Source organism: Aplidium turbinatum, chromosome 10, assembly GCF_918807975.1.
Source record: "Aplidium turbinatum chromosome 10, kaAplTurb1.1, whole genome shotgun sequence".
Lineage (NCBI taxonomy): Eukaryota > Metazoa > Chordata > Ascidiacea > Aplousobranchia > Polyclinidae > Aplidium > Aplidium turbinatum.
The window spans coordinates 21,651,747-21,723,835 of record NC_137481.1 but is presented as its reverse complement, the minus strand read 5'-3'; the positions used below and the strand labels follow the sequence as shown (position 1 = coordinate 21,723,835).

Below are 72,089 nucleotides of genomic sequence, written 5' to 3'. Positions count from 1 at the left end.
GATCAGGCTTATTTGTTTTATTTTTTTTGTGTTGTATTGCAATGTAATTGCGTTTTTGAGTTTAGATTTTGCCTGGTTCGTCATCGCGTACTAAGCATATTATTTCATTTTACATATATATTTATGTTTACAGTTTGCAAAGTTAAAAATACAGTCATAAAGTTACACAGACAATTCAAGACTCAACTCAATCTATTTCCTTTTTCGCGCAGAAAGTAGATCTGTTCCAACAATGTTGCCAGATGTTTTGTTCAGTCCAATTGCCATTGTAGCTCCTGCACACTTTTTGTGTCAGAAGCAGGGGCTCCGAGAGGGGGGAAGTCGGCCAACTTTTCCCCTAGCATCCCATTGTAAAGTAAAAACGAGTAATTTTTTGTTTTTTCACGTTTGAGGGCAGGGGCGGATCCAGGTATTAACATTAGGGGGGGCGATGTCATTGACATTTAGGCAAGCGATCAGCCCGGCATAAACAACGACGGAGGTCGTCCCTAGAAATTTAGGTTGAATTTAGTGCGTTCTGAGAGCATTTCGAACACAAATTATGAGAAATTCTATAACTTAAAAAACCCTCAACAATGCTGTTTTGTTTAACAAAGGGAGAGGTAAAGAGCTGATGAGCCTGAACAATCTATAGCCGCATTTATAGTTGAGACTGAAGATTTCACTCTTGATTGTTTCACAGCAATTTAAAAATTGACCACGGAAAGATAATAACAGGTAGCCTAATTCCGTCTTCGCAATGTCACAGTATAATATTGATACAGACATTGAGGTTGTTATAGACCTACTGCAGTACTGCATAACTCCGAGGTTTTATTCCTCTGACAAGTTTTGAATTGTTTTAAGAGCAATGAGGAAAGGTTATGCATACATTCAACATAATGAGCAACAAAAGTGGGGGCCAGATCAAAATACTGGGGCAGCTCCACCCCCAGTAGAATCGCCACTATAGGTTATAGCTTTCGATTGTAAATTTTTATTTTGGACCACCGAAAAACACTACAGTTTGTACATTAAAACTACAGAATGGCAGTTAAACATAGTTAAATGACAACCAAAGGATATACCGGTAGTCCTCCTTAAAATGTGTCATGCACGGTCGCTGCACCAGACAAATAAAGAAACTAACAATAACAGAAACAACTATTTCTATTTACTTCACAAATAAAACGAAAATAAAAAAGCTACTTTGCCGGTACGGGTAATACTAACAGATGTCGTACCTTTGACTACAACACGAAGTCAAGTTTGCGGTTTCTACTGTTGGCAAATCGATTTGTCACGGAGTCTAGGTCAATTAAAATGTCCCGATGCTGGTATAGTAAGACCAATCCATTAAGTCTTTCCTCGCCGATGTTGTTCCTCAGCCAGGTTTTCAACGACCGAAGAGATGAAAAGCTTCTTTCGGCTGATGCTACGCTGACTGGCAAGGTTAATAGTAGTTTTAGAAGAGAGTGTACGATTGTGTACACATCTTAATCACACTGTTGTAAAGCTTCTTCCGCAGTCATCGGTAAGACTGCAGCAGTCGCCGGGACAATTACCCAGCAAACATTGATTGCTGGGCCAGCATTGGCTATATGCTGGGTATGTTGGCACAAGGTCGGCAATTTCGTCCAACATTTTGCCAACATTGCCAACAATACGCCAACAATGTCAATACTTCTTATTAAGCGTTCAAAAAGGTCTCGAAGATTTTATTTCAGGTTTATTTGTTTCAAACTTGAAAAATACTAACACAAACCTCTTTTCACGTGGTATTGCTTCAAAACACAGTTGTGTGATTGGCTAACATCGGTCAGAAGCATTGCCAACGTTGTGCCAATTCATAACAATTTCAGTGTTTTCTTTCAAATTATGCAAATGTATGCCGTCATTTTGCTACAATTTTAAATTTTAATAATAGGCTATCAATGCTGTTATTATTTTCTGATACCGTACAAGTATATTATGAATATTTAAGACCAGCGTTGGTCAGAAGAGTAGCCAATGCTTTGCCAACAAAGTATAGTTTCATTTCAGTTTGTTTATGCCAAACTGAGCAGAGGTCAAGAAAAAGGTAGGAGCAACAAAACGCGAACGAGATAACGTGCTTGACCGAAACAGTTTTACAGTTTCCATTAGCCTACACGTTTCCACAAAATAAACAATTGCAACGTTGGCTATGTGCTGGATGTGAGGGCACAAGGTAGGCAATTTCGTCCAACATTGCCAACAATTTCAATAGTTCTTATTAAGCGTTCAAAAAGGTCTCAAAGATTTTATTTCAGATTTATTTGTTTTAAACTTGAAAAATACTAACACAAACCTCTTTTCACGTGGTATTGCTGCAAACCACAGTTGTGTGATTGGCTAACATCGGTCAGAAGCATTGCCAACGTTGTGCCAATTCATAACAATTTCAGTGTTTTCTTTCAAATTAAGCAAATGTATGCCATCATTTTGCTACAATTTTAAATTTTAATAATAGGCGATCAATGCTGTTATTATTTTCTGATACCGTACAAGTAGGCTATATTATGAATATTTAAGACCAGCGTTGGTCAGAAGAGTAGCCAATGCTTTGCCAACAAAGTAGTTTCATTTCAGTTTGTTTATGCCAAACTGAGCAGAGGTCTAGAAAAAGGTAGGAGCAACAAAACGCGAAAGCCATAACGTGCTTGATACCGAAACAGTTTAAAGTTTCCATTAGCCTACACGTTTCTACAAAATAAACAATTGCAACGTTGGCTATATGCTGGATGTGAGGGCACAAGGTAGGCAATTTCGTCTAACATTGCCAACAATTTCAATACTTCTTATTAAGCGTTCAAAATGGTCTCAAAGATTTTATTTCAGGTTTATTTGTTTTAAACTTGAAAAATACTAACACAAACCTTTTTCATGTGGTATTGCTGCAAAACACTGTTGTGTGATTGGCCAACCTCGGTCAGAAGCATTGCCAACGTTGTGCCAATTCATAACAATTTTGGTGTTTTCTTTCAAATTAAGCAAATGTATACCATCATTTTGCTATGATTGTAATAATAGGCTATCAATGCTGTTATTCTTTTTATGATACCGTACAAATATAACTTACCGGTACTATGAATATTTAGGACCAGCGTTTTAGTTGGTTTATGTCAAACGAAGCAGAGATCTTGAAAATGGTAGGAGCAACAAAACGCGAGCGTGATAACGTGCTTGATGCCGAAACAGTTTAAAGTTTCCATTAGCCTACACGTTTCCACAAAATAAACAATTGTAAGGTTGGTTATTATATGCTTGATGTGTTAGCACTTCATTTCAGCACTTGTTTTATAATTTAAAAATACCAATAGCCTAAATGACTCTTTCATGTGGTTTAGTAGAAAAACATAGTTTCTCCAGCATATTCTGGCACCAACAACATTATGATATTATAAATCGTTTGTTCATATTCAATTGCTTCAGATAATTTAGTGCAAGAGATGTCTTGTGATTCAGAGGGCACTTCCAGGAAGTTTACGCTTTGGCGCCACCAATATATTGTTAGCAACAGCTAACAAATAATAAAAATAAAAACGTGGTTGCAAATTCAAGTTGCCAGGTCTTCATTTTTTTTCCTGGAGTCAACAACAGCTTTATTAACTTTCACGTTTAACAATACTATAATGTGTTTTAATATTTTGTCAGGAGCAGTCATGTTGCGTCGAAATCTCTCCTCAATTTCTTGAAGCGAGATTTCACAAAACGATCGCTACTTTTACTTTCAACGATCCGGCAAATCGTTTTTTCTTCTCCCGCGTTGCATAGAACAATACTGCAGGCACAATAATTGTTGTGAAAACTCCATTATGACGTCACTACTTAAACTTTGACTGGGCAATATGACGCGTTGAAGTGAAATAGGCAACAAAGCTTTAGAATGCGGCGATGTGTTATATCAACGTGAGGAGACGCAATTTAGAAGAAGAACTTGTTTTTTTTTATGAAGGAAGACAAAGGCCACGACTTAATCCTTTGCTAAAGGGATTATGACGTCACTCGATTCACTTCGACTGTTCAAGCATGGCGGTTGTGCGCAATACACAATTACGTGGAGAGCCGAAAGCACAATGTTTATGTGAACAGCGCTAAGAGGAATTTTCGCTTCTTGCATCGAAAATATAAAAAAATCGAATTCAATTGAGATATTACGGCCGAAAGGAGTTTTAGAAATAATCAAAATGAAACTATAGGAATGACTTACTACAATGTTTATGAAAACCTGGTAAGTGAATGTCTTTTATTCATTGAACCTGAAATAATTGTGTAAAGTCGTTTTTGTCACTAGGCTACGTTTACTCAATTTAAAGAAAGTTATAAAACTCAATGACCAATGGAAAACTTTCATATGAAATATTCTCGTGACAAATTTAGTGCCAGTGCTCTTAGATGAGTGCTAAGAACATATCAGCAAAGTAGCAGAGCTTGTGATGCCCCACAACATGTGTAGGGTTTTACTCAATCTTTGATTTTGCTGCTCCGGCGGTGTTTGCCTGACTGCTTGAATGTGTTCGTATTTTTATGTCGTGTGGATAGGTTTGTGATGGTTGTAGAGTATTTGCAAATGTAGCTTTCATTGCAGTCAGCTGAATAATAATAATAATAATATGTTTTATTTTGCGCCCATTGCGACAACATATAGACTACAGTAGCCTACACTGCGACCTACATACGCAACACAACAGACGACTGGAATCCCAAAATAAACTTTAAACGTTGGTTGTCATTTGTAACAGTCGAAAATGTCTGTAACAAGTGCTGAAGCTTTTTAATATGATGGATGAAACCCCTGTCATTACATTCGATTTACATTTTGCAGGTCGCAAATTTAAGTCAAGTTGTTGGCAAAAATGCAAGCGATTGTATCAGTGAACTTATGTCAACTATTATTATCTAACACAACACAGTTCAAGTCATGTCGAGAACAAAGAAAGAAAAGAAAAAAAACATCGTGAAGTCTAAGCACTCGTTTGATTGTTTAAAAAAGAATCTGAAAAAAGTTGTTCTTGGTGAGTACGGATAAATGTTTCTACTACGACTAAATGATTATGTCATAACTATGCCATTTTGCTCTTTTGATTAATGTATGATGTAATTGTGAAGAGTATTGAGTAATGTATGAAAATGTTTTAGTGGTGTACTCGCATTGATGTGAACAACGAACATGGTGGTTAGTAGGCTATGTCGGCATTTATATACTGATTTAACACTTCTTTTTTTACTTTCATGATTAGACATGGTGATGGCACACGACAAAGCTGCTGCCGTGCAGCAAATTGATGAAGAGTTTCAGAGTGATTTCGAAATTGGAAGGACAGGCAATTGGTGGCCGAAAAGGGCAAAAACTAACTTTTGGTGAGCTTGTTATATGTTTGAAAGACAACAGCGAATGTGTTGCTTTAGTTGTTGAATAACTACTGTACACGCAATTAGAATGTATTGGAACTTGATTATTGCTCTGCGTGGCGCAGAATCGAATGATAAGTTTTTTGTCACGCACGTTGGAGAGAGGGATATTACATTGATATTGCAGATTGTCAATTAACTTCGCATTATCCTGGACGACAACTGATCAAAATCCTACACTGTTGCCAAACAGCCCTCTTGAATTAAATATTTTTGCTTCATTTGCAGGAATTCAGAATGATAAAGATGTGCAATGAATCTCCATCTATCAATACGATTTGATGTGGCTTGTTTCTAATAAATGTGAAAATATACGAAGCTCGGCTGTTACTTTGCTTTGTCACAAAGGGAGTAGTGTTGCTTATAAATCCGTGTTGCTGCTGTTCTTTCGCCCAAGGATTAGCTAGGTTCAACAATAAATTTTTGGTGATGAGCGAGGTTTAGGTACAGAGACGTTTGGCAAATGTAGATGCCAATGCTGTTCAGATGTTTTATGCACCAGCTTGCTTCGCATGGCCAACCTTGGTCAAAGCGCGGGCATCACAATAGTCAATAGGTCAGAAGCAGCATTATGATGCATAAAAGTCAACCAGAATTTAGGCGCCAGATGAAGCAAAATGGTGTACAAGCCATCTTGCCAACGTTGGCCAGACACAGATGCCAACGTTGGCAAGATGAAGCAAAATGGTGCATAAAACATTTTGCCAACGTTGGCAAGATACAGAAGCCAACGTTGGCTAGATGCAGAAGTCGACGTTGGCTAAATGCAGACGCCAACGGTGGCAAGATGCAGACGCCAACGCTGGTCAGATGCATCCAAATGGTGCATAAAACATTTTGCCAACGTTGGCAAGATGCAGAAGCCAATGTTGGCAAGATGCAGAAGCCAACGTTGGCAAGATGCAGTAGCCAGCGTTGGCAAGATGCAGACGCCAACGCTGGCTAGATGCATCCAAATGGTGCATAAAACATTTTGCCAATGTTGGCAAGATGCAGAAGCCAACGTTGGCAAGATGCAGAAGCCAGCGTTGGCAAGATGCATAATCCAATGTTGGCAAGATGCAGAAGCCAACGGCGGCAAGATGCAGACGCCAACGCTGGCCAGATGCATCCAAATGGTGCATAAAACATCTTGCCAACGTTGGCGTCTGCATCTTGCCAATGTTGCGGCCAACTTCTTGCCAATGTTGCCCCAACAATCAATGTTTACTGGGTATATTTGCCAGTCGGCAGCCGTGGCCGAGTGGTTAGCGCGTTGGGCTCGCAGTCGAGAGCCTGCATGTTCGACTCCAGCCACCCGCACTTGCTGTTGTTTCTCTGGGCAAGAAACTTAACGATAATTGCCTCTACCTAGTGATCGATTTCGAGTAATGGGTAGTACCAAATTTAAGTCATAAGTAAAGTAGACAACCGGAAACAGACATTGCCATCGGCTGCAGCGTGGGTCAGGTGTATGTCGGAAGGCGTACACCGATGCATAGCGCTCAAGTCCGCTTTCCCGCAATGCAGGATAAAGATAAACAAACAAACAAACAATAGTTAGATCTCTGAACATAGAGCAAATTCCACACTATATAGCCTATATATGACGTAACAAGCCGTTGTAAACATTGCAAAAGACTTTTGTCAATGATATCGGGTCGATACTTGAGCAATTTCGTGGTAGCAATGATGTTAGGCGACAAGATGCTAAAGTCTCATTGAAAAAAATTGAACTTTGCTGTTTCTTGATGCAATTTCAAGATAGAACTCCAATGGTTTTAGTTCCACGTCTGACCGCCAAAGTCGCCAATAACCTACTCTGTCAACCAACTTATCTCGGCTTAGGGATTTATTGCTGTGCTCTAGAGTGCTGGCAAAATGTTTAGAAACTTTTAAAATTTTAGTAATTTCGTTCGGTGATTAGACTCTGTGACGAAATAATAGCCTTATAGGCAGTGGTGAATTTCCAGAAGATTAGCTTCCGGAACGTTAGTTTTTTACTTTCCAAATGCGCTAGGTGCCGTAGAAGAGATTCAGAAATATGCCCTTATGAGACTTTGAAACAACACACTTGATGTAGCCTACGTAAAACGTTGGTAAAGTAAGTAGGCTATCATGGTCCATAGATGACAAGCGTTGTTCAACGCAAATATTCGTATTTTAGTGAAACAAAAATACAAGTTATAGCCTACAATTTTTTAAGACATTTATTGAATTCAAAACCATAAATCCTCTGGCGACTTCGGGTCTCAATTGCCGAGTTACGTCCCTGGCGCAAACAGGATCCAACACACTTTGCTGGTTAAAACTTTCTCAGTGGAGGACCGTCCATTCGTATAAAGTGTAAACTTGAAACAGTTACATACTGTAGTGTGTAGAGAAGCCCGGTCAGATGTCAGTATGAGGTTCATTTATGAAAATCCGCGTTTACACTTGCTCAATAAAATTGGAAGGGATTTTAGTGACGTTATCAAATTTTGAAGATGCTGGGATCTTCTTTTCGTAGTTTTATTCACTCTCACAGCTTCGCGGTCATCCACTGTAAGCGCAATCTCTTTGCCACTTCAATGATTTGGTTTTCTCCGTGTGTCATTACTGTGTCCTCTGGCCAAGTAGTTAAATCAAGTATTAGCAGCTGTTAATAAATGACGAGCCTGTTGAATTCAACAAACGATCTTGGATGGAATTTTCTAAGTGATGATAGAAGATGATGCGGGAATTGATTGGCGGGCTATTTCTGCAATTGTTTACATGCAATTCCACACCTTTGAACGCTAAGTTTTCTTCAGCATCCATGGCAATGCGATATAGTCGTCCGGGTTCGTTTCTACGTGTTTCAAATAATTTTGCAAGATTATTAATTTTGTTATCTGCATCCCAAATAGTTCATGCTCTGTTTCGCAGTTCGAGGCTTATGCTACTTCGGATAATTCTTGCAAGGATTCGTACATCAAAGCTAAGTCCAACACGAAATCCGTGGATGTTATCTTCGACAAGAGTCCTTGATATTTCGCAAGTTTCCGAGAATCTCTTGTGTCGCTACTAGCTCCCTTTTTGGAGTGTTCGACAAGTGCTGGAAAATCGTTCCAGACGGCATTAACTGTGCGGACACTCGAGGCTACCCAACGTGTGTCCAGTACCCTTCCGATTTTCAACAACTGCACTTTAACAGCCGCTGCACAATGCACATTCACCCAACTCCCTGCTATTTAGAAGAAGCGTGGTAAAGGCTATAGCGCTTGTCCATAAAGATCGAAATCGATACGCATAACATAACTGACTGATTTTACACCACGAACCGATAGTTCTAATCTACAGTATGGTTTGCACAATATCACACCACAATGTCTGGGAATTCATCACGAAGCAATTTTGCTGCACCATTTTTGCGACCTATCATCACAGCCGCGCCATCACATACAGCACCAATCAAACAAGAATATAAAAATGTTGTAGACATGCCATATTATCTTAGGCAGCTCTTCAAGAAATCAAAGATGCCATTCGCCGTAAGACCAGCGAGCTCAACAAGATCTACAAATACATTCACAGTTTCACTTCCGTCCAGACTGGTACGAAGATATATTATCAGAGTGGATACGCGATTTAACATGGTCGACTCATCAAGAATAAATACTTTTACTGAACAGGGCAAAGCATAATAAGAGTATAAAATATTTGAGCTTCCGGAACGCCGTTCCGGACAAGTCAACTTTTTGATCGAGCTTCCGGAGCGGCGCTCCGGACCGCTCCGGCTGAAATCCAGCCCTGCTTATAGGCCTACTATGTTATTATTATACGCTACCTTAGCCTAACCTAATCTTTGAACAATGAACATGGCGAAAAACTTATTCAGCATTGCTTTCGATATGTTGTTTTCCAAATCGTATGCATATAAATAAAGAATGAACTACTTTCTTAGATTTTAGGGGGGGCGATCGCCCTAATCGCCCCCCTCTGGATCCGCCCCTGTTTGAGGGGGGCCCATTTTGCCACTAAAAAAATGATAGCGTACCAACTTAAAAAAAAACAAATTTTTGAATGAAATAGGCAGTTCCAAGTATTTTTCGATCATAGTAGGCCCTACAGTAGATGTCACTTCAGATGTTTTTCATCAAGAACGAATCATTCTTGTATTAAGGTAGGCTATGTTAAACTGCTTCAAGACGTAATATTTGATGCTGTTAAGCCTACTGATTTCTGTATCACTAAAGGGTTTCTATTGTTTTAACTTGAAAACTGGTGCTGTTGTGTTTGGCTAAGCGTGTAACCTACTATTTTGCTTGACCAACTGAACTTTGACTTTAAAAACTGCGTTGGCCATGCGTAAGTCCGCCCGGTTAGCACAGTGGTTAGCAAGGCCAATGATAGGGGGGGTACGGAGGCAGTGCCGGTCTTTGGGGTGTGCAAACCGTGCGATCGCACAGGGCCCGCAAATTAGGGGGCCCGCAATTTACTCAGAAAATGCAGTAATTTTTGTCATTTCCACTGGAAAAATTCAACAAAAGAATTAGCAACAAGAAAAGATAGAGACACAACCTATTTCGCACCCTGAACATTTCGTACCAAGATCGAGAGAAAAAACAACAGAGCCGAAGTCGCTGATCGGAGTTGCCGCAAACAATTCAAAATTTCTCTCGACCTTTTCAGGGGACGAAATAGGTTGAAATTCGATTTTGTTGACAGCGGACAGCACCATTTTACAGTAATATTCATACCCAAATTTTTGTTGAACATGCTCTCAGAATGCCCCAAATTCAAAGTAATTGTTCAAAATTTTCTGGGGGAGGTCCCCCAGACCCCCTTCTCTTGGGTGTCGCCTTTGGCGAACACACCATCAGGCAACGCCTGCCGACCGTCAAACCACACCCTCCCCTTTCAAAATACCTAGCTACGCTATTCAATTGGCTCATTGTCATTGGGGCCCGCAAAGCATATTCCGCACAAGGCCTGAAATACCCCAAGACCGGCACTGACGGAGGGTACGGCGTACCCTTGAGGGCCCAGGAATGTGATTGTTAGGGACCCGAAATTGTGATTTTATAGTTTACACGCAAAAATGTTTGGTTAAAACCATCCCAAACGACTATAAAGTTCAAGCATTAAAGTTGTTAGCCTACTCTTTAGTCTCGAGAGGCCCATAATGTAGAAAATGGGCCCGGAAAGGTAATTGAATGCATTGTGGTGCCCAAAGTTGTAATTTAACATTTTACGTGCAAAGATATTTTGTTAAAAACACCTTAAATTAAGTCATAAAAGTTGGTTATTCTCCTGTTCGGGGGGAGGGCATAGTGTAGCAAAAGCAGGGCTAAGAAAAATCCTGGTATTTTTTTAAAAGCCCAACCAGCTAGTTTTTTTTTTAAAGCCCGGGTGTTTTTAGGCTTTTCTGTGTTGTTTAAAAACTATTTCAAAAAGGTAGTTTTCAAAATGAATTTCGGAGCAGGAGTCGGAGTGAATACTTTCGGAGCAGGAGCGCAACCGGAGTAAAAAAAGAAGTGACTTCTCTCGTTCACCTCTGCTAGGCAAGTGGTGAATGCATGTCACGATTTCTTTCTATCTCTTACCAGGAAAAAGACTTGGAAAGGTTCAATGACGTAGTTTAATGGGTCAAACCGAAAAGCAGTCAATTAAATGTCGAATAATTCTACTAGTGAAATGATAATCTGACTTCTTGAAGAACTTTAACGAACGGCTTCTCAAATAACTCTAATTTCGAACACAATTTATATCAGCACCAATTCTCATCTACTTGTATTCAATTATTTCAAGTCTCAATCACCAATAATTTCTGCATCAACTACCAATCCACAACTCATAGCACAACTCTCATAATCAACTCATAATAATCATTACACAAACTACACCACTATTTATAGTTGGTTGTTCAGTCCAGTAACTTCGAGAAGGTTACGTAAGGTTACATCATAAAGAACCATTGTTCTATCAAGCAGCATTTAAATGTAAACAACAGAAGTCTCTAGAATGTCACGTAGGGAAAATGATTCCAGAAAACACATTTTACATAATACAGATTTCGTAATCAGAGGTTACTTCAGGTCATAACCGATAATAGGCTAACACATCGCACCAGAATTCTACAACCAAAACAACACGCTCGTTGAAGATACAAAGCAAGCCATCGCGAGGCATTGCACCTTGATTGTGACAATGCAAAAGTTAATGAAGAAAGGTTATTGGTCAAACGATTAATTTGATTATATTTTAACAAGATGTTATTTTGAGCTTTGATAGAGAGCTTGACTTGTTGTAGGCTACCAGATACATATAACACTCGATCAGTAGCTTAACGTTAAGGGATTTAACATTTTTTATCAAAAACAAAAAAAATAGGCTACTAAATCCAACGTTTTCAACACCACATAGTGTCCTCATCAGAAATAATTATAGGCTACATCTAAGAGAAATAAATAAATGAATTTGAAAATTTTACATTAAAACTGTAGGCTACAAGCGACATCTCTCAACAGCACCATCAACAACTGACACACGAATTCAATGGAGGATAGGCTACACAAATTGGCGAGAAACAGATCACATGATATGGACAACACAAAACATTAAATAATAGTTATATTGCAGAATGATGCTATTATTGCGCACAGATGTCCAATTCTGCAGTAAAATGTTGTGTGGTGTGCAATACGCCAAAGCATAGGCTACATTACGCGTTTTGCCCATAATAAAGGGGACCCGGAGTGAGAGGGGGGCCCGGAATGACTCTTCGTATCCTTAGTGAAAATTTCTCTCAGAGGCCCTGGTGGTTAGGTTACGCGTCCGGCTCAAGATCACGCGGCACTGGTTTGACTCTCGGGGTCATATCATTTTTGGAGTAATTAATCGACTGTGGCTTGTGTCATTTTCAAGTGTAACCCGGCCAGATAGGAAATTCTTAATAAAGCTGTCTCATTCAAGAAGCCTGCTTGAGCAGTTTCGAATCCATGCTTCTCTGCATTTTGTGTATTAGGCCTACAATTCTAAGCAATATTCACTCGACTAACCTATTCATACAGCGATAAATAACTGTTCATTGAATAGCAAGATGTTCAATGGATAGATGTCCTCCGGATAACTCAGTTGATATAGCGCGTGTGACTTCGTGAACGAAAAAGCTTCAAGATCAAGCGGCGCTAGTCCGACACTCTGAGTGTGCGCTTGAGCGACGCACGTTAAGGACTGCTCTCAATTTAACGGCACCCATTGGATGGAGTAATGTCCCGGCAACAACGCTTCAATAATCGGAAACTTCACTATGTCATGTCGGTAACCGCCTCTGCGTCAAAAGCTTCTACAAGCGTGCGAAACTACCAGGAATAACCTATTCAGGGCAGGGCCGGATTTAGCTGGTGGGGGGCCTGGGGCACTTTTAGATCGGGGGGCCCCCGTGCAAAAATTTTTTTTGCGCTTACGGCGAGAAAAACCACCTCTACGTCTACAGTAGCATCAGTCCAGTACTGCACAGCATTTTGCAGAAACTTTAAAGGCCAAAAGGAAAAAAATAACACAAAATCACATTTTTTCCACATAGGGAGGCCCTTCAAAAGTCGGGGGGCCCGGGGCAACTGCCCCCTCTGCCCCCCCCTAAATCCGGGCCTGATTCAGGGCTTTGTCAGTGCAAGGGTAAAGGTTCAAAACCAAACTAACCACTCAACAATCAACTTATAAAAATGTAATCAAAGTTAAGGGAAGCTAGGAAGAGTTGGCCAGGGTATTCGCAAGCCTAAGTTGCTATTATAGGATTAGGAACTATATGAATTGAAAATAAAAGATTTGATTTTTCCAGCGACCGAACGCTCTAACAACTCCACTTCACCAGTTCAATTATGCAAACAAAATTTGTTCTACTGGATGTTGTAACATATTCTCTGGCTGTTGATAGTCAATTAACAGCTGTATCAACAAACTCAAAACATATCATCGCTAAGTTTGAAGATTTATGTAAACACCTTTAATAGGATTTTTAAAAATTTTATAACGAAAAGAGAGAGAAAAGGGGCTAGTGAATTCTTTTTTCTTTAAACAATTTAGATAAATAAAAAAAAAAAACAGTTGCTATGTTAATCGTCCTTGGTGGGTTATCAAAAGTGTTGATGGTCTTGAGGGAAACATTTTTGAATCGTTAGCTCATCACGAAAAGCAAGGCAGGCAAAGAAAACGGCTGAAAGAAATCATACCACTGGCAAAGCAATTTCAGAACGCAACGCGCCAGGCATTGTAAAACTAACAAAAAACGATACAGTAGATATTATTAAATCATCATAGAAGTATGAACAATTTGTTGAAGGCTTTTTTTCAAGTCACGTAGATGATACTGGAAGTTAGTTGATTGCGCCCCGCTCAATCGTAGGCGTAGATACAACCCGTAGGCCACCGCAGCAGTCGGAGTGCTACATGCACGCAATATTGCAAGTGCTCTTGAAACATCTAACAGAAACTAAATTAAGAGAACATTTAAAAGATAGAGAGAGAGGGAGAGTGAGAAACCTTTCGTCTGTTGCAAGGATAGTAGGCCAATGGTACAATTACACACAATGCGAACAAAATAGCACTAATAGCAATCTAGATACCAAAACAGACAGGAAGCAGCCAAAGACTATAGACCTCGTTCTCGGATCATTCCCACCACTATCGTGCTCGGGATGTATGTCGCTGTCATGTCAGCAGCTATTTTTTGTTTGCTACTAATCGCGCCGTTGCATCACAGTCTCTATATTAATAGAGTAACAATAGAGACTGTGGTTGCATAAAAAAAAAAATAACAGGCCAAAAGCTGTCGTCGCCCCGATTGCTCAGTTGATTAGCGCGTGACTTCGTGAACGAAGAAGCTTCGAGATCAAGGGGCGCTAGTTCGACTCTCGGGGTGTGCGCATGGCAACGGATTTTAGAAGTGCTATCCATTCAGCGGCACCTAATGGATGGAATAATTATCCGAAAACAACACTTCAACACTCGGAAACTTCACTCTGTTAATCTCGGTAACCAGTCCTGCGTCAAAAGCCTCTACGTCTACAATAAGTAGGCTGTGCAAAACTACCAGGAATGACCTATCAAGGCTTTGTCAGTCCGACAAAAAAGATACAAAAACTAAACTATCGTGACGAGCACGAGCAGGGAAACAAACTCAAAAGTAGCTCAAATTAAAAAAAAAATCGTGCAAATTGAAGCCAGAAAAAAACAAAAATAAAAAAGTAAAAATCATATTTTTTTTTAAATATTTGTTAAACTATCTTGAAAAAAAACTAGCCATATATAAAGAAGGTCATGAAACTAATCCAGTGGAATTTTTCAATTTAAAGAAATTGCAAGTGACGAATTAGGCAAACTGACGACTTATGTAAACAGGTTAAAACCATAACAACTTGTAGACATGGAGCATTTATTTGCTTTTAATGCAGTGTGTGAAGTTAATTGTTGAATACAATACTCTTACACGACATCAACATTAATCCTATTAGCTATAATGATCCACCTGATTGGGATCGCACACGTGATCTAACCCAGTGGTTCCTAAACTTCTTAAAAAAAATTGTGTAGGCTAATGGTCCTTTTGCGATTTTTTCAATGACTCACAATCCACTATAAAATTAAGGCAAATTTGTTCAAAACGATAAATAATCATACATTTGTTTAGTCTTTAGAACAATTACATGGGTGCATCTGTTTGGGTGTTAGGCTACCACACAACCACAGTTCTTCTATGTTAGGTGTCGTTGCGGGAGAGGGTCGCTAGTCCTTACACCCTGTGGTGGACGTTGCCTTACGTGAGAGAGTGGGAGCTTCCGATGTTAGGTTGCTCAGCGAAGGCAAGTCGACCCTTGTGTTCTACCAAAAACAACTTAAGTTTGTGGTAGGCTATCAAAATAGAGCAAAATTCCGAAAGCGGTAAGCTGTTTCGTGACACACCGTTTTGTACAACGCGGTCATCATAATATCATTTATCACAGAAAATCCGTTTTGTACCCCCGCATGACCTGCATGTTTTAGGTCATGTAATTTTGCAATTTTTTTTGGCTAGGCTAATTGTTGAAATCAAAATTTAAAAGTAGGCCTATGGGCTTGTGTCAGTGGTAAAGCCTCTCAAAGTAGCCTATGTGAAACTGCTAGGATTAAGCTCTCAAAGAAACTTTCACAGTCAGAAGAAAAAGATCAAATCACATTATTATTTCATGACTCAAAACTGCATTCTCAAATCGTGCAGATGTGACAACGAAGTGGCAATAAGTTATTCAAAAATTCACTATACAATTTTGTGCTTTGGCTACCAACACAATCACTAAAATTATTTTCCTTTTGCTTTCAAGGAAAGCTTTTTGTGGGTGCAAAGATTGACAAAACTTGTTCCTGAATGAGAGCTTTTTTTTTGAACAAAGAACTTTAAACAAAGTTTTAACACTTGAGAAAAAATGTGCTGCGGGATTTCAATCGTGCTGGATCAAAACATTTGAAAAAGGTATATCAGCAGCAGAGCCTAGGTTTGTGGTATGTCAGCTATGTCAGCATACCGCAAACCTAGTCAATCGTCTTGTGGTTTGGTACTTGTTCTTGAAAAAATATGGACGAATGAGGAATGTTGTATGGTGCAATGATCCGTACGAGTCTTACGGGTTTAACTTGTTTATGATAAATTGAGCATAGTCTCTTGACCCGGAGTTATCCATGACTGCATTTAAAATATTTGTAGCCAATGCGTGCTTGAAAATTTTAAAAGAAAATTTTTTTTACAAGGGATGTTGCAAGAACACTTGTCTGAAGCAATAGTTGCCCTTCTCAGTGAATCAATAGCGTTCTAAACCAGGGCTTCTCAAACTTTTTTGTTCTGCGACCCCATTTTGAAAAATATATTTCTATGCGACCCCATTATTGGGGACATCCACGTTAATGACATTAAAACGGGGTTAGTTCTTTTGTCTCAATTTGTTTCGGTTCTTTTTGGCTTACTTTATAATTCTCTTACTGAAGTATCCATATTGCAAAAATGAGTCATTATATTTTCTTTTTGACTTAGCCTATCTATTGCTTTCTTTGTGCTTCCATTGTTACCACATGAATCTACGGAACTTAACCACTGGTCCATAGTCAATTAATCTTGTAACTGCTTTAAAATTTTTTCACACCGACGGTTGCGGTCAATTGACATCATGGCAAGACTACAACCTACCGGCACTAGACTATTTAAACTATTTCATTACGACCCCAAAATTTCATTACGCGACCCCATTTGGGGTCGCGACCCATAGTTTGAGAAGCCCTGTTCTAAACGATGCATCACATAAATACATGCGGACTTTATGGCACAAATCCAGCTTAAAATTTTAAAAATATGTCATGTCATTAATTATTCTGTGCAGCAGAATTGTCATATGTCTATGGATATTGCTACGGATATTGACTAGCTTGACCCTATATCCATAGATGCATATTTGACTTCATACTGTACAATGTACATGAGGCCTACTCCTGGGTTATGACCTACATCGGACCTTGTCATTCAACTTTTCACAGTGTCTAAAATGTGATTTTATGTTACCACCTGAGGCATGTTTTCAAAAAACCTTCCAAATGATATTTAATAATTTCTATGAAAAAAGTCGACGTTTGTTGTGGGGAAAATTATTCTGAAAGGAGGCTATATCTGTCGTGAAAGAATAGGCTGCATAGGCTAGGCCCATTATAAACAATAACATACTACTTTCAGGGACTTTGACCTGGAGTAGATTTTACATATATTTGCACAAAAATAATACAGAAATATTCATGCACTTCACTTCACCAAAAGCCAAAAAGCCTGTAAAAGTTTCGAATTAGATTTTAAGTGGATATGGTTATTGGTTATACTTACATGTGTTTTAACTTTTTTGTTATTAACTATACGCCTGTAGAGGTATCTATATGGTCAAAGAAGATGGTTTAAAATTATGTGTTTGTAAGAATAATACATAGGCCTTAGGCTACTGACGAAGTCATTGTAGTGTGGCAAAAGCTGTGCAATACCCTTGGATCAATTTAATGTGGTAGCCAACTCTCTATTTCCTCAATGCATAATATCTGTATTTTCTGTAAGGTGTTCCGCATGCGCGTAGTCATACGCACAGTCGCACACATTGAAATGACCTTTTTACCGTATTTTACGATGAAACCAAGAATAAAAAACTGTTTATGGCTGTCTTGCAACACTTTTAACGTATTTTAATACAGTAGCAATTAGCAAACAATATTTAAACTTGAAAAATAAACATAAACAAAAAATGACGTTTATGCAATATAAGGCAATTATAAACGAAAAGTAGCCTAAGTCTCAGGGTTGCGTAGTTTTTGGACAAAAATTTCAAAAAAATTATACCAGAGGCCTTGGAATATACTGTTGTATCCTAAAATCAGGGCTAAAGTTGAAATTAAAATTACTACCCCCGCCCCCTAACAATGAATGAATAGGCAATGGGATTGTGATGTAACAATACGAGTTTTTCACACCCTATAAAATGGTGTGACCGTATCGCTAAAAAGTTGTGTGAAGTTTGATGGATATTTTTAGATTTTTTTGAGCAATTTAAAGTGCATTTTACTTTTCTAAATCTACGGAAAAATATGAAGCTTACTGTAATTGTTAATTACTTTAAAGTTTAAAAAAGTAGACACGAAATTGTAAGGAAACTTGTAAAATTTTATAAACTTTTCCGCTGATGCTTAACGTTCATTTTCGATTAAGTTGCACCTAGACTTCTGGGAATTATTGATGAAAAGTCGTAACAGTTGCACCACTTAACATTGTCAATGATTAACTTCAAAGAGCGTGATCAAAGATAAAAGCATGAAAGTTTCCATTGGTAATCATTACCTTGTGATATTGTCATTAAAATGAATCGATTCAAAATTTGATTTAGAATTTACATTGTGGCAATCTATGCAAATTCTGCGTCGAACAATAATGTAAAAAATACTTCATTTTTGCATTTTACGACATTGACTGACTCAAGTTTGAAATAAAGTTTGATGCAAGTTTTAAGACAAGTGGTTTCTTCTGTTTTCTAAACTGTATTTGATTGCAAACGAGATTAGTCAATTACGTTGTGTTTCTTCTTCGTCGTGTGAGCCTCTGGGGCCGAGAGTCTATCCTTTTACCACCCCTGATTCACGATGTTCCCGGACTACATTGGAAGATTACTAGAGAGCAGCCAGTCTTTGTTTCATCATCCATGACACGCAGACCTTCCATTCCGTTAGGTGTCTTGAAGATGGCACAGCCGTTGATGATGTGGTCTGCGGTTTGTACCTAGGCACCACATTCACAGGAGGAGAAAGAGGTCATTCCCCAATCCCCTATTGGTGCATGGTTGAGCGGAAAAGTCCGACGCCCGTGCGCAGACGGCCGAAGCGCACCCGCCCCTGCCCCTGTAGTGTTCAATGTACTAGTGTCATGCCGATGGGGCGTGCATAGGCGTCGAAGATGAACGAATGGAGTCCGGCGGCACCTACCCATTCAACATTTTATTCACGGTCCGCCCAACTAACCGCAGAGATATCCTGTCCATCAGTCTCCACGATTAGGAGCTGAGCGGCTGCACGAATAGGTGCCTTGATTTCAGTCGACGGGGGTGCTCGTTTGAAGAAACAAAGACCTTGTACCTCAACTTCTTGTTGAGGCCCTGGTTTGGGCTTATGTGAGAAAGGTCAACAGCAGAATGTAAGAGCTTGTGCAATACCTAGCAACATTTTTTGTTCATTTTTTTATAAAGTTTTTATAGTTTTGATTTATTTGAACTGACATGACGCAGCAAAATTTGTTTTTTTTTACTCGCGTGTGAGATGGTAGCAGTCACGTTATTTCACCCAGGCACTGCAGTCATTGGACTGTGTTGCCATCAAGCGCTGTGAGTTTGGCATTTTCATTTTGAGATCCATAAATGGAGTAGTGATGATGTGTTGTGCAGTTTGGAGGGCTCATCATCATCGGCGTATGAGAAGATTTTTTCAAGCCATATTGGAGGGCAGGAAATCATCAGCCACTCAGCAGTCTCGTCGTCCAGGACCCTCAGACCATGCGCACTGTGCGGAGGCCGGTAAATTAGGCAGTGGTGGATGACATGGTCTGCGGTCTGTTGAGTGGCACCACACTCGTATTGTGATGAAGGAGCCAGGCCCCACTTGTGCATGTCCCAACGAAAACGGCCCACGCCAGTTTGCAGGCGGTAAAGCCTGACCCACGCAAGCCTTGCGAGGGACATCTCCGGTGAACGGGGATCGGCGTCGGCAGTGGCGTACGCAGGATTTTCTCAAGGGGGGGGCCATTGAGAGTAGCGTAGCCAGGAATTTTGAAAGGGGGGGCTTTGACGAACGGCGGGCGATGCCCGACGGCGTTTTTGCTTAAGACGACACCCAGCGGCGGGGGGTCTAGGGGGCCTCCCCCAGAAAATTTTGAAAAATTACTTTGAATTTGGTGCATTCTGAGAACATTTTCAACAAAAATCTGGGTATGAATATTCCTGTAAAATGGTGCTGTCAGGTGGCATAGCAAAAGGATAAGATCATGTTTTCTTCGGCATTTTTCGGAAATAAAGCTAAGTCTCTATGTTTTCTTGTTGTTAATTCCTGGCTGAGATGTTTGAATGTTTGGTATTGGCAAAACTCGCTCTTTTAATACAGTTTTGTTTAAAATTTGGCAAGTTTTTTTTAGACTGAAAGCATCATTCCCAAGCATAAAGAGACTGAAAGCATCATTCTTAATATCGTGACGTTACACGCGTGCCAAAGTGGGGTTGTAACCCCCCCCCCCCCCCCCTTGGCTACGCCACTGGCCATTGATATCCCAGACGTCTTCATGATATCCCAGTATGGTTTTAGTTTAGACTTTATCCATTTCTCTCTCACTAATCACTATAATAGGCTTTACAGAACACTATTCTACATTGACATACCTGGGGTGGGGTAGGTGGATTGGGCCATGTATTTCGTATTGGCTTAGTCTATAAAACAACATTGTTACAGTGATTGCTTTGACAGAGCAATGCAAAACATATTAAATGCCTTAATCTACGTCGTTAACTACTAAAACATTTTTAAGGGGGGGGGGGGCATGGCCCAATGGCCCCCCCCCTGCGTACGCCACTGCGCCGTCGGGTATGAAGTCTTGTAGCGTGGAGGTGTGATTTTGCCACTCCGTGTTTCCACATGTGGTTCGTCCAGTGTTCCGCACTTAAACCAAGTTTTTCTGCGTTCTTGTGGTTGTTGTGCGGCAGGCACAAAGGGGCGTTTCAGCTGCTGCTTTATAAATGGTGGTCGCTTGAATTTTGCATGGAGGGGATGGTCGATTGTTAAAATACACAGATTTACTCAGTTTCTTGCTTGGTCTGCAACAAAGAAATCCACCCCTCTCCTATTTTTTTCTGGGAGGCGTGTCTATGTCCTAGAAATCCCTGGCGATAAACAATACAAACCGGTAAATTCTTTTCGGTGAAGAACCTTCAGGTAAAAAAGGTGAATCACCTTCATTGCGTAACAACATGTTTGAGCTTGCCATTCAAAGGTCAGCATTAAACAAATAAAACGGCGATTCCGATTACCTTTCGCACACAAAGAATTTCAATAAACAAGGTTTTGTGCCTTTTTTTCTATTGTTCTGCGCACTTACATCGTCATAGCAAAGAAGCGCACCTAGAGCAAAATTATTACTTCAACAAGCCCATGAAGAAAAGTTTCGAGGGTGTCAAAAAAAAAAAAAATTAAAAAGTCGGTTATTGCTCGTCATGCGCATATGCAAGGTACTGACCTACACAGCCTCACTGTAGATCAGAGGTGACGAACCTGTGGCCCGTCAAAGAATTTTGTGCGCCCCGCAAAACAATTTGACAATTCTTCATGCATTATTAAAGACAAAAGACATCTCAAAGCTGTTTTATGCCTTTACTGGTACAGTTTTTCTGGTTTGATTTTATACTGTTGTATGTTTCGATTCTGCGTAAGATAATTTCAACTGTGTGGGTTTTATCACTTTCATCTGCCGTTTGTTACTTTTCATGAATAATATCTTGAGTCGCTTCTAAAAGATTTCATAGTAGGTTACGATTAAAAAGTTGTGTGGCCCGATAACTCATGTGTAATTGACAAAGCGGCCCGCGACGACAAAAAGGTTCGTCACCCCTGCTGTAAATAGTGACAAGCTGCCGTAAACAAACTTCTTAGATTTCAGAAAGGTAACTGGGGAAAATTTATCACTAATTTTAAAGAAATCACTGTTTCTGAAATGTCTACTTTAAGTGCTGACTTTGGTAACTTTTGGTCTTTCGATGGGGTTCTGATTGTGCGCTGAATTTCATTAGTGATTGAGGTGATAGAATTTTTCCAACAAAACCAAAGGTCAAACCTGGTCGGCTCGTGCTTACAAGATGATGACAGTTGTGGCTTAAAACATAGCTGCTTAGAGATACGAGCTGGTTTGTCACATAGTGCAGACTTTACTGATTGTGCCTGCTGCTGCTGACATGCTGAGTATAATTATAATTCTTTAAAATTTCAGACTGCTGGCAGCAGTCAGCAAACTCTGCAAAATGTAGAAAATCGGGCTTCATCTGCATCCATCAAAACTTTTAAGCATATCGACAAGAACAATTGCAATTTTGTTATCACATCTCCACCAATTACTTTGTCCAGTAGCATTAGCAGGGAGGTCCACCAATCCAGGGGGTACTTTTGGACCCGGCTTCGCGATGATTTTATGGGTTTGCAACTTACCAGAGGACCGGGAAATTAAAAAAAACCATCGCGTATGATTCGTATATAGCGCTTTTTTTTTTTAGAAAGGTCTTGATTTGGAGGCCGAGTATCTCATTGGTAGGCTACTACCCGGACAGCAAAATCGAGACGTTTCAACGAGACGTTTCAAAATCGAGACGTTTCAATCGAGACGATTCAACGAGACGTTGAATCAATGTAAAAACCACGGATTTTGCTGTCTAGGTAGGTCCAAGTTATCGTCTCAACGGCCTTGGCTGTGTCTCACCAATTAGCGGCGGCTTTTGTAGTTCGGTTCACGCAAATGCTTCATTGTGTCAAATGGATATAAAATGTAAATTCACTGCTGTCTTCATTGTGTCAATGTTGCTTTGAGATCAAAGCAACTTGTTAGGGCTGCGGTCGCAAAACTATTTTTTCAAAAATACTGTGAACATTTATAGGCTTCTCAAAGTCGCAGCCAAAGCTGCAGCTTTACGTTCTATCACTTTTATTCTTCTGTCTGCCAGTATTTGAAGGAAGGTATCACGGCTGTTAGTGTTTCATAATGCTTTAGTCACAGTGCTTCAGTATTGGTACAATTGCCTTTCTCTGCGCAACAACACTGAGAAAAAATATTGGACTTTTGCCATGTCATGTGGGCGGTTTAATTTTTGAAAGTGGTTCCTCTTTTTCGCATCAGACAGACTTGTTTACCGTCGTTGCGAGGCTGCTGCCAAATCAATTTCCAGCTCGCATATCTTTCCCTTTTCACATCGTTTTAACGTCGACAGGCGTTAAAGACTTTTGTGAGTTTTTGAAACTTGCTGAGCAAAAACAATATTGGATTCAAGTGACAAGATTGCGCCAGTCGTCATTTATTGTTTCTCCACATAAAAAACATGTGAATAATATTTACAAACCTGTTGCAATGCCTGAATTAACAGTACTTCGGTGAAACACGCTGGAATGACGATTAGCTTGTTTGTATCGGTAACCTTAGGCCAGTGGTTTTCAAACTTTTGGCTATGAAACACCAAAAAAATCCGGATCTATCGCGACACATTGACTTATTACGTCATGTTTTTTTGAGATATTGCTTTTCATTTAGCCTACTTCTTGATCGTAGCTGCTCCATTGAACAACAACAGTTATTTAAAGTTAGCATTATTTTAATCAATATATGCCAGCTAAATCATTTAAGCTAATTTTACTGGAATGTGAAAGGCGTGTATAATTTTATGCACAAATAGTCTTGATTTGAAGCTTCATCAGTGTCAGTGCAGAAAGAGCCGATTCGCACAAGTAACCTCTGGTTACTGGTACATAGTAATAACATACAGATGGCTTGTCAAACAATATCAGGACACTCGTGAGTCGTGTTCATTCAAAAACGACCAACGTCCATTGCACTGTGTGTCGCCTGTAAGGAGCTATCCCTGCTTAACTTGATTACTTGCTCTTAGACTGCCAATTTTAAGTTGATGACATGCAGAAATAATACGAATATTTTTACTGCGCAGTTTAATGGTGGGAGTCGGGAGGGGTCCGATGATCAAGTGATTTACGCAGTTAATCGCCGGCAGTTCATCACACGAAAGCAAATATACTCCCTTAAAAGCTGAATCAACACTTCGCAGCTTTGAGTTTACGGTTGCAGCATTCAAAATACCAGGCGTTCGCGGCACACCAGTATGCCGCAGCACACAGTTCGGGAGTCTCTGCCTTAGGCATGTTATTTTTATCACAAATTTTAAAATACGTGGCAATGTCAAGCTGAAATGTTTAGTTCATTTCTTGCACGCACAAAAGTAATTAAACAATGCAAGAAACTTGTCAAACACTCCATTTCGATATTACAAATGAGTTGAGAAGTCAATGAATGTCCAAAGCAATTTTGCAATGTAATCCCACGACCCCAGTTCCAAACTTGTTAGTTTGATCTCAATGCGACACTGACGCAATGAAGGCAACAGAGAATTTTCATCACTTGGCGCAATAAATTATTTGCTTAAATGGAACTACAAAAGTCGCTCTTAGCTGGAGATACACAAGATTTGCTAGAGCTGCTGTAATGACAAAAGCGTAGGCTATTGTTTGTGTCGATGTGCTTAAAAGTTCTTTTGGATGCTAGATAAAACCTGATTTGCTACATTTTCCCGACTGATGGTAACAATCTAATTGCAATTTTAAAAAAGCATATTTTTCAATTGTTACAGTTACAGTCTTTTCCTGGCAACAAAGGTCTTAAAAACGTCACCACAATGAAAAGTGACAAAATGGTATTTTTAAAAGTTTTATTCTAACTGTTAGCATTTGGGGACCACTTACCATTTCAACTGAAATTCTCTATTAATCACACGCCTTTTATCATTAACTTGATATGTGCAGTACAGTTCGTCTATTTAAATCTAACGATTGCATTGCAGCTGCAGGAATTCCATTTTCTTTGCTTAGCACACATTAGGCCAAACATGTGGAAAGCAAATGCCTAAGGTGTACTAAGCAATGTCTGCTGTTACACGATGTTAAAGTTACGAGGTTAAATGCAGAAGCAATAGAGAACGTTGCGGAAATGGAAAGCGCATTTTACGTTGCAAAGCAATGAAAATTCACTGGGCTGCATCACTTTGAAACCTCCCACAAATTTGTAAATGTTCGTTTCAAAAGAAAAGTTGCTGCTGAAACAGAAAATCTTTTTTCTATCGAGCGAAGATATTCAAGCTTCCAACTAAAAGTTAGAACAGTTCGAGATAAAACTGAAGTAATTTCCAATGATATACCGATTGCAGAGCAACATTCATTAATTTTTTTTTTCATGAACCTAGTTTATCACTAATGTGTAATTTTTGAAAAATAGTAATTTTGGTACGTCATGAACAGATGATGGACAACGACGCTCGTGAGTTTGCAATTACATGTAATTGTTGTGAAATAATTTATTATTACAGAAATGGGTAATAAAGTGAAGTGTCAACGTTGCATATTGAAAAACAATCTAAGTTGATGAAATGTAAACTTCTTTGTCACGAGGTGTTCGTTTCAAGCATTTTTTCTGACGCAAAGAAAAAAGGGAGTTTTTCTACGAGAACAACAGTGCGTAAACGTGATTGGGCGCCTTCGCCTTCATCATGATGACGCAACAATCATAACTGTTAAAAAGCGACGTTACGTCGATTAAATCCCCAAACGTAAGGCGGCGGCGAAGTCGTCAAACAAAACAGGCTCACGCCCACCTGCGCCTTTTTATTGAACATGTGTTCTGTGTTGCAAAGCCACGATACCTAGTGAATGCCACAGTAACAGCTCAGCAGTTTGATAATATTGTTTCGGGCAAGTCAACGGTGTGTTTCTTGCATATGAAGAAGATCAAAATTAACATATGGAAAGAATGGATTTACACATGGGATTTAGTAGAAAAGGAGACGAGGTTAGTCATAAGACTAGAACACGTTTTACAGTGTACGGACTTGCAGCAGTGCAGAAGCGCCAGTGCAATAGCACCCTGTATGAGATAAAAGATAAGATAACAAATTGCCTTAGTCAAATTCGATCATCTTGATTTGTTGACTCAGCACGGGATAAGCGCGTCTATGATAATGGCAATATCACACAAACAAACGCGATTTGAAACCGAGAGTAAATATTTGCTTCATGCTCTATTGTGCAAGAAGTTGTGTGCTTTTCTTCCGTTTATGCTCCGGAATGATAAAGTAAGTGTCAATAGTGTGCTTAGAGTTTAGACCAGACTGTACATTCCAAACGTGAAGCAATCGTCTTTTAAAAATTAACAGCTATTTCTAAACAAAAATATACGTTTTCGATGCAAACGACAATTTTTGTCTTTGTTTCGTTTCGAATTGTAACTTTTTGCTAAGAATTTCGAAAAATAGGTTGAAAAGAATTGCATTTCGTTGTTTCATTCAGCTGGAAACTGAATCAAAAAGAAACGGAATTTTGGCATACTAAAAACATAACGTTCAAAACAGAAGCGTGTCAAAAAGGCTTGAAACAACATTTCAGTTCAGTACAAAATTGCGTTGTTTTGAGTTCGTTTCAATCTTTTCTAAAGAATTTTTTCCGTTGCATTTTGAACCGCATTTCATGGAATAAAATTTTGTTTCAGCCCAAAAGATTTTGTATTAGTATCTTCTATAACCTCTTTGTACTTTAAATTTGTAAGTGTGTGACATCAGATCGTGTTTTGAACAATCAAAAACTCCTTATTATATATTAAGCAGTATTAGTAGCCTCTCAATGACCTGTAAATTTGCTCTAAGAGGTTTTCAAGCGATTAGGAAAGCTCCACGTCGGACTGTGTTGACAGACCAAAACATATCCGCGGTCGCTAGGCCACTTGAAATTAGTAAACATGTTTACGTAGCAACAAGACAACGCAGTCGAAACTTCTCGTAACCATCTTGCAAAGAAAACACATTCCTTTGAAGTCAACAATGACAGTGAAAAAGATTGTTTGCAATGCAATAAATGCAAATAAAAATGCCTGAGATGCAATAACCTTGCGCTTGTTTACATTGCTTGCTTGTGTCAATCAACTGTAAACACTTGTGATGATGTAACTAGTAGCCTACGTCTGATTTTCCTTGCGTTTGTCTTCAAAATGCATGCTGGAGTTGAGAGATCGATCATATCGCGATCGTAAGGGAGAGAGTGCAGACAGACAAAAGCAAGGCCAAGGGATACCAAGTTTGTGTAAACGCAATCAGAAGTGAAGCCAAAGTCACCAGAGAAAGCGGCAGTGCATCTGGAAAGTGAAAGCAATTATAAAAGAAGTAATCAACCGCTCAAACGTAACGTTGTTTTATATAATTAGCGTTTTAACTTTTTAAACTTTTAACAAAAGTATAAAAAAAAAATTATAATGGTAATGTTTTGACAAAGTCATTCAGAAATCTAAAGTCGACGTTTGCTAACAAAAAAAAAATTCTAAAAATAAAAGTTAAAAAAAGATTAGATTTTAAATCCATATGCATCAAAGTTTTTGTACATCAACCCGCACCGGAAATGCAACTATGACGTATAAGCATACAAGTTTCTACATTAAATTATATTGAACATCAACAAACGCAAAATATCATTTTTTGTTTTGTTTTTCTCTCTTGCAGCTGTGTAGCATCCACTTTGGTAAACATACCGAGTAGCAAACAGATGCAGAGAAGTAGCAAAGAAATTATGCTATATATAGCAACGGCTCTTGAAGTGTTAACAATGGGATTGACCTTTTGAGTGAAACTATTTATCACCGTTCTTACGAAAGCTGATTTAACCGGATAAAACAAGTTTCTAACTGGCTGATACATTGTTCCGGGCAAATGATCAATCATTTTGTTATCTATTTTAAGAAAGTATATATTTACCTTAAAAGGGTTGTGTGAATTAGGGAAAAAAGCATTGAGCTTGTCAATTTACAAACTATAAATCTGTTATGTCTGTAGATCGGTATGTCATTCATTTGACGCCAGACAGCGTTAGCCATGACACGATAAGTCTTGTAATCGATACGTTTCTCAGTCAACTGCTTACTTCACATCGATGAACTCATGTGACTTGAAATTTGAATAGGCAATCATCGCAGTAGCTTTCTTACGTGGGCGGTTTTGGTATTTCTTTCAACAGAAAGTAGGTTTAGGTTTGAAATGCTGCAAAAAAGAGTCAACAGTTTGCAGTGTTAAACTTAGACCTAGCTGTTCTTTAGTATGACATCAGCAAGGAAGTCCTTAGTTAAATGATTAAAAGCTTGTAAAGTGTTTTGCTTTGAACTTGAAGTGGTTTGTAATATTTGTGGTCATTGTGAAACACTTTTAGTTTTTTAATATTTGAAAGTGATCTTGCGTTTTGCTGATTAAGTGAACAGATTTTGAAGGATGTCAACATAGTTCAAAACAAAATTGAATGAGGCTGTTCACCAGGCATTAAATTAAATAATAGGAGATGTTAAATTAAATTAAATAATTGTCACTGTATACATCTTGTGATAGTTTAGCTCAATTTGCACCAGTAGAACATCTCCTATTATTTAATAGTTCAAAACAAAGTTAATTTTAGTAATCGCTTTGATGTTAGTTACAGTCAGCTATGAAGCTATTTACTGGTTGCTGGAGTGCGTTTGCTTTGTTGCTTGTTAGGATTGTTGAATTAAGTCGACGGAGTAAAATTTTAAAATATTGCTTCAACTACCAAGAATATTTCTAGTGACCTAGCCAGCTTTACTGCAGCACATTACCATTACGCTTTTGAAAAACCCCCTCCTCAATTTGTTTTTACATTGCTGTTACAAATTGTTTCTATAGTTTTACACCTGGTCAGGCGCCGAGAGTTTATCTTCGTAGTGACCACTTGCTGAGCACTGAGCAGTCGCTTGCTCAGTTTACAATTGTTGACTTGTAGGAGACTCAATTCTATCGTGTTTGCTTTACTGCTTGCAAGGATTTCTGGTGTAGGAATTGATTGGCTGAGAAAAACTGTAAACAACTGCTTCAACTAGCAAGAACATTTATAGAAACCGGGGAGATAGAAACCAAGCCAAAGTAGCACATTACCATTATTTCTTTATTTTAGTGGTGATACAGAAATTGTTTTTCTACTATAGTGACATATTGTTAAAGTTGTAGCTGTTGCTGCACATACACCAAGAGGTGCAATACTAGGGCGTCATGACAAGTTTGTAAACATAACATATTTGACAATAAACAAATCCAAATTGAAAAAAGTGAAAAAGCTAAAAAAAAGTTTAGCAAATGAAAGAGTGGAGCTTTGTTCTTTGAAGAAACGTAAAACACGTGTAAGAGAAACAAGAGTTATGATTATTATCTGTCTCTTTAAATTGTAAGAAGAAAAGCCTCAAACTGCTAAATATATTGCCAAGGCTGCTTTGCATTTCATTTCAATCTCAGGTTTAGGTTGTGGTAACAGTCAAATAAAAAGCTTCAAATGATTGCAAGGTTGTTGAGTTGTGATTTGTAACTTTGAAGTGAAGATCGACTTGCAGATTGTTTCAATGTGTGCCTTTCCACCTGATCAGACGAAGAATTGGGCGGAGTGTTTATCGTAATGTGACGTAATGATGTGATCTAAGCGAAGCGAACTGTGACCATGGCTTCTAGACAAGAGTGACGTGGCTTTTGAAATGATTTGATTACTAGTGAAACGTATGCAGTGGCTTTATTATAAGTCACGCAGCTGCAGAGGAAGGAAGTGCATTGCACATTTAATGTATTTCCTGTTTTTATGTTCACAATTAGTAAAAGCTTTTATATGCCACGATCTGCTTGCCATCCTTAGTCAAATTGCCTATTAGAAGTGTAAGACTTCAAGTTTATATACACAAGAAGTTGGATTTAAAATGAAGCATTTGAGAAAACTGCAACGACAGATAACGCAGGCTAATGCTTTTTCCCGATATTCTTAAACTATATTGAGGATAATACCTTGATCTGTAATATTAAGTGATCACAAGCATATTGAACTACAGTATATCGGATTTAACCAAACTCTGTCGCAGTCGTCAAAAATAGTAGTTTTCTCCTAATGCTCAGTATGAACTTTAAGATGAACCTCTTATAACTAGGATTGTTTGCGCAGCAGGTTGCCTTTAAACGCTGTCGGTCGGTAATTTTTCATTGTTTCAACATCGCTTTATGTTAAAACAACATGAAATGAAAAAGTTTGTCGACATTAAGCAAGTCACGTTGCAAGATCAGCTTGTTAGATTACTTCACTTGTGATAAATTCTAAAGTCTATTCTTCACAATTTATAAAATATTGTTCAATAAACAGAAATTTGTTCGTGCAATGGCATATTATCGTGTGCCAGCTATTGATGGCCATTGGCCAAGATACTTGGTAGCTGTTTGAACTGGGAAATTATGGAATAACGTTGGAGATGGTAAATCAATGTACAACAGACGAAATAAAAAAAACAAAAGAAAAGCATTTGACACACAATGAATTAAACTTGACTGAGTGAGAAAAGGCTGATTAAATTCTGGGCAACAAATTAAGCATTGTTATTTCTTGTGACGTAAAAGACGCGTAAGAGAAATGAGAATTATGATTCTGTCTCTTTAAATTGTAAGAGGAAATGCCTCAAACAATAATTGTTAGAGTAGGTTTTGCCATTCATTTCAATCTATCCAGGTTAGGTTGTTTAGAAGGTGACAGTCAAACAAATAGCTTGAAAACGATTGCAAAGCTGTTAAGTTGTGATTTGTAACTTTTTAAGTGAAAGGCAATTTCGAGATTGTTTGAATACTCGCTTGTTCGTCTTTCACGTGGAATCGTTCGCTCTGTTGTAGAATCTAGAATTAGATGATTATGGTGCTTTTTTATTCGCATTGTTTATATTTGAACCATGTACTATTCTCACAACAGACGAAATAAAAGGTTTCTCTTTCTCACGTGGTCAGACGATGAACCGTGCAGAGTGCTTATCGTATTGTGACGTAATTATATTCAAAACGAGCAAACTTGAACCAATAGAGCGATAGCAATAATATCTAATACTAAGTAGCAGAAGACCTGTTTTTTTTATGTTAGTATGACTTTGGAACTTTAAGATAGACGAGTTGAACTTGAAACTAAACAGTCAGACAGCAAATCAACTGTTTTTTACATTGATTCAACGAATGTTAAAAATGGTTGATTGCTGTCTGGAAATGCTATTAAATTAAAGTCCTTTCCAAACGTTTTTGTCGCAATTCTTACATTGCTTCGACGCCACTTTCCTTCATGTTGCAATGATGTAAAATGAAAAGGTTTCTTGGCATTGACAAATATTGCGATGGAAATGAAACACAGTTTTTTTTTTCGTTTTTCACGCAACAACACAAGAAGTTGCATAGGTGTTTTCCACAGTTTCATATCTTCTCAACCGACACTGAGCATTGCTTAAGCAGTTTTTAACTTTGCACATGAACTGCAATCCATTGAGATAAGTTTGTTGTTTGCAGTTGCTAAAATGGAAGCAATATACTGTGGAATGAAAAGATCAAAAATAAAGCCCAATTTGAAGTAAGGAGAACAAAGTAAATTTGACGTTTTTCTACAAATTTTATCCATGGCAATTTTTAGGTACCTTTTCCAATGTGATTTCTTCTTGCCTTCGTGTACTGGTGCCTAGGTGTTGCTATGAAATTTACGTTTTCAAAGTTTAAACTTCTAAAAGGCCTTTAATTGTAATCAAGAATTTTACCATTTCTTTTGCAAACCAACAGTGAAGAAGTACTTTGAAAAAAACCAAGGCCTTGAAACAATCTGTCATCTTATGACGCAATTAATTTCAACACAATAGATATAACGCGAAAGTGTTTAAACAGTTTTCTGGTTTTATGCCAATAGCATTATGACACCACAATCGAAGGTTCAAATCACAGCACGTGCGTAATAAAAAAAATCTCATGTTTTCATTTCATAGTTTTCCAAAAAACTAACCCTTTTTATATTAATTTTATTGCTTCTAATGCACAGCCGTAAGCAACATGAACTGTGACAGCAGCTTATCTGTACGCAAGTTTGTGTTGAAGTGGTGATAATGTGAACGAAATTGTCAATTGGGCAGAACTGGGTGAATAACTGTGGAGTCTATGTAATAGTTGCACATGGCGATATACAGTAACAACATTGAAGTGATCATGGCCACCTAAAGATACGGCCTGATTTGTCACATTTTGCAGAAATTTCCAGATTTTTCTAACTTTGGGCGAACGTTTAAATAAATTTTTCTAAAAATTAGATTTTTACGCTTTCTTTATTCTTTTCCCCAGATGACACAATAGGTTTTAACATCCTCACATGTTGAAAAACAAAGAAAATTTGATTTTGTAGATTTTAGTCAGACTGTTAATTTTCAATAACAGTCTGATTTTGCGTTTTTCAACTTCCTTTTTCTCATTTGCTACTGCTTCCCCAAGGCAACAAAAAAGTTTTTTGTCATTGGGAAACCGCAAAAAGTAAAAATATCTCAAAAAATGTCAGTCAAGCACTAGCAGTAGCTGTAATCAAAATATGCAAAATGTGACAAATCAGGCCGCATCTCCAGGTGGCCATGAAGTGATCTTTAACAGTAAAAATCAAAACTTATCTCGACCTAAGATTTATCATTATTTACGCTAGTCGTACTTTCAAATTCAGATATCATATTACTTTCGTTGTATTTGCTTTCAAAACACTAACTGTACAAAAATAATGACACTGTTTTGTTTTCAAAAATTCGTAATCGTTCTTAGCATGTCATCTAGCCATTCTTGTCTTTTGTGATCGATTAAAAATATCAGAAAATATCAGGGAATTCAAAGAGTGCATTCCAGAGAGCAAATTCGTATTTTTTACATTGTTTTAATGTATGCAAGCGTTGAATCAACGTAAAAATTAGGTAAAAAGGAATAACATGTTGCTGTTTGAACAATCTCCAATTCTCCATATTTTGTTTCTCAGCAGCCCATATTTTGTTTGAATTGGCGGGAAAATTGAAAAGAGCGGGAAGTTTCTGAAGCAAGAGTTATCGAGCTATTTAAGAACAAAGAATGAGCCAACATGTCGTCTTCAACTGCGCAATAGATAGAAACCGTAGAAATACCAGATCTTCTCACAGTAGTTCATCATATGTTTATGATGAAAGTTTTTGTGTTATTGGAATACTCTTGTTTATGCAAATATTTCATGTATATTTATAAGCAAAAGCAATAAACATTTAATATTTAGCACATAACAATGAATGTTTTGTTTTTCTAGCTTTTATACCTTATCAGAATATTTATTAAATTTTCTGCTTGACTGGTGGATAAAGATATGGCAAATTACTGTAAGAGAAATAAAGTGGATTCGATGAAGTTACGTCATAATGTATTTAACAAGAAAAGCAAGAGGTTTTTAGAGCTGGGTTGGAAACAAGAACGTACGTTTCTGTTTTTAAAGACTGGACTAGCAAAAACTTGAAAGGTGAGTGCAATACAGTAAGGTAAAAGTAAAAGTCCTATTCTCAGTTATTGGGTTTTGGGGAATTGAGATGATACCCAATTTATCACACCCTGGGTAAAGGTGAACTGTGCTTTTAAACAATACATTATATTGTAGATATCACTTCACCCTAAACTTCATGTTCATTTTTAGACCTTAGTGTTTGTCACAAAGGTTTTTGAATAATGCTTGTTTAATGTTTTGTAACTGCAATGTTTACGTTTTTAGAAGATAAATGTTGTATTGTATTATTTTATTAGCCAAATACGTTGCTTTTACTTTGTTCATTGTCTAGAAACGTTACAACGATGTAACAAAAACCAATTTTTTGTTAATTGGAGTTATTAGCTTTCCAGTGTTTTCATAACTCAGAAATCAATTGTCTGTGTTGGCTCATAGACGAATGGCTCTCTCGTTTCAGTAAGATTTTCGTGATTTTTTTTCGACAAAACTACTGCTTCACATGCGAAATCTACTATTCTTTTCAACCCATTTTGTTGTAGTTGTTATTTGTTAATAAAGCACGCTTAGGCTGCTCATGATTGTCAAAGTGATTTTGGCCGGATTAAACAATACGAGTTGCATTCACAGCGTAGGAGTTTTGATGTAAATGTAGATTTGAAATGTTTGTCCAAATGCAATTAAAAAACCATGATTTCTGAGATGGACATTTGTCACTTTCTTGATATGAACGGTAACGGATCTAAGGGGGTACTTGGTTACACGCTCCCTTAAAACCGAGAAAAATATGTAATTTATATCCAATTTTGTAGAAGTTTCTTGCTCTCTTTGCACGCTCAGGTTAATTTTATGATCCTAACTGGCAGCATCACTCACGCAGGATTTCAGCAGTGGGTTTAAGAGATAGAAATGTTTTATATGCCTTATGCCCTTGGAAACCTAAAGAAATAATTCAATATTCCGAGTTAAGCACATTGCTCACTCAACTAATAAACAATTCAATGAACCAATTTCAGTGCTAATAGAAGCGGCCCATGAGGTGTAATTTTATACTGTGCCGGTTTTATAGTGTGTACTATACAGTACAGTAAGTCAGATATTGCTGAGGAAAATTTCCCAATTTTACTGAATAACCAAATAACACTTTAGGTTAAAACCTTCAACACAGAAGCTATTGAAATCTTTTTGTTGCCGTAAAAGAAAAACTATTTGAAACTTAACTTCAATTTTGATCAAAAAACTATCATGGTGATTGAAAATGTACAAAAAGCAACCAAAACATGGTTAAATTAGTGAAAACTTTAAACTAACTATATTCCATCAAACTATATTCAATTATTATTTTGACTAACACATCTTGGCTTCTTGAAACTTTTGGTGCTTTCACAAATTGTTTTTCTATGTCCGCTGCTGGACATAAAGCATGGTGGACATAAAGTATGATTTTACCCTGTGTAGGCTCAGCAGTTAAAACTTTCTTGATAAACTACCTTACAACTTAAAACTACAAAGGTTGTAAAACACATGCAATGCGAAGTATTGTAGAACACAATTCTTATTCGAATGAAAAAAAAACAACAACTTGTCTGCATAGGGAATCGAAAGTAGATGTATTAAACAGTGAATGGATACATTAACCGGGATTTTAATTAAAGCGTATTTTTAGAACTTCTGCTTCAAGCAATTGTATTAACTGATTGTTTTTGGAGTAGATGATTAATTGGTTCGCAATTGAAAAACAATTGGGGTTATTTGTGATTCAGTGGTGGCTTTTATGAAGTCTACAAAACAATACATGCCGATGTACGTTATTACAATACATCATTAGATAACATTCAATGATGCATTGTACTGTAGATTAATAACTTTATAAGCATTACCAACACAGCAGCCTGCAATGAATAGAATCTATGATAGAACGCAGTTACAATTTTGGCGCTTACGTGGATATTCGTTGGACTACTGGATTCCCTTTGCGAAATGAACCAGCCGGGGAATTCCCAAAAATTTTTTTAACTCTCTACTGCAGGGGTTCTTAACCTTTTTTGTCTCGTTTACCCCTTGCCGAATGAAAAAAGTAAAATTTACCCCCACCGTTTTGATGGCCCCTTGTGATGTCATCGAGTCCAGTCAACCATGCAAAGAAATGCAAAACATCTTTTTTTGTCTGGATTTACCTTGGCAAATATCAGAAACAAGCTGTTTATTTGCCAAAGACACGATTGTTCTTGACGGGATCCTGTGAAAAATAATGTCTACTCAAATGACTTTTGTGCTTGCTTTCCACGAACAGTTTTGGAGATCCTTTAAACAGTCGTTGAAAGAGCTACTCGCATGTCGTCTTTGGAAACTAAGCGAGATTGATGTTTTGTTTTAATAGTCAACAATGAAGAGCACCCTGCTTCACACAGATAAGTAGTTGGAAAAAGTATAATAACTTCACATGCACGCTTAGTCAGCGTAGGAAACTCTTCAAATAATCCACACCAAACTTGGAAAAGTTACCATTGCACGATACGAATTTGGAATAAAGCGTTGTTGAACATTGAAGATCAATCAATTCATTTTTGCAAAGATCATCGTCAGCAATACTTTCTAACTTGGTTTCGAAGGAATGATTTATCCAAAGAGCAGTACTGTTAAAACTTTCATCTTCGAAGTCGTTGCGATTTCTACTGACTTTCCAATCATCAAATGTTGGAAAATTTGCGTAAACTCCTTTTTGAACTCTTCTACTCCTCAGATCTAATTTTGTCTAATGCTAACACTTTTTCCTTGCATTTACATATTGGGCTGGTTCAAACTTGAAAAAATGTCTGTCAAGTAAGCCAATGCGCCAATAAATTTGTTGTCGCAAAAAGCTCAACGGGGATTTGCCTTCTCGAAGAAAAGTCTCATATTCACCATGTAGTTCGAAAACTCGAGACAAAACAAGACCCCTATATAGAGCCACCGAACTTCGGTGTGATAAAGGAGAACAGAGTGTTTTGATCCCATCTGATCACAAACCACTTTGAAAAGACGATGATTAAGAGCACGTGTCCTGATAAAATTCACACATTCAACCACATGCTTCAATACTGCTTTCAAATATTCTGGAAGGTTTTTGCTTGTCAGTGCATGTCGATGAAGGGCACGGTGAGTAGAAATGATGTTCGGTGCGCGTTTTTTCACCGGAGTTGTAAAGCCAGACTTTGCACCGAGGATAGAAGGGACACCGTCTGTGCAAAGTAAACCCGTATGATTCCAGGATATAATTATTTTGTTGAAAGAAATTAATTTATCCATTTTTTCCAAAAATGTAGCACACATGCGCTGCTGAAATGAAACTGGTTGTCTACTTGCGTGGAGATAAAAGAAAAAGACGAAAACTTGCATTAGGCCTAAGCATAAATTTGAATCAAAATTGAGTGCAATAGCCTACTACCAGTTTTTTAATAATTGAAAATATGAAATTTACTTTAATTTATGATTCAGTAAATTTACCCCCTTGGTAGGTGAAATTTACCCCCAGAGGGTAAATTTACCCCCGGTTAAGAACCCTTGACTCTACTGTAAAATTGATTTGGTCTGCACGTAAATGAGTTCTCGCTTATTTTCGAATTGTGAAACAACGCTGGTGACTTTAACTGGTTTATGCTCAATTGTAAGAAATTGTCAACTAAAAAGTTTCATAATGAAACTCGTTTGTGACCCGACAAACTCTTGTGCGTGCTAATGGAGACATAAATTAACTAAAATAGCCCAAGACTATCAAACAACTGTAACTATCAAAACACAACCTAATGTAGAAAAAGTGATAAGTGACACCCAAGAAAAGTGATAACACCCAAGCAAATGCACCTAATTGATTGACGAATGAATTTCTAATTGCATGTAGATGATGTAGCCTAACAGAAAACCACTGCTACAGAAGATGTTTGCTTATATGAAGCGACGCATGCAAGATTTTGTAACTGGTGAGGGGGGGGGCATTCAAATCAATTTAACATTTTTTGACCAAAATTGATACTTGAGATTTTGTGACAGTTACTGAAAATTTTTAAAAACAAATTAGAAGATGAGGGCATGACCCGATGATCCCCCTGCATACGCCATTGCATGTATATAACTGTTTTATTACAACTTAAAAGCTTGTTATTTATGAATGCTGTAGGGTTGTACGCTATCGTTTGTTTCTTTTGCGTGGTGGAAAATTCTATTTTTCAATCGAAAAAAGGCCCAAAGTAGACGCTCTGACGCGACAAACTGAAAAGTATGTGGTTGCATCTTTTAAAAACAGTTCGATTTATCTGTCGCGCCTTTGCTATCGGTTTGCGATTAAATACGTCTGGCGGTGGACAAATTACCAGTTGCGGTACCGACCGTATGTTTCCCCAGAGTGTATGCCCCTAAGACTATTCACTAAAAAGCTTTTATAGTTACACCATACATGTTCCTGTTTTCGCATCGTGGGATTGTTTGTATGGTAAGCAGCTGCCTTTATTTTTAAAAATTTCAGTAAACAATAGTTTGATCCCTCGTGTGATGATGATATCTGTAGCCGGTGTTGCCATCCCACGCCTCGATTGCATAGGATTCTTATGCTGTTTCAATTGTTGGTTCTCGTACCATTGTAGTTATTTCTATTTACAAAAGGACGTGAAACCTTTTCTTTTCAACAGTGTATTTAGGCAACGGTGCTTTTATTTAGCAGATAGAGGCACCTCCGGCAAACCACTGCCTATTATTAAGGCAAGGATTGCAGGATTTGAGAAGCAAAACCTTGTGTAGTTCAGTGACGAATTTGTACAACATTTAGTATAATGCTAAAAATTCTTAGGATGATTTAGTGCTTGAGAATGATTGACATTCAAGTGTGCTATCTACTGATCTCTTCTTTGAAGCTGAGAAATCAAACTCGCAGTTCGAAAGTTTAAATTTCAAGATGCGCTTCAGCGTTTTGCTTGGTGCAAATATGCTCAAACGGATTGTTTTTAATTTGTATATGTTTAAACCACACTGATGCAGTCAACAATCATTCAAACTGCATGAGAGGAGTTTTTACAACTGGTGGAGAAAAGATACACCAAACACTTTGCATAGTTCCAGCACAAGAGAAACATGTTTTGTAGCCTGACCTTCTGGTATGTCAGTTCAGGCATAGCCTATCACAAACTATGAGCATAAATATACTCACATGTAGACATACGCAGTAGATATGTTGCCAACCGAAAAGTATAATTTCTGAAAGATCATGATAGTTGTAGTGCGACAATAAACAACAGGCGATAAACAATATACACATTGAAACAATCAATGAAACATAAACAAATCATATTATAGTGTTAGCATAGCATTGCTTGGTGGCCTAATAGTTTATGATCTCGTAAGACTAGCAGACTGCTTTCTCTTCTGGTTATCGCTAAAGTGTAGTTTGGTTAGTTGGAATCTCATCTTCGGATTTCGATGGTTATTCTTAGCTGTTTCGCATACTTGTATTTTGTACAGCTATCAATGCAGACCCGGTTATCTAGATTGGCACCGTTGGCAACAGATAACAACATTGCTCGTCGCTTGTTACATTGCGCAATAGTACTGAGAATATTTCTCTGTGATGATTAAACATTAGGTGAAATACCTCGTTCTAAACTTCTAGAGCAGGGGTCACCAACCTTTTTTGCATGCGAGCCACTTTGGCACTAAGGAGAGCTGTGGCGGGCTGCACAAACAAAATGTTAGGTAGGTTGACTCTTATGCTAGAAAAGAACGCATTTCGTACCCAGTATCCAGCGTTACATGTTGTTCATATTTATGTTAGAATATCGCAGCAACAAAATTAATCGAACAGCGCTACTGCCAGGCCAATCTCCTTTTACAACACTTTTGACTTTTTTTAACAATGCCTAATAAATGAGGCCACTTGTTTTGCGCGCTTATAGCGAGGTGAGCGGTTTCATCAGAATATTCATCGCCAAGCAAGAGTGGTGTTGCCACTTTGCTTCACAAAAGATATGTTGCAATTAACAATTTCACTAAACAAGGAAATGTTTGACACATCGCAATACAGCAAACAATAGTGACCAAACATATCAGCGAAAAATAGGCTCCAATAACAGGGAAAAAGAAACCAGACACCATGAAACAAACGCTTGTGAAAATCAACGAAAAATCATAATTCTGTCGTAATTCATGAACAATCTTCCCTCTAAAAAAGCAATGAGTTGGTTTTTCATCCTTTTTGTGAAAGTCTATAAAACCGTCTTCCATAGTTCTTAAAAAAAAAACAATTTTGCAGTAGCCTACTAAGCTAAATATTTTCATAATACTGTACATTCAGAAAAAGTCTTTAAATTTATATATAGCCTAATATTTTGCCAGTTTATTATAAATTGAGTTGGTAGGCTACACCGACCTATTTTGCCAACAAAAACTTGCATAAAGAGAACACTGCTCGTGAAACACAATAACGGTGAAACGCACATTAGTGTTTACAATTTACATGACATTTGCAAACTTAAAATAAGCAACCCTATGCTCACAAACAATGTCAAAATTCGAAAACAGGCGTTTTAATCAACCACTGGGACAGTGTGGCTGGACATCGCATTGGAATAACTTTAAGCAACCCTCACCTAGAACTATAATAATCAGATTGGTCGGTCGGTGAAATCGTATGCAAAGCGAAAATATGCTTCCCCGAAAGTATTTTTTGCCTTCGTGCTCTTTAGCTCCTCAAGAAAAGTATTTTTGGTTATACTGTACTTGTACGCTGATACCTTCCGCGGGCCGCAGCGATACAGCGTGGCGGGCCGCATGCGGCCCGCGTGCCGCCAGTTGGTGAACCCTGTTCTAGAGGAAATGATATACGTTCATGGTTCATAAAAGCATTTAACTCACACTACAAACAGCAGTGACTAAACTTTTCTTGTTTGTTGAACAAGCCAGGCTTCTTAACAACACTTTGGATTTTTGCAAATTTGAGATGCTGTTGCAGTTAGTTTTATGCGCTCAGGCTAGGGCTAGGTAGGCACTTTAACATGAAGACTGTTAGGATATCACTATCTTTTATATTTCTAGCCCATTTGATTGATTGATTGATCTTTATCCTCGGACTGGGAAAGTTTCTATGAGAGTAATCCTGGCAGTTTCGCACACTTGTAGAAGGTTTGAACCACTGACTCAGGCTGAATTGGTTTGTGGTTGAATTGAATATCTTCATGTTAAAGTGCCTACCCTAGAGCTACAGCAGTCAGCATGTTGTATTTTCTGCCATTTTGTGGAATAAAACTCCCCGCGTTTTATATATTACCAAGAAAACCATTGTTGGAAACGGAATCCACCTTTAAAAATTACTAAAGTTTGATGCCTTTACTTAGTTCTTTTTTTTAATTTGAGTATGCTATGTAGGCTATGGCCTAATTACTAGTTAGATTGAAAGAAGAAGTATTATCCAACCCACGGGTTTTGCTTAGGCAGATTGCAACAACGGCTAATTGGAGAATCTGAAGTTATTCAGGAATAAATAGCCAGTCAATAGGTTCTACACCTTGCCAGTTATCAAATACCAAACCAAGATAGAAAGCAACTAGGTAATACTGTACTTTAAAACATTGTAGCTAAGTTACGTTAGGGCATAGCCTAGCTTAATAATTACAACTATCACAATTTTTCTTATTTTAGTGCGATATTTTGGTTTGTTTTGAGGAGCACAACTTTGGTATTCGAGCAGAAACTGACAAACGACCAACAAACATACACTGTAGTATTTGTACGATCATGACGATTCTTGTGATTGAAACAAACAAACATGCATATTTTTTTCTTTGCTTTGCTTTTATTGAGTAACAAAACCTGAAAACATTGTCAATGTCACAATGGTAGTTTTACTCAGATGAAATCAGATGTTTGAACAAAATGAGCTCGTAATTTTATTTTAAATACTTTTGCGCCGCAACTGTTTGTGCACAACTGTAGTCTATCAGGGCTTCCCAAACTGGGGGTCGCGACCCCTCAAGGGGTCGCGTAACGAACTTCAGGGGTCGCAGAAAGTATACCAATTTGCACAAGGTAGGCTACTGCATATTAACACTTCTGTGCAAGATGCTGTGACAGTTATTAACTTCATTAAGAGTCGAGTAGGCCTACTCAACAAGCTGCCCATATTTTTGAAAATTTATGAAGTGAAATAGAATCGGAGTTAAAAACTCTTTTACTGCATCGTGAAGTGAGGTAGCTTTCAAAAGTTAACGTTGCAAACCGAAATCGTGATTTTTCCAACAATAAAATTCAATCTTGGTGCACCCTTTTCGCAATAACATCTCGTTTTTGAAATTATGTCAAATGTCAGATTTGCTTGAAAAACTAAACGAATTTAATTTGTCCCTCCTGGGAGAAAACATCAATATTTTGCATTGACATCTAAAATTGATGTGTTCATCAAAAAATTGAACATCTGGAAACCAAAATTAAAAATGATTTGTCTGAAATGTTCTCACTTCGCCTACCGTTCCAACCTAAGCAACATTGAAACCGCCTTGAGACCTGCATTAACAAACACTGAACCACAGCTGGACTTGCTTTGTCGCAGAAGGCAGTCACACCCATCACACTGAATAAATGTGTTTGGTTTTGTTGCCAGTAGGCTGGCCATAGGCTTCGTTATGATGGTCAGCCATAAATAATAACAAACTGAACTGAGAGCCGGTAAACTGCGTTTGGTATTCGTTTGTTCTAAGCTTTTCAATAAACATCACAAACGTATATTTCGCACTGTTCGTCATTTTAATCGTAAAGGGTCGCGAAACATTTTAGGAGCTTAAAAGGGGTCGCGAGCAAAAAAGTTTGGGAAGCCCTGGACTCTATGCTATTTGTTTTTGTGTTTTTTTATTTTGTGATTGAATATAGACATTCTTGTCTGATGCAAAATAAATAAAATAAATAAGCTCAAGCACATTGTGCGAAGCAAATAGGTTTTTGCGAAACAGCAGATGGTGTTTCGCCGGTTTTTGTGTGGCTAGTATCCGTCAGAAGTTAATTAGAAGACTAATTAGCCAAACTATCTTAATACTATTTTTGATAGCCTATAACTTAAAATTTGCAAAATTGTAAATTGATGAAGACGCCGCGGTTGTTTGTGGGTTTCCAAAGGGCGCTCTCAACAACAAAAAAGTTTGGGAATGGCTGATTTATGTATTTAAATGTGAAGGACTTTGGGAAGGTTTAAAGTTTGTTGAAAAACTTAGACTAACAGGAGTTTTATACAAGCTCAAAGCCCAGTAGCGCATCCCGAGGGGTCACATAGTCACATTTTCTCTTTCCGGATTCAATTGTTGCGTCATCCATTTCATCTTACAAATTTTACTTCGTTGTAACCCGGGGATCGTGAGTCCCCAACTGAAACTCTGCTGCTTTCCAATTTAATTTTATTTATTCGCTGCTTTGTCAGGCTATTTTGCAATAAATATTCGGTTTGGTGGATACGAGTCGAAAATCATGAAGTTCGAAACGAAACAGAAGCAAAATAGTTTGTGTCGAAACGAAACATTTTCAATTTTGAAATATTTTTGCTTTAAACATTGTCTTGTACCCATTCGCCTGAATAATAATTTGGCATATTGTTTTGGTTTTGGTTTTATTGTTTTAAGAATATTATTGAAAATATTATTTTGACGCAAAATTGTTCATCTCTGTCGTTTCGAATAAAATTTCTTTGCAATTTTGCCAAAAAAAAACTCATTTCGAACAGCACTGATGTTAATTAAGCTTTGTCTCAAAGAGTGCATTTCGTCTTATCTGTACTGTTCGACTACCGGTGCCGTACGTCATAAGAAGAAATTTCAGATTTTTAACCATAAGCACAAGCAGCTTTTTCACGCAAAAGATTCGTTTGGTCGATTGTATACATTAGGCCTTACTTTTGAAATAACCCTGACTGCCGGTACTTAAATTGAATTCGTTCTTTCAAGGACAAGGGAACCAGCTCAGCTTACTTGTGTTTTACTGTTGGAAAACTTAATTTAGTTTGGTTTCGTGTATTGTAGCCTATACTTTCACAATTCACTCACAGTCATTCAACTGTGGCTTCTTGCTCTTATCAAACCACCGAGAAGAAAGCAGTATTCTAAACCTTATTGACACAATGATACATACCTTAGGTTAGGTGTACAAAAAAAGAAAACGGACACCAGTGGAGGTAGTTACGTACTTATTTCCTCGCAGCGCGGAAAGGTCGTTTATTTTTAAAATGCGTTATTCAGCCGTAGCTCAGCTCAAAGTGTTCATTTCTAAACACACCCTACAGCTATTTTGCATTAGAAAATACACTGACACACTTCTCGTTTTCCAGAAAACTAAATAATTTGAAGTTGTTTTTTCGAGCACGGCGTGGATTGTGTAAATTTAAATGAATTTATAGAAATTAATATCTTGAGTTCTTATGATTTTAATGGTCAGTTACAAAAACAAGCAGAAAAAGTAGCTGACAACTGAAGGCAGGTTGAGAAGAAACAAAAAATATAGAACTATCAGGCGAGTTTTCAGGAGAATTGGAAATGCGTCAGAAAGCGGAAAAGTTGCCGTTAGTGACCGAGAAGGGCCAGTGTCGTGGCAGCACGATCTGCCGCTCTTGGGTAATTGCACAAAATGTTGCTTCCTTTGCAATTTACATCGCCACTCCTTAAAAAGTGCAGTAGCTTGATAGACGGTTTTCTCAATACGAAGATAAAAATGCAGGCACAAAATGATACTAATTTAGTTTTAACGAGAAACAGCGTGTTTTTTGAGGCTACTGCAGTATTTGCCTCCACTTACAAATAGTTTTGAAATATATTTTTTACAAACAACATAATTTAATGTCACCACTGAAACGTTCATTAATGGCGGGATTATAGATTGCAATTGCATTAACGGTCTAGCCTACCAGACCTAGCCTTCACGGTATAAGACTATTAAACCAGCAATTTACAAATTCTTCAGCCAAAAACCGTAATGTTGGTGGAGCTTATTCGACAATCTAGCAGCTGTGATGATGAACTGGCTGCAATTACAGGCCTACTTTCGTTTTTGCCGTATAAAAGGAGAGGCACTAGGCAAGCACACTAGCCTACTTCAAAGAATAAAAATGGCTCAGGCACTTCTAACATTGCTCAAACAATTGATTAAATTAATTATAAAATGTTTGACTTGCGCCACGTCTGCGCAGACATTAATTTGCAAAGTTTGATGTGTCGGTTTTGAATAAAGAACAACGCATAAAAGAATTTTAGTTACCGGCGCCAAACCTGCTTGTTTTATTTGCTGACATAAAAATCCTGAAAAAGCTTTTTTCATTTGAATTGAGCGAAAAAAACTGCGTCAGTATTTGCAATCCAAAGTTTAATCACGTGACGTTTGTTCAAGCCAATCCTGTCCCCAGCATATTTCCCCGCTGGTGCTTATTTGTTGCTACCACACGGTGATTCCCCATCGGACTTTTTTCAAGCATTTTGTATCTAAAGCCTTGCCTTACCATGAGCTCTCTTTCCCTGCCTGCCTGCGCCGTGGGTTGATTCTGTAATATTTGCAATTTTGCCTATGTAGTTGCTGAACCAGTGCATATCGTTACAGGTTTCATATAGTTTTGTTGAATAACAATCTTTGTTCGATTACCATGCTGAAAAGTCCTGCTTGTGACTAAACAAGGTGAGAGATGTTTTTTGCTTTTTCTATGTTGCTTACAAGTGCAGTACATCTTTGAAATTAATGTGTAAAGCTAATCTCCATCAGATGGTATTGATTTTCGTAACTTATTTTTTGTCGTGTCATTTTTTCATGCAAGTTTATCAGTCTCAGAAAAACAAAGCATGAATAAAATGTATTGATTTGTGTTTAATGTACTGTTGGTTTTAGGGGGTACAATACTGTATATTTGATGTATTTTTAGGCCTATTGAAGTAACCTGTCGTAGTGAGTGTCGTACAATCATGTAGTATAAATACATGTATTTGTTGTTAAAAGAAGTTTTTATGAACGTTTCAAGATGTATGGTATATTCCCATATTTGATTTCCATGAATGTTTTAGTACAGACTATAATATTTTAATGTCATAATCAAATGATTACAAAATAAAATTGTTTTGTAATGTATTATCACTTGTTCACTTTGCCATGCACAATTGCACATGCTGTTATAATCAGTAGCGTATCCAGGAATTTTGAAAAAGGGGGGGGGTTGACGACCTAGCTGCAGGGGGTCTGGGGGGCCTCCCCCAGAAAATTTTGAAAAATTATTTTAAATTTGGTGCATTCTGAGAGCATTTTCAACTAAAATGTGGGTATGAATATTCCTGTAAAATGGTGCTGTTCGGTGGAATAGCAAAAGGATAAGATCATGTTTTCTTCGACATTTTTCGGAAATATAAAGCTAAGTCTCTATGTTTTCTTGTTGCTAATTCCTGGCTGAGATGTTTAAATGTATGGTATTGTCAAAACTCGCTCTTTTAATGCAGTTTTGTTTAAAATTAGGCAATTTTTTTTTAGACTAAAAGCATCATTCTCAATATCGTGACGTCACTCGCGTGCCAAAGGGGGGGTTGTAACCCCCAAAACCCCGGATGCAACCTAGTTTGTACCCTGAACTGTTCGTACCCCCAGTTTGTACCCTGAAAAGATCGAGGCAAAAAATTAAAAAAAGCGGAAGTTGCTGATCGCAGTTTCCGCAAACATTTTAAAGTTTTCCCCCTGAAAAGATCGAAAGATACTGTAGCACAAAGCTGAAGTTGCTATTCGCAGTTTCCGCTAACCCTGACTGTAACCCTTAGGCTACGGTACCCTAACGCTAGCCCTTGCTCATCGCAGTTTCCGCAAACATTTTTTTGCAGTTTTCGCTCACCCTAACTCTAATCATAGAGTATTCTATGCTCTAACCCTCGCTGATCGCAGTTTCCGCTAACCCTTACCATAACTTTAACCATAGAGTAATTTATGCTCTTACCGTACCCTAACCCTCGCTGATCGCAGTTTCGGCAAACATTTTTCCGCAGTTTCCGCTTACCTCAACTCTAACCATAGAGTAATCTATGCTCTAACCCTCGCTGATCGCAGTTTTCACTAACCCTAACTAAACATCGAGTTTGTTTCAAATTGTTTGGGGAAAGTCCGATCAGCGACCTCGGCTTTGTGCTATTAAACTGCAATCAGCAACTTTGGCTTTTTTTAAATTTTTTCTCTTGATCTTTTCAGTGTACAAACTGAGGGTACAAATGGTTCAAGGTACGAACTAGGTTGCACCCCAACCCCCCCCCCCCCCCCCTGGCTACGCCACTGGTTATAATGTATAGTTTAACAGCTAACTGGCAGAATATTCTCACTGGAAAAGGTTGTTAAAAAGACGGCTGTGGCTATATTTACACTATATAGTGTAATAATAGCCTGAATAGTGTTGCCAGATAAGAAATTCTGCCCTAATTTGATAAAAGTTAAGCTATGTAAAACAAAAACTTGTATTTTGGAAAAAATTTTATTCCCGGGCAAAGATCAAAACCCTAATTTTATTCCTAACTCTAACCCTTACCTTAACCCTTCCTAACTTTAATCCTAACTCTGGCAACACTTGATTGTGGAAAAATAGCCACTTCCTAAAAAGACAGACTTCCTATTTTAAAATAATGTATTTGAGGGAAAATTCCATTTAAAAATACTGAATGTAACAGCTATATTGTTAATCTGAAAAAAAAATGAACAAAAATCCCTCGACTTAAAGCAAATTACATTTCAATTCAAATTGAGTTGTATGATTAATTTTTTGTAAGATTGTTTTGGCATATTGCTGTTCGAAGCAAAATTGAGTCAATTGTAAGTTTCATTGTATTCTGAGATGTGGTCTTTTTCACATGCTGCGACATATCGAGAAGGGTATGTATATATCTAAAGTAAAAAATTACTTAAACAAAAGCTTATGATTAAACAAAAAAATTTTTGTATAGCTTTCAGACATTCAGTTTTTGGAAAAGGAACATTGAAATTGGAAGGACATTGCGGAATTCTCAGTTTTATATTTCTAGAAACATCGAATGGACATTGTTACAACATCATGCAGATGCAACTTCAATATTGTTAATGCAACGCAAGTTTTTTGATGAAAAAGAATTGCTTGAATATAAAAAACGAAGAAGAAAAAGAGTTTTTTCCTTAGTAGTTTTCTTTTGTAATTTCGTACTTTGTTTTTTGCATAATATTTTGCCTATTCGTGAAATGACAAACAATCTGTATCGAAGAGACGCGGCAACTCCCAAAGATGATGGCGATAGTGTTGGAGACTTGTATTCTCAAAGTGGTAGCTCCTCAGGAATTAATGATTTAAGTAAGTATATATTGTTTTCACCTTTTTTGTTACATCATGTGAATGTGCAATATGTTTTGTGTGGAAGTATGCTTAAACTGTGGTTTATCAAGCATTATTTGTAAGTTCATAAAATTCCTTTAAGGTGACAGTCTGCGAAGCACTGAATCTGAAGACTATGAACCAGATGGAAGACGTTGCGACAAACAACGAGATCCACCAGGTATGAATAGTTATTAAAATTTTATAACTAAGTTTTTGCATTTATAATAAGACCTCAATTATTGATAAATGCTGGTGAATAAGTTTAGTATTTGGTTTAGAATGGCTTCTCCCAGGGGGAATTTTTTTTAGATATTTTCACTAAAGATTGGTCTCTGATTCATCATCAATATTTTATGACATAATTATGTCACAAGTTTTCCTACACAAAGAAACTTTCACCCCCCTTTCATGGCAGGCATTTCTATTCCCCCGGTCTTGCAGGCCTCGGAGCCGAACACTATCTTGATATTTCAACATCCCTGAAGCTTTGTTAAGAAAAAATATGAATGTATGTTTCATGCATTAGTTACATCAATTAATTTGCAGTCCCACTTTAGAGTAGGAAGTGGCTATATTCATGGCACCTTTCGCTATGGGATGCGATCAAAGAGCTTTAGTTTGTTGCAGTGTTGTTAAAAGACGACTTTGTCCCAAATTTGGACAAACTTAAAATCTAGAAAAATTCCCAGGTTAAAGATGCTTTCTGTCCAAGTCTCCAAAATTTCCCAATTGACAAGTTTTTGTCTTCAACGGCTTTGAAATTTTGTCAAATTAGGATAGAGTCTTTTATCTGGCAACGAAAAGCACCGTAAATGTAGCAGTTTATTTTGAGTAACTTCAAACTTTACCGGACAGGTGTTTTGCTTGCAGTTTAATTTTTTTCCTAGACTGCTGATCCTCTTTTTGTTTAAGCCGTCATGTCAAGTCTGGTTCAAGCTCAATCGTCATTTTCATGCAGCTGTTTACTCAGTTGCTTGAAAATGTTTCAAGGCACTGTTATTATTAATGAATTTCCATGTCATGCAGCTTTATATTTACATCGACGTCTTATTGCTACTTGGAAACAATATGTTTAATTAGGCGAATGCAACCTTTTAAACATATTTGGTAGTGTGGGAGCTTGATACCAATTGTAATACATTGTATTGCTGTCGCAAGAGGCGTGACGTGCGTATTGAGAAACTACGCGTCATCCTATTTCCGCATTCGTGTTTCAGTTCCTCGTCAGTCTTGTTTAAAATCAAACACATTCACATTTTTTTGGACGTTTTGTTTGTTTGTTTGTTTATCTTTATCCTGCATTGCGGGAAAGCGGGCTTGAGCGCTATGCATCGGTGTACGCCTTCCGACGTACACCTGACCCACGCTGCAGCCGACGGCAATGTCTGTTTCCGGTGGTCTACTCTACTTATGACGTAAATTTGGTACTACCCATTACTCGAAATCGATCACTAGGTAGAGGCAATTATCGTAAAGTTTCTTGCCCAGAGAAACAACAGCAAGTGCGGGTGGCTTATTAATGTGGCGTAAAATTAAACAAAATTCTTGGCGCCTTTAAGGCTCATCAGCATGTATCGCATATCGACAACTATTTGCATGTTCTTAAAACGTGGGTTCATTTTTGAAATAATTGCAAGATCGTGGGCTCATCCGACGATGTTCTAATTTTTATGAAAACTGCGACTCAGTGGCGCGGCGCCGCAAGTGCGAGGAATGTAGAATTGAAGAACACGCGGAAGTGGAATTTGGCGCATAGGGTTTTTGTGCGATCAAAAACTAAAAATAATCAATAGCTCCAATGCGCCACCTGACGAATGTCATTTTTCCATGTGTGCCACAGCAATTACTCCGTAGCGACACCATGTGGAACATACACGTTTCGTTCTTGCTGTATTGTGCAGCCTTTGGGCAAACTGCCTAAAACAAAGTACGGATGAAGTGACGCCAATACGAGTTTATTTGCAATCACGAATGAAACGTACCGGTAGTATAATCTTTGAACAAAACATTGATATTTGTATAAATGCTTCAAACGTTTAAATTTACTTTTCAGGCCAGTTGAGTGTGTACATAATTCCTGGTGATACAGCGAAGGAATCCTACAGATTGAGCACCTATGTGAAGTTTCCAGGTGAAGCGCCTGTTGATCCGTGCACACTGGCAAACCATGGCTTCTCATACACAGGCTACAAAGACCGCGTGAAGTGCTTCAGGTAACTGGGACATTTGTTCAAGCGATATGTTTGTAAACGTTGTGATGATTTAGCAAGAAGAATATTATAATTTTTGAGAAATTTTGAACAGGTTTTTTTGGATTAATTGTGTAAACGCAAATGTAATTTTTCACCACATATCGTTTAATTCGTCTATGCACAAAATTAGAACGTATTGTAATGTAAATTGTTATCTTCAGCTGTGGAGCATGCATATCAGACTGGTGCGTGCCAGACGATCCGAGGCTGGCAAAATGGCACTTTCGTGGTTGTGAACTTGTGCTTGGCACCGACAAGAGGAATGTACCAATTATACGTCGGCCCATTGAATTTGTTGGAACTTTTGATTCGTCACTACCCAAAACGGACAGTGGTTACGCATCCTCGTCATCTTACGCATCCTCGTCATCTTATGCATCCTCTTCGGCGAGTTCAACATATGACAAACCTTTGCATTTAAACTCCAGCTTTCCAAAGGAACAGGTAAGCGATGATTCCTCGCATTGATTCATTACCTGCGTGTGTGACAACGATGTCATTCTTCTTTATATAACCCTTCCTTGTCTAATCCAAACTTTGATGAACTATCCCGGCTGATTCCTTTTACATTGATACAACGTCTGCAGAAGCAATGAATGCATAAAGAACCAATTTTGGTAGCTGGAGTCACAATAGCAACACCATTCAGGGCTTCAAGTTTATCGGTGGTGATGCAAAAGCGTTTTTAACGATTTTGAACGTAACTCTCCCCATGCACAACAAAGTTGTGTTTAAAGTTTTTTTTTTAGCGAAAACTATGTTTCAGGTCCAGCCTGGTCTTGTGGCAGATACAACAATTACACACCGCGAATCCCCGCCCGGTAAGTGTTGCAAGTCGAGTCGCAAGTTATTATGAGTAATGCCTTGAAAACTACAAAAACGTTCAAACTATGTTCGTTATTTTGTATGTTCACTCCGATCGGTTGTATTTTAAGATCATACGATAATTTTTTACAAATATTTTGAGAATTTAGGTCTAACCTTAAGATAAGGACAGTGAAACTTCTGCCATCCCTAGCTTAAGCTGGATCTGTAGGCCACGACAAAAGAATTTAAGTAACACTGACTTGTTTCCGCAGCTGTGGCAAAAGTAGCAAACGCAGTAAACGTCCACCAGTTTGAACAACCAAACCATGTTGTGCGCAGCAGCGGTGCTTCGACAGTCCTTCCTCGCCACCCGATAAATAAAGTTCAGGTGATGATAAGGACAAGTTTTACCACATCTTATCACAAATTTAAGCTTAAAGCACGTCTTGGTGATGGACTAGCGCAGAACGAAGTGTAGGCATGTTTCATGCTCCTAGAAGAGGATGTCAAGAAAATGGAGTATCTCCTGACAGGTGTCAAACCTTCAGCCAGAAGATACTTCATTTTCTTTATTATGGATATGAGGCAAGGTGTCTCTGCCGAAAAAGCAATGTCTCCATCAGGTTTGACAACATAGAATGGGGATATTAAGAGAGTGTCTTCAAAAAGAAGTTGTAGTTGATTAGTTTCTCATAATTTGCCACACTTACGCACTGTTTGGATCGTTTGTACGGCTTGTATGCTTTTAAATAAGCCAGTAGCTATGTAAGCTCTTTCATAAATACTTCAATTGGTGCAGGGATTGAGTCTAGCGTCTGTGTCTACAACAAACCACAAACATCTTCTCTTGTTTTTGTTGGACTTGCACAAAGAGGAAGACAGAATGTAAGTGCCACTACCTACGCTTGTTTAAAAATCTCTACGTTAAGGGTGTTTAGTTGCTTAAAGTCCAACCCATCGGCTAATTACTATTTATGCGTTTATATATAGCACTAACCTGCTGTACAATATGTTGTTTTTTTGCTACGTTTGCATTGAAAGTGGTGATCCTGTTCGGCGCAAGCGACATGTTGAGCAGAACTTTTAAGTGTGATAGCCCTCGTAAAAATTTTAATCAAATTGATAAACTTTTTCAGAAAATCTTTTGAGGGTTGGCCTTCTAGAAACGTCAGCGCCAGCGCGCTTGCTAAGTCTGGTTTCTTCTACCTTGGAAACTACGACCGTGTTCAATGTTTTTCTTGCTCCGGGGTCCTCCGAAACTGGAGGATGGGAGATGATGTGGACCATGAGCACCGTTTAATCATTCCGGATTGCAAGTGAGTATCCAAATCTTGCGTCTGTGGAGACGCCAGAGTTGCTATCACCAGTCTGCATATAGAAAGGCATTCGCTCACTTTGTCAGATTAGTCACTCGCCGAGAAGCATTAAATTTTTTCAATGAAACTTGACACATCTGTACTGGAAGTTTGAAGCAAAGTTTTGGTTTTGTGTAGTGAATCGACCCTAATATCACAGCTACTGTACATATGGTCAAAGAACGTGAGGTAGTTGTTTTTCCGCTGTAAAAGCTTTCCAGCCTGGTGGGACAGAAGTTACATTGATTGTTTGGTATTTGATGAGACATCCTTCATGAATGTGTACACCAAGAATGACAAGCCCAACACCATTCTGAGTGGTGGCACGTGGCGCTGGAGATGTTACAAACAGAATCCAAGCAGTTTAAAATGGCCGAAAGCTGCGGACTGTTGAACAACGTATCCTGAAAGAGTCTATGGACAATATTCTCTGCAAGGTTTAGACAGCCAAGAGCGCAAGAAAGTTGTTCCATGGTAGACTCTCTTCTTGGTGGCCGTTCTTGATGAATGCCTAGAAAAATCTTGTAATCTTTGCATTTCTGTCCAAACAACATCTTCGGCTGTGGCTGAAAGACAACGCAGAGAAATAACCTTTTACCTTTCATCAATGGCAGATGTGTCAACTTTCAATACACAAAAAACGACATGACAAACAATGTTGGACGATGCAATTATGTCAGACGGTGAAAAAAACAGGTCGTATTTCGACCTTGAATCACCATATAGTTGTCACACACAAGAAATGAACAAGGAAAAATTTTTTTTCAGCGAAGGCGGGGTTCACGGATGGGACCTGGTGCACCCTCTTGTCAGTATCACAACTCAAAGTATCAGCACGCACATAGTGAACCCTTCCTGAGGATGCTTCCAATGACTGGATAGCCTTAACGACCGATGATTGCATAGAACGTCTATGCATTGAAAAGGTGTTTTGCAGGTGGGAAAGACGTTTTTGTGGATGGGAGCAAACGGAGACTTCTGGAGGAAAACTTTTAATGGTCTTTGAAGTACCTTCAAGCGGTCTATCGCCATCTGATACTGACTACTGACGACCAGATCACTACCAGATGGTTATCGAGCAAAGAAATGAGGAATGTGGTTTTTCAAAAGCACAATTGCCACACGACTAAAGGAATCCTCTTTCTCGGTAGTAAAAGATCCTCTGACAGCTTAAAGAAAGAAGGCGATGATTTTGGATGTATTAGAAGTCCAAAAGCACGGATTTACGTGGTCCTCAATAATAAGGAGACACAATCTTTTCTACAGTAGATGGGGATGATTTCTTAAAATGGACAGACGTGGTTCACCTACAATCAGCGATGAAATCTAGGACCGATGTTGTACAAGGTGAAAATGTAATAGAAAAGTTCCGGGAATCGAACTCAAGAGGAAGCAAATAGAAACACTACTTTGTTTTTAAATTTATCAGCATGGTACAAACTAGGCAAATGCGACCTGGATAGTTTTTGTAATTTATATTTGATCGGGTTCTTATACAGAAGCTCTGCATTGGTTACTAATACGCCATACAACCAATGTTATAATGATACCATTTCAAGAAAAGCAGCACTTTACAGCTGCTACAGTAGCTTTGTCTGATATTGTTTTAACGTTTTGTTGCCATAAAGTAAGTGCAGAAAAAGTCCGGTTTGATAAAAAGTCTAAACAGTTGATCTTTTATTCAGAATGGTGAAGAGGCAGGAATATAGAAATGTACCTTTGCAAGAAGCAACCGTGGAACCAGCTCCATTTGATGTGACGGTGCCTGCTGATCCAACACCCGAAGAGAAGAGAGTACTTGAGCGAGAGTTTCCCTGCTTGCACCCAGTGAATCCACATATGAGAAACTTCGAAGCGCGGCTTCAAACATTCGATCAGCGTTGGCCTTCAGACAAGATACTGGCTTCCAAAGATCACATCGCAAGAGCTGGTTTTTTCTACTTAGGTAAGTACGTAAGTAGGCTCCGTTTTGCTTCAAAGAAGCCTGGTCTTCATCCCGAAACATCAGGGTAGACCAGTTGTCTGCGGCAACTCCTCCATATCTCTCTACCGTTGACATCTTTTTTACATTTTATTTTGTTAGGTCATTCTTCACTCACTGTGTCTTCCTATGTTTTCTTTGGTCTTTTTTTCTGAGGCTCAGGAATTTAAAAAGTTATCTCTGTTTTTTGACTTTGCTACTTCCGTTTTTCAATTCCTTTGTACTTCCAGGCGATAGAGATCGCGCCAAGTGTTGGTATTGCAACGGAGGCCTCCAGAACTGGGATCCGAGAGACGAACCATTTACTGAACACGCCAAATGGTTTCCAGGGTAAGACTAAGAAATACTTAAAAAGTTTGTTAATGTAATTTCTCTCTACGTTGGTGTTGTGGTTGAAGAAAGCCAAATATCAGCAAATGCTTTATAATTTTGCAAACCTTGCTCTTTAAGAACTCAAGTGTTTTATATTTTGACTTACGAACAAGGGTGAGTTATACTGACAGAAACTTCTCTTGTTTCTATCAGATGTGAGTACATGCTTCGGTGCAAAGGAATTGACTTCGTGAAAAGAATCGTTGCCCAGTATCCCAACCTCAGAAGACCAGCTTTGAAGAACGCCCGTTTGGACCATCGGAATGGACAGTTAGTAGCCAGTTGTTCTTCCCAGCAGCTCGCCCAAACGACCATTATTGATCCCAGGGCCCCAAACATGACTGCTGGAGACATCTTAATGGGTTTTTCTCCATCGACTTCCACCGGATCAAGTTCGATGCGTTCAAGTCCTATCACCAATGGGCACGATGTCCCTCCAACAAACTCTACTTCTAAGACCGAGGAGCAAGTCGTCCAGATGGGATTTGAAAGGAAAAGAGTTGAACGCGCGATTAAAAAGTAAGTATTTTTTATTCTTTTGTTCAAATATGCTCGGAGATAAACTGTTGGTGAAAATAGTAGGAAGCATCTATTAACAGTTGACTATGTCTTTCGTTTTAAGCTGGTTGGCGTAAAACACCGCTCACTTCTACCCATAGTGTAACAAATTGGGTGGGCGTAGTTGCTAAGAAAAAGAAACTGGCCACCGCCACCCTACTCTCGTTAGTGCCGATGGCGTAGCATAATGAGAATCTTATCTTTACCCGATTCTTGGATTCAAGTATAAGACTTACTTTATTAACGGTTGCTCAAAAACGCATCGCATTCAGTAATTGTGTCTCTCAAGACTGTGTTTCGATTTGTTTTATAGGTTTCAAGATGAAGGTAGAAACACGGACAATGTCGAGGAATTGCTTGACTTCCTTTTCAACACAGCCAATGATGTTCCCATGGAAGACGAAGTACATTCTATCCCGTCACAAAACAACAGTGAAGAGTCCATGATGCAAGGTATCGCTAGCCCAGCGGCAAACGGGATCCTGGTCATGAACAACGACCCTGCACCAGACGCCGTAAATGGAAACCAAGAAATGGAAATTGATCAAAATCAGACCAGCACAGTGGAAAAATCTTCAAAAGCACCTGAAACAAGTGAGGATGATAAGTCTTTTTACATGACTGCGTAATAGGTTTTTCTGGAAGCAAGTTAATACTTTTTTCAATCTCGCCGAACCCGTTACGCAACAAGCATATCTTCGTATTCTACTTTTTCCTATCCTGTCAACACTGCTTAAGGGGATCAAAGTCATTCTTGTCGTTTTGGGTTCTTAAGAAACTTAACTTTTTAAATGTTTTTTTTTTGTCTTATCATATTTCAGTTGTAATACCACCTGTCTTTACGTTTCAGGCAGAGAGGACACGTTAAGCAAGGAGTTGGCTGATTTGGAATACGAGAGGAGATGCAAGACGTGCCACCAGAGAGAAGCTGACACAGTGATCATCCCTTGCGGTCATCTGTCGTTATGCAGCCATTGTTCCCCCACGGCTAAGAGGTGTGGCGTTTGCAGCATAAAGGTGCAAAGCGTCATTAAAGTGTTTCTTGCCTAACCTCTTTCATCCCGTAAGAACGATGCTTTCTTTCCTACATAGCCAGTTTTAATTGTCAGCACACCATGAAAGAGCCATGAAGTAAGGTTTTGATGTCAGTGATTGAAGAGATCGACGACAGAGTAAGATTGGTATACCATGGTGAAAGTTTCGAGCCTTGTGGTGATGGTGGAAGAGATCATTTTGAATGAACTTTACATTTTGTTAGGATTTCAAAACGTTGCATAACAGGGTAATGTGCCTTAATTTTGACATATTTCTATGGCATAATTTTGAGACTATAAGAAAATGGACATTCGTTTGCTATGCGTATTATTATAACACAAGGTAAGTACATTTGAAAAATATCGTTCATAATCATTTGGTTGCCATGGTAACCAACGGGGGTGGGGCCATAGTACCAAAAAACAATAACAAGCTTAATTCAAAAACCAATTAAGCTACAGGCACCAAACTTGCAGAATATGTTCTAATGTTAATTGCGCACAAAACTATGTTTTTGTATTTAATTTTGGTTGCCATGGCAACTTAGCAACAGCCAATCAAATTATCTTTAGCAATATCTCCATTTTGCTTAAATAATATAAAAAACGCTCATGATTTTGTAGATATAGTTGTTCTTAATATATATTCCAAATTTCACACCAATGTGATGCTTGGTTATGGAGTTATGCTTGTTCCCGTGGGGCCACATGCACCAAAACACTAATTGGAGATATTGCCCTCCAAAGTTTACAATTCAAAATAGCCAAAAGGTTAGCGCTTGAGAAACTATGTGAAGTTATATACGACTGGAAATACATAACAAGTGAACATGCACAGTCAGCTTTTCTGTATAAACACATTCAGTGCATTATGGGAAATTTTATTAAACTTTATTCTTTTTGAAAGGGGACAAATAACGATAAAACAACATGCAAAGTTAGCAATAAAATGCTAACCAAACGCAATAAATCAGTTGTCAAAAATAAGAGTGGCCTTTGCAAAAATTGAATTTCAATGCCATATAGGCCACATATTCCAAGTTTTATGGGTTTATTTTTATAGAAGAAGACTCAACCTATCCAAAACCAACAAAAACAGATGATGAAAAAAAAAATATTTTTTTTAAATACTGAGCACATTACCCCCTTGCGTAGACAAAGTTCGGAATAAGATACGACTTGAGTAAATGCCAATAATTTTGCATTACACACTCTGCATCGAATTTCCGTCGTCTGTCGAGATATTGTTTTAAAATCGTGGTTTCGGTCAATTCGTTTTGCTGCCGACTGAATTTAATTTAATCAAGCCGCCATTTTAAAGATCTACTTGTGAATTAATTGAACACACTGTGTCGACCAACGGAGTTGTAATTTTGACGAAGAAATGCTGCTCGTAGTAATATAGTAAGACCCAATGAATGTCAGTGTATACAATTACACATGCCTTGCACTTGATTAATGAAGACCATACGTTTGGAGTTTCAAGCTGCTTTGATGTCGTTTTTAATCCTGAGGTACAATAATGTGATAACACCCGGGTAAGAACTGACCTTGTGGCAATGTGCCAACTATGTCGCATGCGATGAGAAGTACTTTAAGAGAGCAGTATTCAAAATATTGAAAGGAAACACCTACATAACCGAACATACCAATGTCCTATGCAAGTTCGAAAGCAAATGTTGGCGTCTGCCACTGCTAAGTAATACAATGTGTTGGTTTATTGTACACAATGTGTTGGTTTATTGTTTCAGGCTCGTGCTTAAAATGACCTCGAAAACGTTTGAGATCGTATCCAGTTCTTTTCATATTTTGTATTATACCATTGCTGTACATTTGTACCATATATTTTTTCTGTTAAATCCGCCGTATCGCAATTAGCATTCTAGGATGTTTGAATTTTGTACATACTTTTGCTTGGACGGATGTTGCCCGGTGTTTTTGTAAAAAGAAAACAGCAATCCATTATTCGCAGAGAACATATCCGTCAGATCGCCATGAGTAGACACTTAAGTTTTGATCCAGCATTTTATTGCGTCCACGCGACTTAATTTGTTAATGCTGTTGATTGATGATTGCCTCACGTAACGCATTGTAAATCTTTTAATGCGATTTCTTCGACGCGTTTCCATTAAAGTTTTGAAACATATTTTAGGCTACTTCGAATTTTAGTTTAATTATTTTGATTTTTCTTTACGTTTTTGTTGTTGTATTTTCTTGTTTTATTTTTGTTCAGCTTTGTTGGCTGGTGTACGGCTCCAACCCAGAAAGCAAACAGTTGGATTGCTGTCTGGGACTTTGCTTAATTGTGATTGATTTTCAAAAAGTTTTTTGGCTTAAACATCTTTTTGTGTTTAAGCATTGTTGCACCTTTTTCCAGTTCATGGTAAGTTTTGGACTTGATTTGAAGGCTTTGCTGATTGCGATGTCTTTCAAGTTGATAAAGATAATCCACATACCAATCACTTCGCAAAATAACACTTTGTGTATAGCATTACATTTTGTGTATTAGCATTACAAAATTAAAAAAAAAAAAAAAAAAAAGGCAATAAAAAATAAAACAAAGTACAATCGTGTGATATTGTAGCCGGACAGTTTTCTGCAGTTAAAATTTTTAACCAGATTGGGCTCGTTCAGTCAGTTCAACTCGTCATGTAACCTCATTAAAACCTTCCTCTGAGTTCAGATTCAATTTATTTTTCTTTGTCAGAATGCAAAAGAAATGATATTGTGAAAAAGAAATACAGTAACAAAACTAATAAAAGGAAAAGGTGGCAAAACCTTAATGGTTTAAGACGTGCATGAAAAGATCTAATATTGCGGTATGCATCAATAAATATAGTTAAGCACGGCCACCAAACCTGATACTTTAAAATAAGTTGATGAATTAGTTAAGAATCAGTCGCCTCCTCGTTTCTGGAACAACTGGAGCGCTAATTCTTAAAGCAATGAGAACACGACTGAACCCAACATCACAAAAACAAACTAATTAACACAGTTACACACACATATTGAAATTACGTAACGGACTATCAAAACAAGGACTATTTACAGATTTCATACAGAAATAAAGTGTTTGCAGCAACGATATTAAGTAGCCTATATATTGCAGAACAAATACATAATATGGCAGCTCATTATCAAGATAAAATAGTTAAAAAAGCTTTGTTTTTTAAATTAATTTCCTGCGCATGTAAGAGCATAAGAAGCATGATGATATAGCAGCGTGTTTTTGGTATTTCTAATAAGAGTTGAATCATCTTTTATAGCGTCAATGAGGGATGGAGTGTTTTTGGTATCGCTAATGAGAGGTGGAGATTCTTTGGTAGTGCCGATGAAGGATGTAGTGTCTGAGTTGTTTGTTTGTTTAGCAGAATGTGGTGATCGATAGTATCAAATGCTTTGGACAGGTCCAAAAATATACCTAGTGTTGTTTCTTTTCTTTCAATTGCATTTGAAATTTTATCAACAAGATGTAATGCTGCATGACTTGTTGAGTGATTTTGTCTGAAACCAAACTGCTGACCATAGAAGAAGTTATTGCCTTCTAGAAAATTGTATATTCTATTGTACATTATTTTCTCAAGTACTTTTGAAATTGATGATAATAAACTGATAGGTCGATAATTACTGCAGTCTTCTACTTTCCCTTTTTTAAATACAGGTATTACTTTAGATGTTTTGAATGATGATATGAATTTGCCATTGGTGAAGGATAGGTTAAATATATGTGCAAGTGCAGTAAGTATGTTGTCTGGGGAAGCTTTTATAATTTTTGTTGGTATTTCATCAATGCCACAACTTAGTTTGGATTGAAAGGAAGGGAGAATTTGCTTGAAAAGGAAGAGAGATAAGTTCTCTCAGAGACGATCGTAAGCACACCCTAGGTTCAAATATTGCATAAAAACGCCGTATGTATGCAGCCATATTAGATTTAGCAGCTAGCTTCAGAGCTACAAGACTAAATTTTGAAAGTTGACAGTCATCCAATCGCCTGGAACACCAACTCTTACTCGCGCTCTTAGGCAACTCTGTGACAAAAGTTTATTTTACCATTTTGGCCAAGGAATACACAAACTCCAGAGCTAACACAGACAGCAAAATGATGGATTTTGCTGTTTGGGAAGGCACGTGTTTATAAAACGCTTCTAGACCGCGAAGTTATCCATAAAAGCTGGGAAACGTCCCAAACTAAATCAAACTATGGAACAGGTATTTCGTTTCAGTAATAAAACGCAAGATGCAACTACAGTAGCCTACCTTCTACAAATAATGAATCTTTTCAGTTTGGAAGGGAAATTGATCAATAATTAAAAACAAAATGTCTTCAGAGCCTTATGGGCATTTGCCGTTTAAAACCAAAGCGGAAATACTTCTGGTTAAGTAACTTTAATGTGATATCTGTTACTAGCTTGGCTTTTATTTTTGGCAGAGAAATAAATACGAAGTGCTTCAGTGATAGGCTACTGTAGATGAGATGAGTTATAAATGGAACGACAAGCGTTTGTTTATTCGCTACTAGAATAGTGCGGGTACCGTTATGCTATGGAATATAAAGATTCTAACAACCAGCCTTTCATTTTAACGCAAGAGATCTACCTTGAGGGACACTGCATTACGGGACGCGCAGCTCTGCTTTTTTGGCAACATTAAAAGGGTCAATTGGTAATTTTTTACGCCTCGCTACAAGCTTGCGTTGAACAAAAAACTTACATTAGCCTACTTAAAAAGCAACTTGACTAATGTTGTAATTATATAACCCATAAAAAATACAATATTTTGCAAATTAGAAAAAAAATGTAATCCTTCTAGTGCAGCGCTCTTCTACCGGTGTGCACTGTGCAAAAATGTCCACGGAGTGCACCAGTACGGAAGGGTTCATCACAAACTTGTTACACTAAAAAGGTTTTTACTGGTTTTTGTTAGCAAAAATGAATCATTAACTTAGATATTCAGAAGAACGAAATTTTCAACTAGGTTACCTTAACTGCCCAGAAGGTGAGTTGAGAAAAAATGTTGCCAAATGGTTCAAAGTTAATAGAAATGCTATTTTAAAGTGGTATTTGCACAAATTTTATTCATTTAAGTCTAGCAAAAAGCGGATGTAGTTTTGCATTTCGAATATATAAAATCTCTAGATCCACCTGCACCGATATCGCTGTTAGCTTTTATTGGACATATTGAGTGACATAGCGGTTCAGTGGGGTAGTGTCGCATTCCGCTGGTCTTTATTGAAAACTAGATGCTGTTAAAGGAAGCCTACTTAACTCTGCCCCCATGGCTCAGTTGGTTAGGCGCCCGACTTCGTGAACAAAGAAACCTCAATATCAAATGGGGGGGGGTAGGCCTAATGTGAGACCTTCAAACTAAAAATACGATTTTCAAAGCTAAAAAGCTTATTTCTGATGCAATTTATAATAAAAATTCACACAAGAATTTACGTAACAATAGCAGCCTAAGCATTACTTGAATACTTGTTTTCTACATTTATGGTTAGTGAATTTGCAGGGATTTTAATATATTTAGAGAAGGTCTCATTGGGGTGGGACCTTCAACCATCCGTATGGGATCTTAAACTGCTTTCCTAAAATCAAATTTGAAATAAATGGATAACTAAAAGATAGTTATAATCAGGTTAAATATTATGCAAGCAATATTTAAAACATGAAATTGCTTCTTGTAGCATCAAATTAGTCTAAACTGGTAGAATTGGGTGTCAGGAAATTTTTATTATAATGTTTTAGTTAGCAATAATTCAACGTGTTTTTGTACTTCATGTATGATAGACTTCAACTGTCTAGAATAGATTTTCGTCATAAAGTGTTTGTGATTTTAGGATGAGATGAAATACTGCAAAATATTTCTTCATCTTGGTTGACCTTCGTCCGGGCTTCGTCAACCAATGATTTAACGGCTCCTTGACTAGCTAGATTAAAAGTCCCATATGGCACCATGCGTGCTTTTCAACCTGACATTTCTTACTGACGTAATCATGAGTTTTAATAATTTCTGATATTTGCAGTGCTTAATTGTTTGAAATAGTACCCATTTAAGGATAATCAAAAAAAAGCACTGAGAAAGCGCTACAAATCAAAAACCTGGTGTGCTAAAAATTACTTTTGGCTCTTCAAAAAACAGAAAATCGTAAAAAAGTCACTTTTTTATTTCTGCGTTTGCTGTATTCTTCTCTAAAGCTCTCCCCATACCAGCACAAATTTCTTTATGAGTATTTTTGTTCATGGGGTTTTCTGGGAATTCAACTCATCTTGATGCATCAATACAGAACCCATAGAACACTACATTTATAGATAACGTATCCCCAGGGGCGCCGGAACGATTTTTGACTGGGAGGGGGGGCAAGATTACGAAAAAAGGGCACTTTTGTTTACTAAAAGGCCAATTTTTTTTTCAAGTTTTAGGATAAGATATATAAGCGACAATGCTAATATATCAGCTCACTGTGTACTGAGTAGGCTAATGATAGCCTACAAGTGTCCGGTATACAAAGAAGGGCATCATGCTATGTTATAATGATGTAACCTACTGTCAAGCCTTAAAGCAGCCTGCGGCCATGGCCGCTAAGTAGTGCTTGAATGACCGCCGGTGTTACCTCCTCAATGGGCCAAGTTTGACCGCCGGTCCCTTCTAGCCAATTATTTAATTTCGCAATAGAATGATCGTGGATTAACTGTCGAAAATATGTAGTATCAAAGAGTGACGCAAAATTAGGTCAGCGCGTCATAATCGCCACAGTTGCATTGTGCGGAAATATTTGTTATTGATAGAGTATATCCAACCCATCTGCGATCACCAGCGCTGTAAGTCTTGATTGTAATTCCCAACGCTTATTTTAACAAAGTCTTAATCCGAAGTGCTAATTTACATCGGCTGGCAATATTGTCGTTTTTATGTCGATTCGATGTTGTCGGACATTAAAAAGGAGAACTAGGTTAGTTAGGAAGGAGAACTAGGTTAGTTGACATTCGAGGAGAAAACATTTTTTGATCACATTTTGCAAAAATTATGCTTCTTTTAGTAATGTCCTTCACATCATTGAAATACTTATTTTATTACCTTGCCGTCATCGTCAACACATGTCGAACGTTATTTTTCGTTGCTAAACAGAATTCTAGGGGAGTGGCGAACTTCTTTAAAATCAGCCACATTGGAGACACTCGTGCGAGTGTCGTTAGATGGTCTCGCAGTACTGGATTACAATCCCGATAAAGCAGTTATTACGTGGTGCAACGATTCTATTGTAGGACGTCGCCAAGACCCAGACTTCAACAACGCTAAGTGATCATTTTTGCATTGTTTTAAGTTTAATTCTATTTACTTGTGCTATCGTTATTTTTATTTTGTATTTTGGCCTCCAAGCACGCAGATTTGGCCCCCGGTAGGCCACGATGGCTTTCGAAAAAAAATAGTTTTAAGGCCTGTTAACTGTGTTGCAAAATTTTGTGCCGTATAATATATATTATTTTGAGGCAAAAATGAAAGATTATAATTAGGCTAAAAGCGAATAGCAGAAATTGTTATATTGCAAAATGTGCAGTAGCTTACATGAATTTAAAAGGGCACCATTGCCCCCCTGCCCCTTCATCTGCAGAAAAATTGAGGGCAGGAGGGCGACCGCCCCACTGCCCCCCCCCCCCCGCTTCCGGCGCCCCTGCGTATTCCCCTGTACATAGACGTAGAATATACTGCAGAGACCATATAAACCGTAACCCGATCTGGAACATGGAGAGATGAACTAGAACCATCACTAGACTTGCGGTTTCATGCAACATCGTTAAAGATGACCTGCTTAGAGCCATACGGATTAAGTTCAACTGTCTGCAACAAGTGTTAGCTCATAGACTAATTAGTAGTTAGCCGGATAGCCGCTTCCAGATTGCACAACAGTAGGCATAGCATCTTTTCACATATAAACTAGGTGGGCAATTGCCCACCTAGTCCCTTTGCTTGCCCACCTAGTTTGAAACTAGGTGGGCAATCTTTAAGACCTAATTTCTGTTTAAGTTAGATCCAAGTTAAAGAATGAACAGCTAAATGGAAAGCTTCAGCATACATTCAAACTTATCAGCCTACCTTTGACTTTACTTATAATATCCTTAATGTTCCATTCAAGCAGATTGATTATTATCAATTTGTGTTGTGAGTACCTCATATTTTGTGTGAGATTCTAAATGTCTGAATTACCGAAGTTTGTTTCCTGATTTTCATTAAAATAAAATACCATCAGCTCTTTAGAATCATCTAATTCTGCAAAGATTCAACTCATTGTACTATCTTAGCAGTTGTGTTTCATATACTGTATTATCATCGTTGTTTCTTTTATGGCTATTAGTATTATCATAGTTGTTTCTTTTTACTTTAGTACAAGAGACCTTTGCAACTAAATGTCACTAGATTAAATTTTATTAGATTACACAGGCCAACAAAAAAGATAAAAAATTTTGTGTCTGCAATGTAAGATGTGATTTGGGGTATATTGAGGCTGCTGATTTCAAAAATCACAGATTTTACCCATCACATCAAGTTTTGGAGATTTTTGCATGATATTTTTTCTCATAATTTTGGCTTTTTGGCCGAATTTTCTCTTACTGTTACCGTTTTGTAAAGACTTTATGAGCCAATAGTGTTTGAAAATTTGTCATAATCATGGAAATGATTTTATTTTGTAACATTTGGAGATGTATGATTACACCATGACCATTGGGGTGACCGACCTATCTTCAGAAGGTACACTAGTCAGAAGACCCCCTAGCTAGATAGTCCACTGGTCAAAAAAGTCACATAGACCGTCTGGCTAGTGGACCATCTGTCTATGGTAGACCATCCAACTTATGTATCTTCTGAGAACTGTCCATAAACCACCCCTTACAGGCAGGGTTACATTCACGTTGTCAGTAGGCCTACCACTCCACTTTTGATATATAACATCATCTTTTTTGCTGAACGTGGAGATTTAAGCTTATGTGAAACTTGTCTATAACTCATTCTTTTTTGAATTTTCATGTATTCCGATTTTTTCATATTATCAAGGTGTTAATTCTGTTGTGGTGTGAATAAGTAGCATGATGGCATCTTCAAGGAGAAAATGTGAAAATGACCCTGATGTTTTTTGTTACATATGTGGCAGTTATACTGTTCCTAACCAAAGGCAAACCATAACAAATTTTGTGAAACAAGCATATCTTGCACACTTCAAAATTCGCTTGGGTGATCAGGACAAATCATAAGCTCCACATACTGCATGTAAAGCTTGTGTGGAAAACCTAAGACGATAGATCAATGGAAATCCTAAATCAACTCACAACATTCACGAAAATCATGCAAGCGAAAGTTTGTCCCAGAGTAACGTTTCCAAAACTGCATGTGAATTTCCTTTTTTTTGTAGAACTGAACCTATTTTTAAGTGTCTATTCGATTCAATTTCTACAATTTTATTTTTCTTTGCTGGCGCAAACATAATTATAGCGAATGACATTACAAACACACAACTGTAGCACCAACAAAAGGACAAGATGGCAAAATCAAAAGGTTTAAAATATGCATTGGAGATTTGCACAGCCACCAAACCTACTTCTTAACACGAAAAAAATAACAATGTAGCCTACTCTTGTAAAAAAAAGAACGTTGAACGTTTAGTGTTAGCAGATAAACTTTGAAGAATTGGGTTCAAGTTACCAGACGTCAATAAAATAAAAAAATAAAACAGGTCTTGAAATACCTCAATGTTTTCATTAATATTATATTTGTATGTCTTGTGTAGACTTTAGACTTTATCGTGATGAACTTAGACTTTATTGCAGACCTTGTTCAGTTCAGTTGTTTTTTTATTTCTGACCATCATATCAAAACAATACACGTCAACATAGCAAAGGTCAAGAAAAAGGTAGAAGCGACAAAACGCGAACGTTAAAACGTGCTTGTGATCGAAGTAAGTTATTGAGTTGAAAAAAAATTTGGCACGGTTGCAACACCTTCAGAAAAATTTAAGATATAAAGGGAAAATAAAAAAATAAAAAATGTTACAAAACAAAACATATATAGGCTATAACTTTATTAGCCTACATAACTTTAGCTAATATATTGAAGATTTGTATGGACAGTTGCTATGAAGATCGGCCATGGTGCGTTATCAAGAGTGGTGTTATCATGGTGCGTTATCTTGTTGACGAAAAAGGGTTCAAATTCCATGAAACGCCATAGTCTACCAATACAGATCAGGAGTTGATTTTACCAATTTTTACCAAAAAAGCATACAGATATCATGAAATCCTGATGTGATACAAAAAATCTGATGTGATTTTTGAATTCAGCACCCAAAATATACCCTAGAATGACATTTACTATGCTGACACAAAAAGTGTGTTGGCTTGTGTTATTATTTATAAAATATTGTGGGCAGGGATGAATATAGGAACTAATTATGGGTCTCAAATGTTTAGTCTAGGTATAATAAGCCTTTTTACCCACAATTTGCCTGAGAAATCTACATTTTTAAGCTTGCATAGTTTGCGCTCGGGAAAAAATGCCCTTTTCTCATCATTTACGCGCGAAAAGTGCCCTTTTTAACATAACTCTCGCGCTAAAAGTGCCCTTTTTTTAAAATTTGCCCACCTAGTCCCAATTTGTGAAAAGATGCTATGACAGTAGGGCTACCATATGTTCTCTTTTAAGAGGATTTGTCCTCGTTTTTGAAGAAAAATAAATTGTCCTCCGAGGACACCCAAAAATGCTCCAACAATGTCCCCTTTTTTACATTTTCAGTTTTTTGCTCATATTTTCTACAGGATTTCATTGTTAGGCTACGTGACTTTTTCGCAATTTCCAACCATTTCTGTACCAATGCAACATGTTGATTTATAGATTTTCAAAAAAACAGTGGCGTACTATTTGATCTGTTGTTCTAAAATCTAAACAATCCTAGACGTTCATTGAAACACTACATTGTTTTGCGATTTACGTAGGTAGCCAAATCGTGGTCAGCGATGAGTGCGAGTGGAACTGCAAATCCTCTTGTGAGGGAATTTCCTCATTTGAGGAGGTCTGATCAACAAATTTATAAAAAAGAAAAATTGGGACAAACTAAAAAAAAATTGAGAAAATCAAAAAAATGAGTAAATCACAAAGAAATAAAACATTAAAAAACACAAAAACTTGCAAAAGAGTTTGACATGTTTACATTTCTCACGCTTTTACAATAAATTATTGTTTTACCGAGATCTATTTTATATTGATTCAGCGTTTGTAGACGTTGCTGATTACCAACCTCATAGTTTGGCTAATTTGTCAAGTGAAGCAAATCGAAAAAAATATCTAAAGTGCACTATGTAATGCAGGGGTTCTTAACCTTTTTTCCCATATTACCCATTTCTGTCCAGATCAAAGTTCCATTACCCAGAATCTAATTTTATCTATTTTACGATATTAAAAATATAAAACAGCGTTATTCAGCAAAAACAACATTTAATGTAAAGAACGGCATCAATAGTTTCAGTGAGACATTTGCGCTGTTTTTGTGTACAATCGATGCAATATTGGGTGCGATTTTGGATATTGCACAAAGCAAATCTGACTTCAGATCTAACAGCTTGTTTCGAAATTTGACTTCAAAGCAACAACACTTGAAAATGCTGATTCACAGAGATAAGTGGAAGGGAACATAGTCAACGGTTTTGCACAACTTTTGGATATGCTTTCCCCATCATTCCCCAGAATTTTTCCAAGCTTTCATCTTCAAAAGAATATGATATAGCTCGCTCGTCTCAACACTAACTTTAAATGTACACTATATACAAATACACTGTATAAACTACTTCAAACAACTGCTAACAGCAACGCAGCCATCAAGCTTGCTCATAAAACAACTGTAAATGAACTGATTATACAAGAAACATCTTACTATAATGTCACAAAAATGAAATACATAAAACTGGCAACAAAAATGATGCGAAAAATAAATCACTATGACGAAACAATTCTAAAAATCATAAAATATCACTGTGCTTGTTAGGTTGTTTTGAACGTTTACCACTTACAACTGTGACATTGTTTGTTACATCTATAATTCTAAATATTCTATTTCAGCTGATTACCCACCTGCTATCTTGAAATTACCCACATGTGGGTAATTACCCATAGGTTAAGAACCACTGATGTAATGCATAATATATAACCTATTTCAAAATATATCGTGGCATGGATACTTACAACTTATGTGAGTGCAAATGTAGAATGAATTTTATCTCTGATGTAGTCACAATAGTACAAGGAAGGAATCAGCCTTTTAGTTGAGTCTGTCCTTAGCATTTCATAAACAGCTGTATACAACTTCAATTATATTTCGTGCAAGTAATTTTATGATTTCGTTAAAGCTGATCCTTTTTTCTGAAAAAAGTTAAGGCATGGCTACCTGCAAATAGGCTACTGCCTGATTTGTCACATTTTTATTTTGTCACACAATTTGCGAAAAAAAACAAATTTGCCTGTTTTTTTGTGTCTGTTTTTTTGCTGTAACCTTTGCTGCATACGTCTATAATTATCCAAAAGGATGTAAAAAATTCTTCATACGTAACATTCTACTTGTATTTTACTCGCTGGCGAAATGTGTCCTCTTTTTAGGCAATGAATCATGAAAATATGGTAGGCTTACACAATAGCAACGATTTGGCATTTGACTTCCTCAGTGACACCGGCACGTGGATGCAATCGCACATACAAAGTGCCAATTACGTCACCTTTGAGTGGCACACCCATGAGTAGACAGCCAATAGGATTTCTAGAAGAAGCCATACCCACACAAACAGCTCGAAAGTTTACAGAAGTATACTGTAACTGATTAACTGTACCTAATCAATGGGTGGGTGGACGAAAAAAAGAAACGGTCAGCAGTTATGAGAGTGTCAATACGATAAACAACACCGCTTTGCTACCAACAAAAGCCGCGCCCAGTTCTGAAGCCACATTTGATAAGCACTTCTCTGTACAGAGCGCTGTTTTGTAACTTTTACGGCACCGACGTGGCTTGACGAAAAAAAGCAAAGTGATACTCGTTGATTTGCGGTTCTGTAGTTACTTATCTCTTGGAAAGAACATTCATTTTCAAAACGCTTTGTTCGTAGAAAATTCAGCTGTAGCCCTAGATCACAGTGGTAATTTCTAAACAAGTAGAAAAATTAGCTGATAACCAAAGGCAGGTTGAGAACAAGCAAAAATTACAAAACTATCAAGCGAGTTTTCAGGAGACTTGTAAACGCGCCAGGAAAGGAAAACAACCATATTGAGAAAGCTTGTGAAAGTTGTCACCATTATAATTACTTAATACTTTACAACAGTGACTTAATAGGACGATCAAGAGTTTTCAACGTTTTATTTTTTCTCTTGTAAGCTTACTTTAAATGGCAAAATCGTAATTTCCGTAGGGTGGCAATTGACAAGTAGACCGTATGGTCGTCTCGTTGTCTCCCTGTCGGTATGGGAACTTGTGTAACTTTTGTATTGTGTATATTGCATATTTCAAACATGTACCTATGTTCCTGTTACTGACAAATAAAACATTGATTGATTGATTGATTGATTGATTGATTGATTGATTCTACCAGCAAGTAAGTTTGTCGAAACGAACCATGTGCAAATTTTGAAACATTTTTGGGTTGAACATTTGTAATCTTTTGCCTGAATAATTGGCAAACCATTTTGGTTTCGTTTTGTTGTTTTAATAATTGAAAGTATCATTTTGACGCAAGTTTGTTTATCTTGAATTCGTTTTTAATTAAATTTCTCAGCAATAAATTTCGTTTCGAAATACAAAACACGTTTGTTCCGAACATTACTAAAAGTGTCAATTCAGCTTTCTTTCGTTGCAAAAAAAGCTTCTTTTGTCGCATCCAGGCTTACACCCGGTGGGAAGGCACTTTAACATTACCCACTCGTCGAAAAGGTACGCAATCATGCGTGACATGTTCATTCGCGATTCAGCTGATTTCAGTCATGTGACTCGACACGTGATATTCTGATCGAAAGATTTTGATAGAATGCTTCACCACAACCACCGTTGCCTAATGGTTAGGGCAGAAGAGTAGTAATTTCGATTTCGTGGGTTCGATTCCCACCCTCTGCTAATACTATTTTTTCTTCTGCAACTGAACTGAGTGCAAGAAGGATGTTAATGGTAGCCACTTTAACAAGTCGAAATTGTGACTAAAACACAAAGCAATTTCACATTGAAAAGCAGGCACTCTTCGACGAGTGGGTGATGTAAAAGTGCCTACCCTTCAGGCAGGCGCGAATCTAAGAGTTTTTTTCGGGGGGGGCCAGAAAATTTGAAAATCAATTAAAAAGAAAGAAAAAGCTAAACCGATATGAACAATGATACTACGACTGTACGATATATACGATATGCTAGAAAATAGACATTAAAACAATCATTTTCATCAATTGTGATGCCGAGGGACTAATATCAGCTGTTTAGCAGCATATCAAACCATTTGATGCGGAAACATACTGGCCCCCCCCCCCCCCATAAATCCGCGCCTGCCTTCAGGCATGCCTTTAAGTGTCCTGCCAAAGACGCAGCCGCATGCTTTTAAGCGGTGTCGAACTGGCGCACTTTTGAACGTGGTTCCAAGGCTCTCACCACTCGGCAAAGCAGCCGACGATGCAGCCATTTTGTTCATTGATATGCGTTAAGTCGTACCGTACCTATAGTTCAGTATAAGTGTGATTGCAATATTTGACTTCGACATTAATTCTTTCAAGGATAAGAGAACCAGCCCATTTTTCTCGGTCACTTATGTTTCTTTGTTGTAAAACTTAATTTTGTTTGGTGCCATATTCTATCAGGTTTTCTAACCTACTTTCACCACTCACAAACGACACATATTATAAGGACCTTCTGATGATCCTCCTTTTAGAGTGAAACGGGCTGTCAAGGGTTTGGTGACAAATTAACATTTTTTTCCTATTTAGTTGATTACTCTTTCAAACTACCAAGAAGAAAGCAATTCACGTACACTTGTTGACATAGGTTGTCGAAAACAAAAGCAAACTTCCGGCCATTCATGTAACCTAATTCGTACCCTGAACAAATCGTACCCTCATTTCGTACCCTGAAAAAATCGACAAAAATAAAAAAGCCAAAATAGCACACGGATCGGAGTTTCCGCTTAACCCTAACCCTAACTTTAAAATTTTTGCGGAAACTCCGATTAGCGACTTCGGCTTTGTGCTGTTTTTTCTCTCGATCTTTTCAGGGTACGAATTGTTCAAGGTACGAATTAGGTTGCACCCAGATACAATTTTGTGGTTGCCATTGCCCTTCCAAATGGTTGATTGATGGCTACGACCGGCCGCCTATGGCTAGGTCTCGGTCAGAAACTAACACTATAAGCTGGTGCTACAGCATAAACCGCATACAAAGCATTTTGAAAATGAATGATATTTCCCGCAGTGAAGAGATAAGTAACTACTGCCGGTGGGCAACTAGCCAACAATCAATCATTTAGAAGGGCAATGGCAACCGCAAAATTTTATCTTACTTCCCAAAAATGAGTTTTTAATGCAATAGCAACGTTTAATGACATCTCGTTACATGTTGAATGACGTTTCATAAATGTTTGGCTGCGTTCAGTAGCTATATTTTTGAACAAACTCGTTATTTCAAATATTAAAATGTTTGCCCCGTCAACAGTTTGGTTTCACTGGTTTCTGATCACTGGTTTCTGGTTTCTGATCTGATCTTTCACTGGTTTCTGGTTTCTGATCTGTTGCACTGGTTTCTGAACACGCGCTATATTGCATTAGAAACCGCAAAGAAAACACCACATTTTTTTTTCCATAAGCGTAGCTAGAGGGGTTAAAGGGCCATGTCCAGGCGCGAATCTAAGAGTTTTTTTCGGGGGGAGGGGGGGCCAGAAAATTTGAAAATCAATTAAAAAGAAAGAAAAAGCTAAACAGATATGAACAATGATACTACGACATATACGATATGCTAGAAAATAGACATTAAAACAACCATTTTCATCAATTGTGATGCCGAGGGACTAATATCAGCTGTTTAGAAGCAAATCAAACAATTTGATGCGGAAACATACAATTTTTCACAAAATTTCGGGGGGGCCTGGGCCCCCTGGCCCCCCCATAAATCCGCGCCTGGCCATGTCCCCAAAATTTCTGAGATTTGGTCTGTCAAAAGGCGTGGCGTGGCCACCCCGTAACCCCGTAAGTCGGCGCCAGTGGTTGGAAATTGTTTGTTTGTTTGTTTATCTTTATCCTGCATTGCGGGAAAGCGGACTTGAGCGCTATGCATCGGTGTACGCCTTCCGACAT

General features: G+C 37.9%; 1 protein-coding gene across 1 annotated transcript; it reads left to right on the top strand.

Annotated features, from left to right (window-relative positions):
- The first annotated feature begins 32,932 nt into the window (after positions 1-32,932).
- Positions 32,933-58,316, top strand: LOC145778906 (baculoviral IAP repeat-containing protein 3-like). Its single transcript, XM_082590493.1, has 15 exons — positions 32,933-33,072; positions 44,638-44,712; positions 46,995-47,371; positions 47,496-47,573; positions 49,449-49,608; positions 49,809-50,091; positions 50,414-50,468; positions 50,727-50,842; positions 51,254-51,339; positions 51,591-51,770; positions 53,495-53,754; positions 54,021-54,120; positions 54,316-54,681; positions 55,034-55,314; positions 55,571-58,316. The coding sequence occupies exons 3-15, from the start codon at positions 47,128-47,130 to the stop codon at positions 55,768-55,770; spliced, it is 2,409 nt and encodes an 802-aa protein (XP_082446619.1). The 5' UTR covers positions 32,933-33,072; positions 44,638-44,712; positions 46,995-47,127; the 3' UTR covers positions 55,771-58,316.
- Positions 58,317-72,089: the final 13,773 nt, after the last annotated feature.

What these genes read in the sequence shown, in the direction of transcription:
- LOC145778906 (XM_082590493.1), top strand. Translation starts at nt 47,128, where the DNA reads ATGCAACGCAAGTTTTTTGATGAAAAAGAATTGCTTGAATATAAAAAA. An exon ending in CTCAGGAATTAATGATTTAA is followed by an intron (nt 47,372 to 47,495) that starts GTAAGTATATAT and finishes AATTCCTTTAAG; the next exon opens with GTGACAGTCTGCGAAGCACT. An exon ending in CCAGCTTTCCAAAGGAACAG is followed by an intron (nt 50,092 to 50,413) that starts GTAAGCGATGAT and finishes ACTATGTTTCAG; the next exon opens with GTCCAGCCTGGTCTTGTGGC.